This window comes from Hibiscus syriacus, unplaced genomic scaffold, assembly GCF_006381635.1.
Source record: "Hibiscus syriacus cultivar Baekdansim isolate YM2019G1 unplaced genomic scaffold, ASM638163v2 tig00110163_pilon, whole genome shotgun sequence".
Taxonomy (NCBI): Eukaryota; Viridiplantae; Streptophyta; class Magnoliopsida; order Malvales; family Malvaceae; genus Hibiscus; species Hibiscus syriacus.
Genome location: NW_024062610.1, coordinates 944,618 through 1,016,706, shown reverse-complemented (window position 1 = coordinate 1,016,706; position 72,089 = coordinate 944,618). Strand labels below are relative to the sequence as shown.

Genomic DNA, 72,089 nt, shown 5'->3' with positions numbered 1-72,089 from the left:
CGTAAACTAGAGATGAACATAGTTTCTTGTTAGGAACAAGATTTACGGTTTCAACAATTTTAGCAAAAATGATCTGAGGTAGGTTTAATTTAATATTGTTTTCGAAACAATGTAACCACCAAAGATCCAAGGCTCTAAAGAGTAGAATAACGACCTCCGGATGGTCGAAACCACCAAGAAATCATTAGATGAAGAAAACGTTCATAAAGGTCTAAGACACTCGCACTATCCCTTCTTTTATAACGAGAACCTAAAATTTATTTTTCATTTGAAATACCATCGTTATCTAATCCTAATGCCCTGGCTATGTAAGCCGAGTTAATATGTAAGAATTGTTCTAGGAGGTAGGAACGAACTTTTATGGTCTCAGTTTGAGCACGGTTTTTGACACAAACGACATTAGAATAAAAGATGCGAACAAGTTGATGATAAACTATAGGTTTAAGGTCACAAAGTTTATCAAATTTCCACTCTTGTAAAAGATGAAGATATTTAAAATTAATATATAACATAGCTTGACGAGAAGGGATACGTTCTTCTCTAATTTTGTAAGAGTCAAAATATTGATAATACCAAAAACGATGATTTCTAGGACCAGGATAATTGAAGCATGAATTTTGGATAGTTATATTGGGATCAACTGGATTAGGATTAGGAATTGGAATTTCAGGAATAGGAGGAGGATTTGGAGGTGGATTTGATTGACGGTGTGAGCGACTAGATGATGACCTAGCACGTTTAAGATTGGACATGGTTTAGGAAATCGGAATAGAATGGATAACCTGCAATTTAGAAAACACATTTATGTAATTCAATCAATCCCAAAACTCACTTGAGTCCTCAATATTTCAAGGTTCTCTAAATCAATCCTAATGGGCAAAGTTTTTGAAAACTATTGAAAAATAAGATTTTGAAAAACAATATATGTATAGTTTTCATAACAACAACATAATTCAATTAAAACACAATAATTTGAAAAACAATTTTTTTTTATTTCAAAAATTTCAAAATTTTTGGAAAATTCTTGTGTTTTTGATGAAATTGGTTGTAATATCTAGTTTCTAATCACTAAACAATCAATGCCCGATCACTATTTCTATCTAGAACTAATTAAAACTAGTTCTATGTTCAAAATCAATGAAATAGAGAGTTTAGAAAAATTTACCTTAAAAGATGAGATTGAGTGGATTTTGATGTTGTTTGCACGATTTTAATGATGCTAGCAAGTTTAAAAGATGATATTTGAAGAGAATTCTAATTAAAAACGTTGTTTTGAGGCAAAGTGGAGATTTGAGAGAGTAGAGGGGATAAACGGCGTGAAGAGAGGTTTTGAGCCAAAACCAAGGGTTCTGCCTGATAAAATCAGAACCCCAGGGGGTATCGATTCCCCTGTGGGGGGAATCGGTTCCCTCATGGGGGTATCGATTCCCTCTGCACCAAAATACTAAAATCCGATTTTAAACACACAAAATGCTAAATTAATTTTCTCTAGTGGTATTTTACAACTCATATAGTGAAATTAATCATGTTCAAACAATCAAATTAATCTTTAAACGATATTTGAACATAAAATTAATTTTTCATCAAGAATCATAAACTCCCCTTAACTAATAGCAATGAATGCAATAAAAAATTAGCATTTTTCATTTAGTCTTAAAAGTGCTAAAATTATTTTAAACACTAAGTGAAGATAGGTTGGTCAAACCTAATTCTCTCCCAAGTGTCCAAAATATTTCCTTGTCTAAAGGTTTTGTAAAGATATCCGCTAATTAGTGCAAAGTATCAACAAATTCTAGAACTACATCTTCCTTAGTGACATGGTCTCTAATGAAGTGATGTCTTATTTCAATGTGCTTAGTTCTAGAGTGTTGGATGGGATTTTTAGTGAGACAAATAGCACTAGTATTGTCACACTTGATAGGAATGGTACCAACTTCAATTCCATAATCAAAAAGTTGTTGTTTCATCCATAAAACTTGTGCACAACAACTACCAGCTGAAATGTATTCGACTTCAGTGGTAGATAATGCAACACAATTTTGTTTCTTTGAAAACCAAGAAATCATCATATTTCCAAGGAATTGGCCAGTACCGGAGGTGCTTTTCCTATCTAATTTGCATCCTCCATAATCCGCATCAGAAAAAGCATGCAAGCTAAAGCTAGAGTCTTTAGGATACCAAAGTCCTAAACTAGGAGTGTCCTTAAGGTATCTAAAGATTCTCTTAACAGCTAGTAAATGTGATTCCTTAGGGCATGATTGAAATCTAGCACATAAGCAAACACTAAACATAATGTCTGGTCTACTTGCAGTTAGATAAAGTAGATATTCAATAATTAACCTATATAATTTAACATATACACATTTACCTCCTTCATCTAAGTCAAGCTTTGTTGATTTGGAGTCCCAAGAAAAATGAGAGCTCCCCTATCATGCTCATTTCGAATTCACTTTGCATTAGCTTAGAAAATTCTTGGCAAAGAACATCATTAGTAGAACCAAATATTATATCATCAACATAAATTTGAACTACTAATAAATCTTTACCTTTATGCTTTAAAAACAATGTAGTGTCAACCTTCCCTTTTGAAAAACCTTTTTCAATTAAAATGTTTGACAATCTTTCATACCAAGCTCTTGGAGCTTGTTTTAAACCATAAAGTGCTTTTGTCAATTTAAGAACATGATCCGAAAATTTTGAATCTTCAAAACCTAGAGGTTGTTCCATATACACTTCTTCTTTTATAAAACCATTTAAAATGCACTTTTAACATCCATTTGATATAATTTAAATTCATGAAAACATGCAAATGCTAGTAACATTCTAATTGCTTCCATCCTAGCTACGGGAGCGTATGTTTCATCATAGTCTATGCCCTCTTCTTGAGTATACCCTTGAGCAACAAGTCTAGCCTTGTTTCTCACTATATTACCACTCTCATCAAGCTTATTCCTAAATACCCATCTAGTACCTACAATAGATTTATTACTAGGTCTTTCAACTAATGTCCATACTTTACTTCTCTCAAATTGATTTAACTCTTCTTGCATAGCCATAATCCAATGTTCATCATTTAATGCTTCTTTAATATTCTTAGGCTCTATGCATGAGATAAATGCAACATAATTACAAATATTTCTAAGAGAAGATCGAGTTGTTACCCCTTTGGATGGATCACCTATAATCTCACCATCCTTGACATAGTTGTACTCTCTTGGATAAGATACTTCCCTTTCTTCAATGGTTGGATTTTCAAGAGGATCATGAGTTTCCTCATTTTTTATTTCTTCCTTTGATGATGGTTCTCCAACGTCATTTCTAACGTCATTTGTATTTATAATACCTACATCATCTTTCACACAAGAATCCTTCCTCGGAAGGGGATTATCATCGAAAACAACATGTATAGACTCTTCTACAACTAAAGTTATTTTATTAAATACTCGACAAGCTTTAGAATTTAAGGAATAACCCAGAAAAATTCCTTCATCACTTTTAGCATCAAATTTGCCAAGGTTTTCTTTACCGTTGTTTAAAACAAAACATTTACATCAAAAAGGATGAAAATAGCTAATGTTAGGCTTTTTATTTTTGAAAATTTCATATGGAGTTTTCTTTAAAATAGGCCTAATCATTACTCGATTTACAACATAACAAGCGGTATTTGTGGCTTCCGACCAAAAATATTTTGGCAAATTATTTTCACAAAGCATGGTTCTAGCCATTTATTCTAAAGTTCGATTTTTCCTCTCAACAACTCCATTTTGTTGAGGGGTTCTAGGTGCTGAAAAATTGTGACTAATACCATTAGAATTACAAAACTCAGTAAATCCAAGATTTTCAAATTCAGTGCCATGATCACTCCTAACACTAGTTATAGAGTAACCTTTGTCGTTTTGGATTACTTTTGAAAACGTGATGAATTTTTCTAATGCTTCATCTTTAGTACTTAAGAATAGAACCCAAGTATATCTAGAATAGTCATCTACCAAGACAAATGCATATTGTTTTCCACCCAAGCTAGTAGTCCTAGTTGACCCAAAAAGATATATATGGATCAATTGTAATACTCTACTAGTTGATACGTCATTAATGGATTTAAAAGAAACTCGCTTTTGTTTTCCTTTAGCACAAGCATCACAGATTTTATCATTATCAAATTTAAGCTTAGGCAACCCTCGAACTAAATCACCTTGAATTAGCCGTTGCAAAACACTCATACTAGCATATCCTAGTCTCTTATGCCATAACCAACTATCATATTCATTTTTAGCAACTAGGCACAAATTAGTCATATCAATATAATCTAAATGCACCATGTATATGTTTCCTATTCTATGACCAACAAGCATAATCTGATTAGATGCAATGTCAATGACTTTACAACCATTAATATCAAACATGACATTGAATCCCTTATCACAAAATTGACTAATACTCAATAGATTATGCTTTAATCCATTCACATATATAAAACATTCTTAATTTGTATGGAAGATGTATTACCAATAGTACCAATACCTTCAATGTGACCTTTTGAATCATCACCAAAAGTCACTTCTCTTCCATTTTTGGCGTTAAGCTCAATGAACCGGTTTTTGTCTCTGGTCATGTGTCTTGAGCATCCACTATCAAGGTACCATTAATTTGGATTTGTTTCCCATGCCTTGTAGCAATGCTCCTTTTCCTACAAACATAGATTAATTTCTAATTTTTGGTACCCAAATTCTTTTGGGTCCATATTCATTAGTTTCCAAAATCCTAGTCCCCTTAGGTATCCATTTGTGTAGGATATCCTTATCTTTAGTAGTAATGAGCTCTTTAGGAACCCATATACTTCTAACGATTTTTCTATTAGAGGTTCTTTGGGGACCTCTATGATTGTAGTTTTTAAAACTTTTTCTAACAAAGTTGGATTCTAAATTTTCTCCATTTTCAAAACGTTTTGTTCCAACTTTATCAAAAGAAGTTTTAAGATCATCAATTTTCTTTTGATGATCATCATTGACCTTTGAAAGTAAAATTTTGCAAATCCAAAATTTTCTTTTCAAACTCTTCTAGTTTGATTTGCAAATCTTTGATTTTACTTTCAAGATCGTTGTTGGTTTTGGATATGAGTTTATTTTCATTTTTCAATTTTGAAACATCATTTTTATATTTTAAAAACAATTTCTCATAATCCGAAGCCAACCCATTATATTCCTCTAATAACTCATCATAGGATAAATCATCAAAATCAGATGAGTTAGAGGTTACCTTAGAATCTTCCCCGAATGCCATCAAACACAAGTTTGCTACTTCTTGTTCCTCTTCATCGGAACCTTCTTCATCGCTCCATGTAGCCACATGAGCCTTGTGCTTATTCTTTGATTGACCCTTTCTCTTCAATTATGGTCAATCATATTTGACATGTCCCGGCTTTTTTGCATCACTACAATAAAACAGAGTTTTAGCGACATTTTTTTAGTCCTATAGCGGCGTTTTTAAGCGCCGCTAAAAGCACTTGTGGCGATTGGAAAAACGCCGCAAGAAGCGCCGGCAATACCAGCGTCGCTAAAGTTAGCGACGTTTGAGAACAAAAAATGCCGCAATAGGTCAAGATCTATAGCGGCGTTTTTGGAACAAACGCCGCAAAAGGTCGATATCTATAGCGGCATTTTTTGAACAAACGCCACGAAAGGTCGATTTCTATTGCGGCGTTTTCTGAACAAACGCCGCAAAATGTTGAGATCTATAGCGACGTTTTAGAATAAATGCCGCAAAAGGTCAGATCTATCACTGCGTTTTTTGATACAAACGCCGCAAAAGGTCAGATATATAGTGGTGTTTTTGGATACAAATGCCGCAAAATGTCAGATCTATAGCGGCGTTTTGGATACAAACGCCACAAAAGGTCATATTTATAGCGGCGTTTTTAGATACAAACGCCGCAAAATGTCATATCTATAGCGGCATTTTTTGATACAAACGCCGCAAAAGTTCAGATATATATCAGCGTTTTTTATACAAACGCCGCGAATTAAAATTACTTTTTCAAATGTTGTTTTGTACTCTTTTGTTACCCAAATTTAAAATTTTAACATAAAACATTATCCAATAAACTTTACATCCATAACATCAAACTTGAAATTCATAACAAGAAACTTGAAATATATAATAATAAATCAAAGTTTACATTAATGTAGTTCAACATTATTAACTAAAATAAACAATAATATATGAGCCATAACAACCAAAAAGTATAACAATACTCAAATCCGAAAACCCTTCACAAAATAGTTGGCAATCCCACAGTTTTCCCCTCATCGATTCTAGTTTCCGGAGCATTGAGTGAACTGTGTGGCCTTACTGAAAGGTGGAACATAATCAAATTAGTCAAGACATGTCAGAGAACATTAAAGAACAACAAAATCACAAGCATCATAACAAACCCACAAAGAAAACAAGTTGTCCTCTCGAAGCCATTTGTTCGGATGCCAAAACATTGGGAGAAGCTTGTCCTTTCCCATTTACTTCGCTGCACAAGGAAATAGAACACATCCTCAGTATTCATGAAGTTAAAGGTGGGATCTTAAAACTAAACTTTCCCAACTTGTCTTGTTTGTGCAAGAAACATACCTAGTCAGAGACACAAGCGCCAGCAGAACAGATAGAGAAACAAACCCTGTTGGAAATGACATCGAACTTATATTAAGTTGGGATAAAAATGAAAGCATAAATGAAAGAAATTTAATTTAAATGTGCTTTGTTAGAGTTACGAAAGCACCTTCATAGTTTGGAATGTGGATATTTTACCATGTATCCATAGCATGGTAGTGGTAACATCACCGATAGGAGTCCAAGCACTACCAGCATTTGCTGCTATCACGATGACAGCTCCTAGAAGCCTATTGCAATGTATATTCATACATGCGGCTTCAAGATATTAATATCACGCAATGCTCAGAACCAAAACAGAAGACTCTGTTGCATAACATACTTGCAGAATTCCGAATGAGGTACTAGTTTCCTCAACAAAGAAATCATGACTATTGTAGATGTCAAATTATCAAGGATAGCACTAAGAAAAAATGTCACGAAGTCAACCTGCAATTTAAAGGAACAGGTGAGACGCTGGTATTAGTTTGATTAAACATGAGAAACATACTACTAATAAAGATAAAAAAAAAAACTTCGACAAGAAACATAAATTACCGTTGATCTATATTCAAAACAGAATGACACAAAATTCCAAATAAGGCTTCATTGTATCAAAATTTCTTCATTTGGCTCATTCTAGATAAAATACTAAAATACGATAGGATCATAAGCAGATAAATTATGTTTTGGCAGCATAATAACGTTGGCCGTGACACCTAAGCAAGCAGGTTTAAGATTCTTCTTAATGTATCTTATTGATATGTGTCATTCACATCGCTCGTGGGTGTCATGCTCCACTGAGCTATTGAACAGACTGTCAATAAGACCATAGCCAACAGAAATCAACTCACCACCCACATTAGAGTCCGCGACTTTCGAGTGGTAATGTTGTTAGTAACCAGCTTAAATCCTTGATGGGCATCGACTATCTCTACAATGGTCATCACACCGAGCAAGAAAAACACTATCTCACCGACTTCTGCAGATGTATGCGATAACTCTGAAACAACTATATCAGGTGAATGTGCCTAAAAATGAAAATCAAGTATCCAATACACAACAGAAATTTGTGTTTTCATCCTAATTTACGATACGCTAATCCAATATACAAGATGAGGCACAAAGAGAAATACAATCCAATATCATATATCCGAGTATCATTCTTACCCCGATGCTTCGTACTACCCACAAACTCACAACCATCAACAATCATACTCCACTTTTATTAAAGGCTAAAGACTCCTCAAATATAAAGCCAACATATCCTATTCCAAAAAGCAATGCCATAGCAACATCCTGCAGTATGAAGTTTGATAAATTCATGAAAGGCTTCCGTCTATAATCAAATAATACGAGAAATATTGGTCAAAGACAAAGAAACAATTAAACCTACAAAGAAAGGATTACACAAGGAACTAGAGATAAACCTAGTTGTCAGTAACCCATGATAGATTAATCGCCACAGTCCTGGTTAAACAACCCCGAAGAAAAACAAAATAAATCCCAGAAAAAATAAAAACAACCCCGAATAAAAATTAAATAAATCCCAGAAAAAAGTGAAAGCTATTTTCAAAAATTTCTTTACCATTTCTCAGGCCGATGCTGGATTCTTCGGTGTTGTTATTAAACAGGCCACTTTTGAGGAAATGAAAAGCCAAGATTTGAGGAAACTCAGAAATACAGAACATGCTTCTGGTTCAACAAGCAATTTTTTAGCAATCTCTCTTATTTTCTCATCAATCAAACACAAACCCAGCTAAAAGATTAAAACGCACCATTTAAAGTCTGCTACCGAGAACAATTAGTCGATCCCTAAGCATAAACCAAAGTTACGGAAACAAAGAAAGCTTGAAGTATAAAAAAACAGAAAGGGGAAGAACGAAAACACAAGATGAAATTAAGCACAATAAATACAGATCTTCCCGTTTTCTTTTCTCGTTAAATAAGCGAGTGAGAAGAAATGGGTAAAAACCATATTGGAGGAGATGATGGCGGAGAGGTGGCCGTGAGAGGGAAGGTTTGAGAGAAACTTTGAGCTGCCAGACGTTTTTAAACTACGGCTTAAAGGGTGTCGTGAGTGGAAACGAAAAGGGTTAAAGGGGTTGAACTTTGTGCTGCGTTTTTAAATACGAACGCTCCTAAAGTACAAATCTTTAGGGACGTTTATATAAAAACGCCACTAAAGTATGAGTCTTTAGCGGCGTTTGTATAAAAATGCCACCAAAGTACTACTTTCTAGCGGCGTTTGTATAAAAGCGCTACCAAAGTACGAGTTTATAGCGGCGTTTGTTAAACGCCGCTAAAGTAAGAATCTTTAGCGGCGTTTGTATCAAAACGCCACTACAGTACTAGTCTATAGCGGTGTTTGTATAAAAATGCCACGAAAGTATGAGTCTTTAGCGGCGTTTGTATAAAAACGCCATGAAAGTATGAGTCTTTAGCGACATTTGTATATAAACGCCACGATAGAGTCTTTACAAAACGCCACTACAGTACTAGTCTATAGCGGTGTTTGTATAAAAATGCCACGAAGGTATGAGTCTTTAGCGGCGTTTGTATAAAAACGCCATGAAAGTATGAGTCTTTAGCGACATTTGTATATAAACGCCACGATAGTACGAGTCTTTAGTGGCATTTTTACTTAAAACGCCGTTATATGCATAAAATTAGTGGTGTTTCTATTAAAACGCCACAAAATTTGTTATTTTGTGGCGTTTGTTCTAAAAACGCCGCGATAACAATAAATTTACTAGTGTTTGTTCAAAAAACGCCACTAGAAATGCCTCTATAAACCCATTTTATTGTAGTGTGATTGCGACGTTTGTTGAAAAAACGCCACTATAAACAACTCTATTGCGGCGTTTGAGCTATAAACGTCGCTAAATTACCACTCTATTGCGACGTTTGTTTAAAAAAATGCCTCTAAAGTATAATTTTGTGGCGTTTGTATTGTAAACGCCGGACATGCTTAAAGTTTATGGCGTTTTCCCTTAAAACGCCGCTAAAAACGCCGCTACAGAACACATTTGATGTAGTGCATTCATAACAAATGATCGGGTCCTTCTCTTTTGGTTTGAATTTTCGTTTTTGTGGCCTTCATTTCGTTTGAATTTTCTTCCTCGGTAAGGTCTCATCATTTTTCTGAAACGTTTGGCAAACAATGCCATTTCCTCGTCATCGTCATCTTCATCCGAATCACTCTCATCTTTTGTGGATTTAAGAGCAACTCCAATGTTTTTCTTCTTCTCCTTCTCCTTTGGTGTCTCTTCAATCTTATCAAGGTTCACCTCATCTTCAAGCATCATTTCATGAGTGAGGAGTGAACCGATTAGCTCTTCAAGAGTTAAGGACGTTAGATCCTTAGACTCGATGATTGCCGTCTTCTTTGATTGCCACGATTTTGGGAGGGAGTAGACTAACTTCCTCACAAGCTTTTCATTTGAAATGATCTCTCCATATGATTTGAGACCATTGACAATCGTTGAGAATCTATCTGTCATAGCTTTGATATCTTCATTTGGTTTCATCCTGAAATTTTCATAGCTATGCGTTAGAATACTAATTTTAGATTTCTTTACCTCGTCGGTACCTTCGTGAGTGACTTGAAGTTTGATCCATATTTCTTTGGCGGTTGTACAAGATGAAACTCTTCCGTATTCATCTGGTCCAATAGCACAAAATATGATATGGATGGCTTTGGAGTTGAGCTGGAACATTTTTGTCTCTCATTCACTCCATAATCTTGGATCAAAGTTTGAAGTTGAGGCCATTGATGACTTTGATTATCGATATAACTCTTCCCGAATCGACTCAAGAAACGATTAAACCTTCAAATGAGTTAGGCTCTGATGCCAATTGTTGAGTTAGTCGATTGACGGAATCGACCAAGAGGGGGTGAATTGGCAATAAAAAATTTTGGTGGAAGCTTTTGCAGAAAATTGAAAGAAATTTCACAGCGATTTAGAGTGGTTCGAATTTCTCAACCAAAGTCTACGTCCACTACCTTAGCTATCCACACTAAGGATTTTCCACAAATTCACTAATTTTTCTTTCTTTTGAGGATAAAGATTAATCTTACAAACCCTCAAGAATTATACCCCAAATTCTTGACAACACTCTCTCCCAAAGAGAACAATGCAAATTTGCAAACTTATAAGGAAATCCTCACAAGGTAGATTGTTTGCACAATTCTAGAACAAAGAAAAGAACACTCAAAAATGAATACAATTGAGCAAAATAAGTGTTCTTGAAAGCAAAATGAATATTGAATGAAAAATAGGCTTGAAATGCTCAAACTTGAGGTTTGATGCTTTCTCTTTGATTCTCTCTTGATTCTAGTTGCTTGATGTTTCTTGTTCTTGATCAATGGCTTCTAAGCTTGCTTAAATACACCTTGAATCACTTCTGAACGTCGGGGATGATTAGTGAAGATAATATAGTCGTTTTAGTGTGAAATCAATTAATAAAACAGCTTGGAGCGTGGGGGGAATCGGTACCCCTTAAGAGGAATCGGTTCCCTAAGTGTAAAATTCAAATATTTTGACCGTTGAACAGTGGGGGAATCGGTTCCCTCCGAGCATACTGGAATTCTCGGAGCCAAACCATTCAGGGGGAATCGGTACTCCCTTGGGGGGGGAATCAGTTCCCTCTGAGCAATCTGGACTTTTTGGATTTGAAACGGTTCGAAATACTTTGTAAAATTATTTTGAAATTGTTTTAAGATTAAAACTTAATTTTATACTTGAGTAAGGATTAAAAATGACATTTGAAAGATTTGGAGTAATATTTTGATATTCGAATAATTATATCGAATATACTTAGAAAATCTTTTTGGAAAATCTTAAAATACATTTAACTTAATTTGTTATATCGAAATATCAAAATGTTTTCAACACACTCTAATTTAACCCAAAATTAACAAATAAAGCTTAAGAGAGTCTTGTAGGGTCATATCACACCATAAAAACACAATCTTGACAACAATAACATTATGTAGGGCATAAATCAAACATAAACCTAAAATGTTTTAATATCCAAATCTCAACAAATCATCATGATTATGAAAGCCTTAACACCACAAAGGATTATAAATACATTACCTTGCTGTTAGGATCCCGAAATGAGCCTCATTTAGCTAGCTACCATTCTTCTCTTAGAACTTGATGATAAACCCCCACTTTCTCTAGCAAACAAATAACCCAAGCTTTGAATCATTAAAATAGGTTGCTGGAAGGATTAGGGACGAATTTGAAGCTTAAAAGAAGCATAACAAGAGCTCAAGAAACTTATTCTTAGCTATGATGAAGGATGAGAAAGAGATAAGGAAGTTAGGAAATGAAGGGAAGAAGATGAATGAATATATAAAACTTTCTTCTTTTCACAAATGGGATAATTACACTTTCGGTCCTTCGTATTTAGTCTTATATTCAAAAACCCTCTTTTTATAATTTCTTGGACTCAATTTCAACCCAATTAAGCCCAAACAACCCAACGACTTAAATTACGAACTCCACGAGGTCCACATACCTCTCGAGTAAACCTAAAACTACTAGCCCGGAAGTTGGGGTATTATAGATGATACATCAAAGGAAACATATTTATCTGAAGTTTCCCCACATGATCTTCAAAAGAAGAGTAATGTAAATATTTGATGAATCCGTTAAAGTGGTAATTTGAAAAGACATATTCATTGATGTATTATTTACTTGAATATTTGAAGATTGTATTCAAGATTTACTTGTAATACTCAAAAATCTTATTCGATATTATCATAAGAGTAATTATGAGTTGTACTCTTTTTCCCTTAACCAAGATTTTGTCACACTGGGTTTTCCTGGTAAAGTTTTTGATGAGGCAACATGTTGTCTATATTAAAGATATGTGTACTATTTTCCTTCATTAAGATTTTTTTCCCACAGAGTTTTTATCTCAGTAAGGTTTTAACGAGGCATATTATTTATATAGACATACAAGGGAAAGTGTTATGAATATTTATTTTTGTTGATGTCTATCTCTATCTATAAAATATATTTTTGATATACATTATTATTGGGACTTTAATATTCGTTTGATTTAGAGTTTTATATGATATTTACTTCTTATGTTTATAAATATGGAATTAAGAGAAAGCATTGCGCATAACTTATATTGAGATAATAATACAATTATCCCCTTTATTATTATATTTTTTCTTTTTTTTCTTATTCTTATTGTTTCGTTTAAATTATTTCATAACAATAAATTATATATATCAAGTAGGAGTATTATTTTTTTCACTGAATAGAAAATTTGAAAAGGTGATAGGAAATTTGATCATGGGTTGGACCAAATTAAGTTTAAAACCATTGATCGACACTCACATATTTGTAAATATTAATTTAATTTTTTTAGGATCACCAATATTTTTTTAATTTAATGTTTAATCATTATTATGTTATTTATTTTTGTTAAAAATTTAAACATACATATATGTTTTATGTTTATATTATAATATTATATTTTATCATGAATTTAATTTTAATATGATATAAATCATATCATATATAAAAATAAAATAACATATTACAATATTAAAATCCGATAACATGGAGTTCATGCCTTAAATGTTGCCATCCAAACGATAGTCATATTTGATAATAAAAGCTAATTATCTTGCAGTTGTTAGTGCTCAAATTTAAAATCTTTAAGGATAACAATCGTATTTTTAATTGTTAAGATAAATTGATTCGAGTTCTTACTCATATTTTAAATAAAAACAACTTTTAGCATAATATTTCTGTTCAAATTCTTTATGGGTTAATATATGATCATGATAGCACACCAAGAGAAACCTATTTCATCCCCGATCGTTTTCCTATCTTTTCCCCTCAAATAAAAAAACCTATAATAATAAAAAAAATTATAAAATACTTTAGTTAATATTTAATATATTGATATTACGCATGGTTATCCATAATGCTTATCTATTGTTGTTGTAAAAGACACGATTTTAAGTTAATGAAATTCGGATACTTTTTTTCCTCTTGTTAGGTATAGAAGGTATTTTTAACGAGGTCCATCTAATTTTAAAAAAAATAGTGATATTACAAAACTTTATATATTATCAATAAATTAAATAATGATGCATCATAATAAAATTTAAAATTATTTAATTAATTTATTTTCAACAATTTATTATGATTTTGTTTATTGACTATATATAAAACATAAATCACTACATCAAATACAAACCCAAACATTTTTTTCAAGGTAATTTCATAATAAATAACTTTTGATGTGAATAATTTAAAAAAAAAAAATTATAGGAAACTGAGGTATATAAAAAATGAACCGAGTTTATTATTCATAAGTAAATAGCCAATAAAAACTTACACACTGTAATAGGGAAGACAAGGAAAACTGTAAACTATAGTTGGGAGAGGTCAGAGTTTAATGAGAACGGCAGCCTTTAAGAGAGTGCACGACAAAGGAAGGGAAAGGGATATTTTCATTTTTTTTCCAATCAATACATAATGAAATGGTAAGAATTATAAGACCTTCATATCTTTTAATCACCAAGTTAGGATGTAAAAAGCTAACTCGATCCGTAAAATTAACTGAAACCGACTTGAGTCAAAATAATTTGTGGCTCGAGATGATTGTGATTCAAATTCGATTCGAGTCCGAACTGGTGTTGATTTGAACCCGAGTTTGATATGAAAATTGTGTATCTGAATCAGACATGCACCCGATCGGAGAACAAACTAAACCCGAATTTAACCAATTATTTGATAACCTAACCCGACCTACATCCGATTGATACGAACTCGATCCCAAATTTAACCGATAATATGATAACCGAACCCAACTTGCATTGGGCATGCCAAAGTTCAAAACATAACTTCACGTCCAAAATACTTTTTTATATAAAAAAATAAAAGAAATGTATGTTATTTATCATAGCCGAAGTAATACTTTTATGGGGCAAACTAAGTACTTTTGGGGATAAAATTCAAGCAAAACCAGTAACACAGCACAAATAGAGACGCAAATGAAAAATAAGTTAAGGTCTGTCAATCATGTTACCGATGAAGAATTTAAAAGTTTATATCATATTCCACAGGAGATTGTTTGTGGGAAGAAATTATAATATTTGTTCACTGTATATATAGAGAAGATAACAATGGAAGCAATCCATATGTAGTGTTGTGGGGGATGGGGGGTTGAACTTTGAACATGCGGAGATGAGAGATATATATCTTAAGAGAGAGCATGGTTGTTATGATTTCTCTTTTCAGACCTTTGTTGAAAGTCTTGGGATTGAAGGCAGGGATCTTAATCATGGCCTTGAGGAAGTATTAACCATCTGCTTGTAACTGCAGAGACATTTCCTTTTTTAAAAATAATAACAAAGTGAGTGAGTGTTTTTTAAGCAAAATCGTGTATCGAGGGATAGCTGCAAAAAAGTGCGTGTGGATGAAAATTAAATAATTAAAGGGGCGAGGGAGAAGGAATTGTTGAAGCTGCTCTTGCTCTCTTTCTTTCTTTTAAAGGCTGCTTTAAGATGGACACCAGAAAGAGGAAAAGAAAAAAAACTGGAAAAAGTTGCGTAGGTAAAAGTATAAGGAGGTGTATATGTGGGTGTCACCTGAACTGTTTTCCTTGATAAGAGTGAGAGATTCCTGGAAACTAGCAGTGTAGTGAAATTTTAATTACTAAATCTTGGGATTTTGAAGCCTTCTTTTTTGTTCCTTTTAAATTTATCATTATGGAATCGGAAAATCTCCATCACCAACACCAGCTTCAAAACCACCTTGTTTGGCCATCTTCTTCTTCATCTATCTCACCCTGTCATGGAGTTTCAAGCTCCCATTCTTGGATCCCAAATATTACTTTGTAAGCTGCCCTTTCTCTCTATCTCTCTCTCTTATGAAGCTTTCTACAAATATGTGTATCTTCATACTTCACAGAATCACAGGCCATTGTGAACTATACTTTAACTCCCTTCTTATTTGATATGCATTAATCACAATTATGTAGTTCAAAATTTTCTTATTTATCGGCTGTTTTTTTTCCTCGAGAGAATATTTCCTTTTTCTTGCATTGTTTTTGGATTCCTAGAACTTGTCGTTTCACCAAGTACAGTATAGTATTTCGTATATTCTTCCTTTTTACTAATTTATACCCTCTCTTTTTTCCCAGGAACTCAAGTGAGTTCAATCCAACTTATAATGAGGAAAGCTTGCACTCAAGGCCAAAAAATGACATGCTAGCATCTCCTCAAAACAGTTCCATGATCCGAGACTGGGCTAACAGTTCCTCAAGCTTTGGAGAGTCTCGTCAGCTGCCTCAAGCAAACTACTTGGAGAATAAGGAGCAAATCGATTTGAATGATCTCAGCCAGAAACTATTGTTCAAGACAATATCTTCTGGTTTCCCAATGTTCTCTGCAGACTCGGAATTTTACTCAAGTTCCCAGAATTGTTCTATCCCTAGGAATAGTTCTTCACCAAGTAGAGGGAGTTTCAGCCAGATTTATCCTAGTATAAATATTTCAAGTTTGAACCATGTTTCTTCTCCCCGAAATATCCCAAGCTCCTTTGACATGAATTTGGAGGCCTTGGATTTCTTAAATCCTGCGAGATTTAGAAGAAGCAGTAGATTTTGTTATCCATCAGATCCATCAGAAGATCATCATGATAGTCTTGGTATATACAAAGAGATGAGCCATTCTTTTGGTCTCCATCACCACCATAATTTGCAGCAGTCAAATCGAAGGCCAGCAGCTTATTCCCCTAGTCAAGTAAGTGTTCCCTACTCTTTCTTGTAGCATCATTCATTTCTACTACAAACCATGCCTCAACTACAATTCCAGCACTCCACTGCCATGGCTCTGAACATATATATATAGAGAGAGAGAGAATGTTATTTTTTTACTTCATGCATTGAACATAAATCATGGAGTATTTACAAGTGTTTAGCATATTATAACATCTCTATAATACAATCTAATACTGAATTAGTTAACAAGAATAATAAATAAAATATGATTAATTGGTTAACCATTTCCTTAAATGATTCTTAGGAAAAAGATTTGAAAAGTTGAAAACATTTTTTCATAAGTAAGAAGAGAATATTATCTTTTTCAAAACCATGTCTACTGAAGCAAATATAGGGGGCACCCTTCAGCTTTAATCGATGCAAGCTTATATCTTTACCAGAGCTTTATGCCTTTATTATTTATTTATTTTTTCTTTTTGGAAGATCATTCAACTGATCTTTACTCTTTGCACTCCATGAAAGATGTCACCCTTCCCCGCTGAAATAACAAAGGAAAAGAGATCCGGCATTTCATCGGAAGCACAGGCAGCAGCAGCAGCCAAGAAGTATCGTTTGGAGTCACGCACCTCCTGCCCTCCATTTAAGGTGACCAACAATCTGAAACTTTGACATTTATTGATTGTTAATTTACATGTTTTCCGACCTGAAGTGTAGTACGTTTGGTTTTGCACCAACAGGTTAGTAAAGAGAAACTAAGGGACAGAATTGCAGCTCTACAACAATTGGTTTCTCCCTTTGGCAAGGTAAAAGAGGAAAGAAACACAATAATAAACTACTACAGTAGCTGCATAGACTGATAAAAGGAAAAGAAAACAGAAGAGAGTTTTATTTTTATTAGTAATTGCACTAGTTCGTTTAAGGTTTTTGATTTGGTTAGTGGAAAATAACGAGGTTATTTTTGCATGCGGTGCCGGCGGTGGTGGTGGTGGAGAATACCACAGACGGATACAGCATCCGTACTAATGGAGGCTATTGGATACATCAAATTCCTTCAAAATCAAGTTGAGGTACCATCAGCATCACCTTCCTAAAACATTCTCCTTGAATTTTGCGATTATTATATTTTTACTCTCTGACACATTCTTAAAGTATCATTTCCACCTCAATATGTGTCATGTGATCCATCGGAAACGGCCACTTGTGGGGTACTGCAGAGAAAAGTTAACCCTAAAATATTCGGGCAAACTAGCTGCTAGGGTTCTTTTCCACTGAACAAACTGTAGGGCTCAGCCCTTACTTTCAGATGTGTATATATCGCTGAATGATGAATGTATTTGCTTTTGGCAGACATTAAGCGTTCCGTATATGAAGTCATCTCGTAATAAAACGTCCAGATCCAAACAAGGGGTAAGCGAATCCTATCTACAGTAATTGCCAACGGAAAATAACTTTTTCATGTAATTTGTTTCATTGATCTTTAGGGTTCAACCATGGAGGATGAAGATGAAGATGAAGAAGTACAGTGGGATCTCAAAAGTCGAGGTCTATGTCTAGTGCCGTTGTCGTGCATGTCTTACGTGACTAGCGACAGCGGTGGCGGTATTTGGCAGCTGCCGCCGCATACTTTCACCGGTTGATCTCGAGAACGACTGCCGTTGGTTAGTTTGGAAGCGAGAAGAGATATTAAAGATCTTAGGACATACATATTAGGGTAAACTAACTGTATAATCATCCACCTATTATTTAGTTTCTGTTTTGTCACTTAGTTATTTTTTTCTTTTCAAAATCATACTTAACACTGTGTTTTGATTATATTTTAATAACCTAAAGTTAAAAAATTAACAGTGATATTAATGTGTCATTATAAAATAATATCATATCAACACTGAAAAATAAAAAAATATATAATATCATCATCATCATTGATTTTTTAAAAGTGAGTAACCCATACAGAATGTTACATATAATTTTTAAAAAAAATAATAATTAAATAACTAAACCAAACTAATTAATAAGTGGATGACAAATAGATAATTTATCCTATATATAATGACAAGAAACACCGATTATCTTCTTAGCCCTTAAGTCGGCTAGGAGAATAACAAGTGCTAGCTTTGGCTTCCATGGAACGATTTTGGTCAACTTGTTTAAATTACAAGCTTACGAGACGTATCCATTAACAACATTAATTATTGATTTGAAAAATGTGATTCCCATGATAAATTATATTTTCCCATCCAATTTGAAACCTTAAGGCAAATTTCTCTCTTTACTTGATTTAGAATATTTATTTAAAAAAGTCATTTCCTTATATATCTACCATATTTATTATGACTAATTTTAAAAATTATGTCACAGTCGCATATATATATATATATATATATATATATATATATATATATATATATATATATATATATATATATATATATAACGAATCAAACATAACAACATAATTTTCTCATTATTTTAATCAAGATATTAATACCTAATAAATGTATAAAATATTCTCGACAATCGTATTTTAAAATATTAGAGTCCGTTTGATTTTAAAAAAATATAAATTATTTTTATTTTTATCTTTTCAAAAAGTAGAAAACATTTTTTAGTTGTTAAATTAAAAAATTATTTATGTAAAATAAAAAATGAGTGAAAATATGAAAGCATACAAAAGATGTTTTTAGCATTCATTAAAATTGTTTTGAAAATTTGAAAAAAGAGAAAACACGTGATCTAAATTTTTAAATTAACATACATGAGTTCAAAAGGAAGTGATTTACAGAGAATGTGAAGAGCTAAGAAAAGAGGGGTGGATACTGGATGTTAGACATATATGTAGAGAGGGCAGGGGCGTGGATGAGGGTGTGCAAAGTGCGCGACAGCGTAGGGCCCCAAAAAATAGGGGTCCCGAAATTTAGTATATCTATCAGTTGCTGCCATTAAGAAGTATAAAAATAGATATATAGCAGTGGTTAAATCATTGGGCCCATGACTTTGTTGATCCTAAGTTCGAATCTCGTTAACAAGCAAAATTATTTTTGGAAAAACAATGCAAGTGGGTTTGCTCAGTGTAATACAACTATAAAATTTTTATTATTTCAGAAAAATAAGTTCGAGATCTATGGGCCCCTTTATAAGAATTTGCATAGGGCCCCTTTATAAGAATTTGCATAGGCCTCCAACAACCTAGCCACAGCCCTGAGAGAGGGGAATTGATGTGCTAATCGTCCCGCTAATCTGGCATTCGAGAAAAGGGGGAATTCACATTCTGGACAACCCACCACAAGAAATAATAAAGTTGTTAGAAAGGGATTTAGGAGGAGAATGTGCTAAAAAGATGGTAGGCTAGTATTCATAGCCACTTCATTTGTACCCAAAAAAAATCTTTTTAATAATAATTTTTTTAACTTAATATGGTATCTGAAACCTTCAAAATTTTGTAAAAAAATTAATATGGTGCCTAGACTTCTTTACAATCAGTGTTGTCCTTAAATTGAACTTTTTAATAATTTAATTTTATAGTATTTTTTATATTTAATGTATTAAAAATATTAAAAATTATTTATATTTTATATTTTAATTAGAATCAATTAGGTTCTCAAACTTAGTTAAAAAATAAATTAAGCCCATCTACCACCTCATCATCCATCATGTGGTGTCACAACAATATTGTGAACTATTACATCAACATTATAGGTTGTCATATAAGATTTCTGAATTATCGTATAAGTGTGATGACCATCAACGTTTGATTCTGTTGGTCAAAGGATTAGATTGATTTTTTTTCAGTTTAAGAGTCACATTGAGTGTAAAAAAGTTCAGGGACTACCCTAGTTTTATTTTCTCCAAAAATTTGAGAACTTTAAATACCATTAAACATATTTATTATTCTATTGTGTGATCTTATCTGTAACAATATTTTTTGTATAATTTTTAATTTATTGATGTCCAATATACAATAACATTATACTCTTATTATAAACTAAAATAGGTTTTGTGTTATACATTTTTTACCAGTTTTATTGTTTTATATTTTCATAACCCACATATTAAATTTATATAATAATTTTTTAAATAATTATAATTTTAAAAAAAAAGTTAGATATCAAATATATTTTCATTATTTTATTTCTAAATTCAAATTTTCATTATATTAACCAAATATGATTTTTAATTTTTAAAAACTGAAAATAAAAATTATTTTAAAAAATTTTAAACAAATGAAAAAAAATCAATAATGGACATGTTTTAGGCATTTTTCCCGAAAAATCATCGGTGACCGGTATATTTACCAATCTAACACCGGTCAGATTATATTTCCCGATCTAACACTCATAGCAGTAAAGCGCGCTCCCTGCCCTGCGCTATATGCTGATTTGGCACTACGTGGGGTATAGCGCGCCCCCTGTACCGCGCTATACACTAACATGGCTTACACGTAGGTATAGCGCGGCCCCTGATCCGCGCTATAGCTGTTTATCTGACACGTGGGGTATAGCGCGGTACAGAGGGCGCGCTATACCTTTAATTACCCCCATCCTCCCTATAAATACCCCCATCCTCTATTACTTTCATCACATCATATTCTCTCAAATACTCTCAAATACTCTCTCTATTTAAGGTATATTTTATAATATTTTTAATATTATGTATTTAATTTTTTTAAGCATTTTTCTTTATTTAATATTTTACTAATATAATTTTTTTGCAGATATATAATGGAAGGCGGTCTACTTCGCTTAGATGGAAATCATATATCTCGACATTTTGCTGATACGGTAACATTTTAACGTTTTAATTTAATTTAAATTATTTGTAATAATTTGTTGATTTATGTAATGCATGATTATTAGATTAAGAATTAATTTGTGTAATTATTTAATTTTAGGAGAAGGACCGTGTATTAGATCCTTTTATTAGGAATCTTAAGGTAGTGATATTTAGCCGTGTCTTGCCGTATTTAGTAGAGGCTGGATTTGGTTACATAGGTAGATATCAGGGTCGCTGTAAGATAGAACCAGACCTTATTTCTGCCTTAGGTAGACATCTCAATAGCGGCGTCTGAATAATTACTTTGAGCTTCAACCATCATTTGAACATCATCATTGTTCGAAAGTTTAAACACTGTATAAGTTAATGGCAACAATTATGTTGGAAATCTGTACTGCAACGACGACATTCTTCTACTACTTCCAACATGAATCTTCCTCGAAATCTTCGTTATCAGCTCCTCAATAGTTATGTTTCTCTTGAAAGATATTTTAACATGCTCATTTGATACGAAAACAACGCCGATTTCATCTTCTCGAATTTCACCATCATAATATAAACAATAGTTGAAAGTCACGCTATTCTTTGAGTTTAAAAGTGCGGCAATATTATATTTGCAAAAAAAAAATAACTGAAACAAACCGGATTAAATAAATTATATATGAACGAAAATATAACACAATAAATTTTTTACACATCAACGTAAATAATTTAAATAATATAATTTTATATTATTACATGTACCGCAAAACTATTTTGACGTATGCTCATGCTTTTCAATTTTACAAACACAAAAATTAATTGAAAATAATTAGTATAATATTTTTTTCAAATAATCATAATAAACAATAAGTATAATAAAAAAATTTATAACAAAATTTATAGCGAAAAATCACACGAACTTCTAAATTAAATATGAGAAAATTACCAGAATTATTGCTCGTTGACGGAATTATTGTATTAATTTATAAGTTAGAGGAGAGAGATGTGAGGAGATGTGAGAAACTTAACGGGGAGCGAAGGGTATTTATAACCATATAAGACGCGGTACCTGCATCACGTTATATGTAATTATTTAGATAAAGGTATAGCGCGGACCCTATAATTCATACCCAGATATAGCGCTGAGCAGGGGCAGCGCTATATCCCGTGGCATATAGCGCGGCTTCACGTGTAAGCTATGTCAGCGTATAGCGCGGTACAGGGGGCGCACTATACCCCACGTGGCGCCAAATCAGCATATAGCGCGGGGCAGGGAGCGCGCTTTACTGCTATGGGTGTTAGATCGGTAAATATACCGGTCACCGGTGATTTTTCGAGAAAAACGCCCATGTTTTATGGAATAAAGAGAGTATTAAATTTATTGATTGATTTTAGTAGTTAACGAATGATATTTTTCTGAGGTTTTAAATTCAAACAAATACATTTATAAGATATATATGTTGTTTATGATTAAAAATATAAAAAATGTTACTTTATAATTATTTTAAACTATAAAAAAAGTATATAATAATGTATTATTTATATAAGCATATGATTTTATATTGAAAAAGAAAATAAAAAAAAAAAAACAAAATGTGGAATTAGATTGAAGGGAGTAGATTTTTCTTTTCGGATAGAAATAAAGGGTGTAGATTTCCGCATTTTAATTAACCACGACTCGTCCAAAGTTTCTTGATTAACTTTGCTCTCATCTTAGATCAAAATGATATGATCTTTGTAAAGTTAAGAGTTGCCTGTTTGGGAAATCTTTTCAGGTTCAAAATTTTATCTGCCGATTTCACATTAATCAATGCTTTGATTGTACAACTACTACTTTTTTTAAATTGTCGGATCATCCATTGTCTTCAAATTTAGAAATTCTCTTTAACAATTTAGTTTTTAAAATCTGATGTCTAACCGAAAAAACGAGAATGAAGTGTAAAAATTCATTTAAGATTCTCATCAGGAAACTAATATCTATAAATGATATACACCTGACATTTATTTTTTATTGTGGTATAGGTGGTGATCGGGAAATATGGTTTCGTTGCAAGGACCGGTGATTTGCCCCGCCTTTCAGAGCAAACAAGTTGGGGTTAACTCGCTGATGGTAAATAGGCATTTCCCATGGGCAAGGTTGCTTACAAGTGATATATGGGGATACAGAAGAGAGATTGACGGAAAGAGTAAGTCCCGTAAACTGAAATTTCGAAATTGCAAGACCACGGTGCATTGTTGTTTCAGTTCATCTTCAGATTGGAATGGAAGTTTTGACGAAAACGATGGAAATTATGTTAATTCCAGTGTGGCTGAAGCTGGTATGTGAGCGCTAATTAAGCCAATGATTATTGTTTAGTTCTTCTTCTTGTTGCTGCTGCTGCTGCCTCCTTTAAATTGAAAAATAACTTCCGTCTTATAGAATTGTTGACTGATATATTTCACAATTGTTTCATGTAGATGAGGTGGTTTGTGGACCTGATGGAATTATGATTAAAATGAGGTATGGTAGTCATTTAAGATGTGTTCATAACAGTCCTCAAAATGGGCATCTGCCCAATTATGCACCTCATCATGCCATTGTTCTGAAGATGGAAGATGGGACTGGGCTTCTTCTACCAATCATCGTTTGTATGTGAACATGGTCCCAATCTTTTGTATCTATTTATTATCATTCCTAGTCATAATTGATTTGATGTGAGTTGTGGTTTTAAATGCAGTGAAGATGCCAAGTGTCTTGCTCAAGGCAGCATTGTGCAATGTCCGAGTTGTATGTCATCTTTTTTCTCTTCCGCATAGCTTATGGGATATATTGCATTTGGGGTTGTCACTTGGTTTTGTATAGAATGAGTGCTGATATATGCTTTGGCCATTATTTCTAGGTTAGACCTACGCTTTATCACGTTATCAAGGACATGATTGAAATGATGGGATACTCGGTGTCGTAACCGGTTTTCGTCCGGGCACGAAATATTTATTTGGCGGGAAAATTGATGTGAATAAATGGTTTTGAAAATAATTTGGGAGTCGCCATCGGCCTTTTGGATCAGGTAGGTCGAATACCTAAAAATTATCTTTTAAAAGAGTTTAAAAAAAACATCAATTAAAAAATGAACTGATCTTCGTTTATAACCAAAAATTCGTTCTTTTTAATAATAAAAAGGGATTCGTGGTCGGTTACGTTTAGGGAAGGATTAGCACCCCTACAACGCCCAAAATTGATACTTTTTAATTATAAATTGTCTCTATTATTAAAATTTTAAAAATTCAAAAATATATTTAATTTATAATCCTATTATTTCACAATTATATAAAAAATATTTATTTATTTAAAAATATCGGAAAAGGACTTCTAGGTGCCTTAAGACAGCTCTTTTCTTTGATATTGATAAATATTAATTTTTTTTTATCATAATATTTAATTTTAAAATACCAGAATAGGACATCCAGTTGTATTAAGACTGCCCTTTTCTTTGGTTTTGAAAAATATATATATATTAAAATATGATAAAAACATAATTTATGTAAAATCAAATTAAGATTTAATATAAATTATTATTATTATATATATTTATATGACTATATAATATAAATAATATTCAATATAAACAAGTACAATTAAAACATAAATAATCAATAATAAAAATAAAATTAGAACTATATATTTAAAAGCAGTAAAACTTTATGAAATATTTAAAATTAGTAACTAAATTATAATCTAATAAAATTAAATACCTAATTCGTAATTATTTAAAAATTCAGGGATTAAACATGTTATTTTCCTTATTTATTAATTTGGTGACTAAAATAAAACTATATAAAATTCGAATATCATATTAAAATAAATTAAAAATATATACTCATGATTAAAATATTAATTATTAAAATTAAAGGACTAAATATGATATTTATCCTAAATATATTATTTTAATATAAAGGACTAAAATAAATAAAACTAAAATTAAAGAACCAAATTAAAAGGATTATAAACTCGATTTAGTGACTAAAATGTAAAGTTATAAAACTAATGGACTGCGGATGGGGTTTACCCATATATGAAATTACACAGATACCCTCATCAAAACAACGTCGTTTTGATGAGGGTATTTATACCCATTTAAGCCGGCCCCAAGGATCACCCTTATCATTTCTTCCTTTCTTCTTTTCTCTCTAACAGAGAGAAAAAAATTTCTCTCTGTCTTCTCTCTAAACCCTCCACCGGAGGGAGACAAATTCCGACCGGCAGCCGTGTTCCGGCACCGGTCACCACCGCCGGCCACCGTGAACGGTGGCCGGAAATTTACAAAATACCCCAAAACTTAGATCTTCTCTTTCTAAGTCCGACTAAGGCCTTTATTTATCCTAAAAACCCTCGGGATTTCCTAGATCTAGGATTTTACCTTCGAAGTTCGAAGGTTTCCGGTGATGTTTCGAAGTCTCCGATGACCGAGTAAGCTTTCTCTTCTTTTTTCTTTTGGCTTCTGGTTGTTGTGTTGTTGGTTGTTGTCTGCTTGTTTATGTTTTTCCTCTGTATTTTTTTTCCCGGTGGTTGTCCTCGTCGTTGGTATTGTTGTGTTCTCTGGCTATTGGTTTTTTTTACTGTCCTCTGTCTGTTTTTTTTTCTGTCTCGCAGGTGTGGTGGCTTTTATAGCCACCTCCAGTGTTTGTCTTAGACCAGTCCAAAGGGGAAAGCTTCGGTGAGTCACTGGCCAAAGGAGGTGATGGAAGCCACTGGAACTGAGACGTGGAGGGGCTGCTGTCCCGGCTTGCTGGAGGCTGTTTGTAGCTGCAACGTGGAGGGGCAGCTGTCGCTGGAAGCTACTGGAAATGCAACGTGGAGATGCTGGAATGGAGAGGTAAAAATGGTGATTACAGTTGCCCCTCTTTGCTCGTTGCTGTGGAACAGGAATGGAGCAAAGACATAAAACACCATTTTTAGCTTGAAATGTTTAAACTTCTGATCTATAAGTTCTTTTCCTTATGAACTTTTTGCTCACTTAGGATGAATTCTTCTCATTATGAATTCTTCCACTGGGATTGACAATTTATCTCATTCTGGCAATGTTGGTGCTGATCTATCTCCTTCTGTGATAGAGTCATGCAAAGTGTTGAATAAGTTCTTCTCATTACAAACTTCTTCTTCTTCAGATAAGTTCTTCTCATTATGAACTTTTTCGCTGGGGATGACAATTTATCTTCTTCTGTGATGTAATCTAGCAAAAAGTTGAACAAATTCTCTTCCTTCTTCAAATGAGTTCTTCTTATTATGAACTTTTTATGGAAATGCTGATACTGATCTATCTCATTCTGTGATAGAATCAAACAAAGGTTGAACAAGCTCTTCTCATTATGAACTTCTTCTTCCTTCTTCAGATGATTTCTTCTCATTATGAACTTTCTCTGGAAAGTTGATGCTAATCTATTTGCGTCTGTGATAAAATTATGTAAAAGGTTGAACAAGCTCTTCTCATTGTGAACTTCTTCTTCTTCAGATGAGTTCTTCTCATTATGAACTTCTCTGGAAAAGCTGATCCATCAAGTGATGGATTTGAGCAAAAGGTTGAAAAAATTCTTCTCATTATGAATTTCTTCTTCTTCAGATGACGAGTTCTTCTCATTATGAACTCTACCTGGCAATGTTAATCCATCAAATGATGAATTTAAACAAAAGGTTGAACAAATTCTTCTCATTATGAACTTCTTCTTCCTTCTTCAGATGAGTTCTTCTCATTATGAACTTTCTCTGGAAAAGCTGATCCATCAAATAATGGATTTGAGCAAAAGGTTGAACAAATTCTTCTCATTATGAATTTCTTCTTCTTCAGATGATGAGTTCTTCTCATTATGAACTCTATCTGACAATGTTAATCCATCAAATGATGAATTTAACCAAAAGGTTGAACAAATTCTTCTCATTATGAACTTCTTCTTCCTTCTTCAGATGAGTTCTTCTCATTATGAACTTTCTCTGGAAAAGCTGATCCATCAAATAATGGATTTGAGCAAAAGGTTGAACAAATTCTTCTCATTATGAATTTCTTCTTCCTTCTTCAGATGAATTCTTCTCATTACGAACTTCCTCTGGAAAGTTTGATCCATCAAGTGATGGTTTTGAACAAAAAGTTGAACAAATTCTTCTCATTATGAATTTATTCTTTCAGATGAGTTCTTCTTATTATGAACTTCTTCTTCTTCTTCAGATGAGTTCTTCTCATTATGAACTCGACCTGGCAATGCTGATCCATTGAATGATGGATTTAAATCTTTGCTAAAATTTTTGAAATTCCTGTCAAAATTCAACATGGATAAAATGAATGAAAATGCACCTATTTTTGCAAATGCCTAAATATGATGCATGAATGTTGATGCAATCTTCATTTGACTTCAAAATGGTGAGCTTGGTTTTCCTCCACTTCATCATTTATTGTCAGGGTCACCTCTGGATATCAGTGTAGCAACTTATGCTATCAAGCTTGCATTTCTGAAGAACCATCTGATCAACTTGTATCTTTATGTATTCTTTGCTTCATGAAAGTCTCAGAAGAATTGTTTCATTTGTGGAACTCTTGTCGTAGTCAGAACTATTACCTTGATGCCCCATTTTGTCTTGGATAAAACCAACTTTCTTTGCTTGGAGTTGTGCAGAAATCTGATAAAGCTTTCATCTTTGAAAAGAGAATCTGTCATCTTTAAAAAGGGAATCTATCATCTTTGAAGAGAGAATCTATCATCTTTGAAGAATGTAGATGTAGATATGTTTGACTCAGCAGGGTTTAATTAGGAGAGTTGAGTCTGTTTTGATTTGACTCTTGAAACATATCACAAGGAGGATTTATCTTAATTCCTTTCATATCTCCACATCTAATCCAATCTCGAATACGGCAACTTGGACCATATCATGTCGAGATGTTTAACAACAACCTGTCGTTCAACCTTAGTTGGTGCCACTAGTTTCTTGTTGTTAAAATTTCTGCTTCCCTTCTGTGGAAAGAAATCTTCATTATATCTCGCTTCTAATTTTAGGGTGGAAGAAGACAGACTTGATCAATAAATGGAAACCATATAATCGTAACATTGGTTCAACATCAGAATAGCAGGTTCGTAAAACATTTGACGGCGCATTCATCCTTTCCTGTGGCTTCTGCTCAGATGTTCGTAAAACATTTGACAACACATTCATCCTTTCCTGTAGTTTCTGCTCAGATGTTCGTAAAACATTTGACAACACATTCATCCTTTCCTGTGGTTTCTGCTCAGATGTTCTCAATCATTGAAGCTCTTTGCCTAGTGTTCAAAGCTTTTGAATGACGTCACAAGACCACTTGAGAACAAAACTTAATAGGAATACAAATGAGATGCTGGTATGACCAAAAAGTTGATCAAATTCTCAAGATATGCTAGTGATGAATTGAATAAGAGATACCAATTGAGCTTGATATTGTCTCAGGCAAGGGTAAGTGTGATATTGATCACATTTTCTTCTGTAATGAGCGTTGTAGGAATTAGAAACACACCCACTATAAGAGCCATATATGGAAAGATATCCGTAGAATTCTTGATGCTGGGGATGAAACTCACATGATAAACCAAATAGATGAAAACTCGGTTCAGTCTAGTTGGCAATGATAACCCTAGTAACATCGGGAAAGAGCAATATACATGAGCTTCTCTCTTCAATGTCATCAAGTAAACAAAACTGATGTGAAAAACAGCTTCGTAACCTCAACAGTATGGTTGAAACTAACTGACAGAAATCTCAAAGAAGTGTTTTCAATTATCACCGACATACAAAAGGCCAAATTCAGATTTCGAGGTCTCGAGGAACTGATCCTTGGATCGAATGGTTTACAAAGGGACCATCTTTATTCATGTAACCATGTTGTAGCTTAACAAAGAACACACTATCATGTGACACATGGTTTAAGAAGATTGGGTATTTGAAACCATACTTGCTAAATAAATATTTGTTCAACAACAGGACCCTAATACAACTGCCTGATGAACGAAGCAATTATGTGTAGTCAGATTGACTGTTATTGTTTCACCATTTTCATTCTTCATATTTTTCTGTCTTATTGGAAATATCTACTCAAGTCAATGATTTTTAACACATGATGATGTGGGCCTTCAGCATACCCCAGCATTTGCTGATACGATCGTTCAAAAATGCCTCAACAGTCCTAATTCTGATTGAAATGGACTTTCAGCATGCCCCGATATTTGCTCCTTGTTAATCCGAGCCTTCAAAATGCCCCACATGGATCTGTCTGAAGGAACCTTTAAAATGCCCCAACATTTGCTGATACAGATGTTAAAAATGTGCTCAACATTACTTCTTGTTGAGATGAGCCTCTAAGAATGCCCAAATATTCATATTGTTGTGAGCCTTCAAAATGCCCCAATATTCTATTTCTGGTTGAAAATAGGCCTTCAAGATATCCCTCTAGATCTGTTTGATTCACTCTCAATATCTATTTGACTGAAATGTTATGATCCCCACAAGGTTCAATTTTGACAATGCACTGTTGTAGGTACTTGTGGCTTTATTCATGCCCCAAATCTGTTTATCTTGAATACTCTCATTCTGGCGTCACTAAACAGCAGTGTTGTCCGGTAACTGGAAGAATTCTCTTCATATTGTCACAAACTTAAGAAGTACTCAATCATTCTGACAGAAACGTCTGAAATATGTGTCTTCTGAATGAGGTGACCATTTTCTGTATCTGGAGGGATTTAGTCAGACAGTGAAGTAAAAATAGTTTGGTAATCTGTTTCAGGCTGACACAGTGGCTTATCATCTTTCAGTGAAGGCTATTTCTAGAATATACTTTTCTGAGGTCGAGAAACCAATTTATGTGAACAGTAATCTGATACAACAACAAGACTACATACAGTGGTACAGGCTTTTGAAAAATCTGCATCCATGCAACATGTTGATTCTGATAACAACTCATCTGATTATGAAGTGATCTTTCAGGATGATTTCACAGATATTGATAGTTCTTCTGATATCGAGGAAATACTGAATTCTGATTCTGATGAGAATAAACTGTTATACTTGACAAAAACAGGATATTCAGAGGTTGAGGCTTCAATAGCCATGGAGAGATGTGGTCCAGATTCATCAATTGCAGGGTTGACAGATTTTATATGTGCTGAAATGGCTAAGGTTACTGATGCACTTCTTATGGTAGAAGATAGGAAGCCATTATGCAATGATCCCAATTACAAGCAAAGGCGAAACTTGGGCTATGATTTGTGGAAAAGGAAGAAGCAGAGGAAGCTTGAAAAGAAGCTTCTTAATGAAGATGATCATGCAGTTCATCTTTCAATTCCAATGATCGGTTCTGGGGTTCCTACCGAATCAGATCAGATAACTCAAAGAACACTTTCAGAAGATGCTATTGGGTCTCCTTATTTCTACTATGAGCAAATTCATCTTTTAAATCCAATGATTGGTTTTGGGGTTCATACCAAACCAGATCAGATAACTCAAAGAACACTTCCAGAAGATGCTATTGAGTCTTCTTATTTCTACTATGAGCAAATTCATCTTTAAAATCCAATGATTGGTTTTTGGGGTTCATACCAAACCAGATCAGATAACTCAAAGAACACTTCCAGAAGATGCTATTGAGTCTTCTTATTTCTACTATGAGCACATGGCACTTGCTCCAGTTAATGTTTGGACTGGAATATCACAGTACTTATTCGATGTAGAGCCAGAATTTGTAGATTCGAAGCATTTTCATGCTACTACACTGAAAAGGGCTATATTCATAATTCTGCCAATTAAGAACAGATTTTCTCTTTATTCTGCTTCCTCCATGTGCTGATGCTTTTCCATTGACAAAGAAATGATGGCCTTCATGGGATAAAGTTGAACTGTTTACAAACATGTGCAGGGAGTGCCAAATTGATAGAAAGGATCTGTAAGGCTTTTGAAGCTTATGACAATGAATCACATTCGAATGTCCAAAAGTATGTTCTTGATGAGTGCTGAAAATGGAATCTAGTATGGGTTGGAAGGAATAAAGTTGTTCCACTTGAACCTGATGAGGTGTAAATGTTTCTAGGTTTCCCTAAAAACCATGAGGAGCTGCTAGAGACAAGTTCTCCAGTGATAACAATGTCCTGTCTCTTTTCTCTGGAATCAGTGATACAGAGGTTACCTTCTACTGTCTTAGTATACTTTTGAAAACAAATGTGCAAGAACTGAATGATGATCGGTTGGAGCAATTGATGAGTAGATTTGGTGGATTCGACCTTGTTGTCGATGGCATCCAGCGTAACAACCTTACTGGAAGAAATAAACATCATCAGGATAAAATAAAAGATTTTTGTTAGTGCATTTTCTTGCAATGACTGCTACGACAGTTGTCTCTTATGCTGCTACAATATATTCCACTCTTTTCAAATCATGAAACGTTTAGTTGATAGTAAAACTGGTCATCTTCAACTTTTTGGAATCCTGTAACCAATGTTACCCTATATAAAAGGCCTATAAGGGTAGATTCTGTTCCAATGTCTTATTCTATGCCATAAGTCCTCAAGTTCAAATTCAACAATCTTCTGAAGGACATAATGGATATTATCTTGACAAAGAAATTGATCGGCATAGAAGAAGTAGCAATGATGTATCAAGACTTGAGCCAGCATCACGGTATAACCAGAGTGCAGGTAGTGACTTGTTCATGGCTCTATGATGTAATCTTCTAGAGAACATAAATTGATGGTTGGGGAAAATAATCTGTCTGGTGATGCTTATCGCCCTCAGCATGAGATAAACGATAATTTTTCTTGATGAGCTGCTAATAATGTCATAGGAGAGTGTCACAAGTTCAATTCTCCAGACTTTCTGGCTTCTTGGACCACTTGCCTTTTAAAAATGTGAAGTGCTTCATTATTCTGGCCTCGTTCATTATTTTTCTACAACAGAGGTAGAATAAGCAACAGTTGCTTCAAGGATTTTCCTCATTTGAGGCTGTCCTGTTTGAAAATATTTTTTCTCATTTCTTTAATGAAGAATGAAAGAATTTTGCAAAGTATTACCACTTTCAGGTTCACAATATAATCAAATCATAAACAATGAGTTTAATGAATATCAAATAAATCAACTATACTTTTAAATCATTCAAAAATCATAGTCCTATGGCAAGTGTCAAAATTATTGACTGATTTGTGGTGTAGGTTGATTTTGGTAAAGTAGGTTCTTTCAAGTTGGTTCAGTATGTCGCTTCGGGCTTCCACTAACTTGAAGAAATGGTTGTTATGCTCATCTTGTAGAGATGCTTCTCGTTTCCAGAATCTCAGGAACGTTTTTGAGATGTGTGGTGCTTCATTAAGAGCTTAAGATCGTCTCTTATGTCGTTGTTGCACCATTCAATATTCGAGCCACCTTTTCAGGTTTTCAACTCGAATCCTCCTTTGGTTTCAAAGATGTTTTTTTAAAAATTTATATCTTGAACCCTCCTTTTATCATTTTTCATATCATGCATTAAAGATTTTAAAAACCAATTTTTGCAAATAAAAATCAATCTTGAGAGGCGGAATGAATTCTGAAGATATTCTTTTACTTAGAAATCCATGTACGATTAAAATGGACTTTTCAGGTACATAACGTAGGCCATGGCTTATGGTTATGAAAAAAAGGGATAAAAAGGCCCAAATAAGTGTTTAAGGGTCATCAAACCAAGGATCAATTCATTCTGATGCCATCAATCTTGTTTTGTTTGACTTGGATCTGCCTTGCTGGGGAATTTTCCATCAACTGGATCCCTCAAGACTGCCAAATTTTGGATTCATTTCCATTTTCTCATATCTCCAGCATTTCTTACTCTTCTTGTTTGTACTTGATCAACCTTGTAACTTGAGGCTCAATAAATCACCCATCTTGATTCAATTTTCCTTTTTTCTTTTTTTTTCCTTTTTTTTTCTTCTTTCTTTGCTGGATGAGTATAATACTTCAATTGCTTTGAGCACCTCCTTTTCCTTTTGCATTTTGGAGGTTTTCCATTATTCTTGATTGGATTGATCTTCAAGCACTCTGTATTTGACATACTTTGTAGTTCAAAACTTTCATGACTTCATGGAAACTTGTCTTCGTAATAAAACTGTATTGACAATCTTTATTCTTGTGAGCCAATATCCTTTACCTTGCCCCCCAATGTAGAGGGTGATCATTGGTTAAGGTTGAATTAGAAGAAAAATTATTCAGGCTCAAATGGGGACAACAAAGGATATATATATATATATTAAAGGATAAATGAAACAATGCCGTTCATCATCTCATACACAGAAACCTTTGTAAAAAGAGGTATCCACAGGGGGATGAATATTCAAGATTAACTTTATTTACATGAAAAAATGTAATTAATGCATGATATTTATTTCAATCAATCACTTTCCCCTTCTTCTTTGAGTATGCCCTAATCACTCGACTCGAATTATCATCAATGAGTTGGTCCATGATGCCTCATCTCGTCTCTTCTTGCAGTAAAATTCATGAATAGTTGAAAGTTTGGTTCTTTTGAGGTCTTTTGGTTTATGATGGTTTTGTATTTGGAAGGACAAATGTGTGACTTATAAAGTCATGTATATGGTGGAAGGTAGTATCATCAATCAATCGACTCTACCCGAGAAGGTAAACATCTAGAGTTTGTGTCTCAAAACAGGTAGAGACATTTCTTCAGAGTCTCAGATAAATGTAGTGTCAGGATTTGGTTTTGGTAAAGGTCGAGTAATTGGTGTTGGATGGGATATGGAAGATATAATTTTATCACTTGCCAATAGATCTATAACTCTTGCAAATTTAAAGAATATTTAATCTACTTGATACTCAATAATCTCAAGATTAAAACTTGATTCTTTGCTCATAACCATAAAAGCAACACAATTTATTTTTTTGCACAAAAGGCGGAGAAAGAAACAAAAAAAACAAGTTCAAACAAGATGCTGAAATAGAAAAGTACTATAGTGGTAGATAACACTTCCACTTATTTATTTATCATGACTCATCACTCCTCTATTGTTGGGTATGTACTTGGCCTAGGATTTTTATCCTTATTTGCTCCCCATTTCTTGATCATTTCTTGTGTCAAGACTCCCTTATCGACGAGCGTCTCTATTTCCTTTAACAGTGACCAACAATTCCCTGTTGAATGTCCAGATACTCCCAAGTGAAAATTACAGAAGCTATTTTGATCATAGCAATGAGCATAAGGCCTTGGTGACACCTTCACCAATCTTGGTGTAATGTATTGAGCTTTAACAAAATGAGGGTACAGGTCTGAGATAGATTCTTGAAACACCTTTAGAGTTTTTCTTGCTCGCGAGGCTATCACTTTCTTTGATCGTTCTGAACGAATGAATGCTCTCATGTTATTGAGGGGGTTCTGAATGCTCATTTCAGCTATAACTGGGGTAGTATTAACCAGACTCCTTAAGTTTCCCCTTGCCTTACTGGTTTTCGGAAAATCTGATATAGGTATCTGAGGTGTCTTCTGGGTTATATCTGCCTCATTTTTTCTTAGACCTATAGGCCAATCTCGAATTACATCCATGGGAGCCTTTTGATTTCTTTTCCCATTTTCTTGTGCCTGATATTCTTCGTAGGATTTGGTTATATTAGTTTTTGTTGCAACAATGGTTTCTGAACATTGAACCTTAACCCCTTCTTTTATCTTGCATTTTTGAATTGCTTGCTCTAAAGGGTCTTGGAAATTTCCCTTAAGGTTAGTAGGAACCTTAGCTGAACAATTTGGAATTCTAGTCTGATTTATCCAAGGAACTTCTTTATAGGTCCAATTCTCATTTGGAGGCCATTGTGATTGATCAAGTTGTGGAGTAATTGATCTGGCTGAGAGCATTTTTGGATGCAATTTTTCACTCGAACAGTGGAAGGGAGGAAATTGAAATCCCTGCACATTCTTTTTCTTCTTGATCACTCTATAAGGTTTGGCACCATGTTTAACTGAATAAGACCTCATTGTATTAACCCCAGCTTCTTTCTTGACTTTAGTATTGTCAGAGCCTCTTATCTTGCCATTCTTGATAGCCATTTCGATGATTTCTCCACTTATGATGATGTCAGAGAAATTATTAGGGACAACCCCTATCATGTGATTAACATAAGGAAATTTTAATGTGCTGATGAACAAAGTAGTGAACTCTTTTTCAATCAATGGTGGATGTACTTGAGAAGCAACGTCTTTCCATCATTGTGAATATTGTCGAAAGCTTTCATTGCACTTCATATTCATGCTTTGCAACATTGTTCGATCAGGGGCCATATCAGTCATGTGCTTGTATTAACCCAAAAAGCTTGAGCTAAATCCCTCCAAGAACGTATTTGAGTACGTTTTAGCTGATTATACCATCTGGATGCAGACCCAGATAAACTGTCTTGGAAACAGTGGATCAACAATTTTTCATTCTCTACATAGCCAGTCATACGACGACAATACATAGTGATATGATATGAAGGGCATGTAGTCCCATTATACTTCTCAAAATCTGGAACCTTGAACTTTGGTGGAATAACCAGGCCAGGGACCAAACTTAGTTCTTTGGCGTCAAACCCATAAAATGTCTCAACTGTCTCTATAGATTTTATCACCTCTTCTATATTTTCCAGTAGTTGAGTGAATTTTCCTTCTCAACTGATTTGTTTAGGTCAAGGACCTCATTACAAAATTCATCAGGCTTCAACTCAGAAGTAGTAGGACAATCAGTGGGGAACGATGCTCCAGCTTGATATGGTGAGTTCTTAACAGCAAAATAAATTGGTGACTGAATTTCCTGGGGTACAGAGGTGAACTCAGGAATATGAACAGGTGTAACACCCAAAGAATTTGTGGGGTTTTCAACAAGACTCTTTCCAGCAGTCAAATGCTTATCAATCATTTCTTTCATATTGTTCAGCAGATCGATCTGAGAATTAGCTTCGATTTGTGCCAACTTGCTCCTCAATTCCTCTTGTATTTCTTTCTGCTTTATCTCAAATTTGGCTAGCCTATCTTCAGTTTCTTTAGACATTTTTCTTGTGTCGTGCTGAGCGTTCTTGCTTCAAGGAAAAACCAAGATCACTTCGTTTGGAATCCTTATTTTAATGAATTAATGTTTTAATGTATTATGAAAAAAAATGCAAAGATGCCAAATGCAAATGTAAATATGTGAATGTAATAACAAGAATACAAATTGTGCAATACAAATGCAAAGATGCCAAATGTAAATATGCAAATGTAAAAATGTAAATGTAAATTATTTAAAATACCAGAATAGGACATCCAGTTTATTAAGACTGCCCTTTTCTTTGATATTGAAAATAAATAAACATTATTATTTAATTAAATATGTTTTAATGCATGATGTAAATTTAGAAATGTAAATGTAAATACAAACGTAAAAATGTACAAATGCAAAATACAAATGCATGTATGAAAAGGTGTTACTCAAGAGTGATCATCTTAGAACAGATTTCATTGAACGCAAAAGTTTCGGTACAAACAAAACTTTACATGTAGGGATATATTTTACTCCTAACTTTTCTAAAGCCTAATTATTTTCCATTCATGCTCAAAAAGTTGAGTCTTCAGTCTGCTTCGTCTCCTTATAAAATCAACTAAATCTATCATTTAAGAACCATATTGCTTGTCTGGACTGCAACTTCTTCTATAACATTATCTTTCATCTTCTGTGTCACTTCTCGAAGTTGCTCATTTTCTCTTGTAAGAGATCTTTTCTGTCCAAGAAGTTCTTGAACAAGATCTTCATATATGTTGCAGTTCTTTTTCAGCTTGGTGACCCCTGTTATCTATTCTTCTGGGGTACTTCCTAGGCCAGCATTTTGAAAGGTTTGACTGATCTTCTGAAAATCTTCATGCATGGTTTTCATTTCTGTGCTCAATTTCTCGTTTTGGTCGTTCAAGTCCTTCAAATAACATGCTTGAGCTTCATAAAAATCTCCACTACTCTGAATGTCCCGACTGATACTCTTACCATAGACTTCTTTTGGTATCAATCTGGTAGAATCTTTATGGATTACTTTTGGTATTAATATAACCGGTTCTCTGTGTGCAGAACTTCCCTCGATCCTCGTAGTTTCTTCAGGATGTCTTTCCTTGGTCGTATCATATTTTGTTTGATCATAAAACTTTTTGTCCATTTACGATTTCTTTCCAATATGATGAACAGTCTTTCAAGCCAACACCTTTTGGTTATGCCATGATCATGTAATGCAAACAAAAGAAATCAATATGAACATATTAGAGCAATGTAATATGCATGAAAAAAAAAACAGAACAGTTAGTACCAACTAAAAAAATCTATTTATCAATGTATAAATCTTAACCTCATGTTTTCTAGTTCCATGATTTGTTTGGAAAATTTAACTTAACCGCACGATTTCTAGTTCGCATGCATTTATTCAGGAAAAGGAAAAAAAAATTAAAAACTAGAGCTTATTTCTCCTTTGTGTATACCTACTGACAAAATTTCGGCATGGTTTCAGATCGAGAGAGTTTCTAGGGTTTATTATATGCAGGTTTTCAGTTCTAGGAGTAAAGGTACTCGAACTGTCCTTGTTGATGCCCCCTTGGGCTATCAAACCCTCAATCCTAGTCCATTACAGACTTAAACGGACCGAGTTCAATTCGAGGGGATACATTTCTCTATGACTAACACGGAGAATAAATTCTCACGAAGACATAGAGCATATGAACCCCGAAAGTTACTTGCTAGGTCTGACACGGAGAATAAATTCTCACGAAGACGTCGCTTTCACTCCCACTTAAAAGGGACAAACTCAATTATAGAGCTTTATGTTATGTAATGCAAGTGTTGTGTGTGAGGAGAAATGTTCAAACCTTTGACAGAAAAATAAATAACGAAATAAAATACTTACAAGTAAAATGAAACATATAAATATTATGAAAATAATAAGTAAATATAAAAAATTTTGAAAAGAAAGAATTAAAAATTAAATATATGAACTTTTAATTTTTAATTAATAGAGACAATTTATAATTGATTTTAAAGTTTGATCAGTTCCCCAGCGGAGTCGCCAAGCTGTCGTAACCGGTTTTCGTCCGGGCACGAAATATTTATTTGGCGGGAAAATTGATGTGAATAAATGGTTTTGAAAATAATTTGGGAGTCGCCATCGGCCTTTTGGATCAGGTAGGTCGAATACCTAAAAATTATCTTTTAAAAGAGTTTAAAAAAAACATCAATTAAAAAATGAACTGATCTGCGTTTATAACCAAAAATTCGTTCTTTTTAATAATAAAAAGGGATTCGTGGTCGGTTACGTTTAGGGAAGGATTAGCACCCCTACAACGCCCAAAATTGGTACTTTTTAATTATAAATTGTCTCTATTATTAAAATTTTAAAAATTCAAAAATATATTTAATTTATAATCCTATTATTTCACAATTATATAAAAAATATTTATTTATTTAAAAATATCGGAAAAGGACTTCTAGGTGCCTTAAGACAGCTCTTTTCTTTGATATTGATAAATATTAATTTTTTTTATCATAATATTTAATTTTAAAATACCAGAATAGGACATCCAGTTGTATTAAGACTGCCCTTTTCTTTGGTTTTGAAAAATATATATATATTAAAATATGATAAAAACATAATTTATGTAAAATCAAATTAAGATTTAATATAAATTATTATTTATTATATATATTTATATGACTATATAAATATAAATAATATTCAAATATAAACAAGTACAATTAAAACATAAATAATCAATAATAAAAATAAAATTAGAACTATATATTTAAAAGCAGTAAAACTTTATGAAAATATTTAAAATTAGTAACTAAATTATAATCTAATAAAATTAAATACCTAATTCGTAATTATTTAAAAATTCAGGGATTAAACATGTTATTTTCCTTATTTATTAATTTGGTGACTAAAATAAAACTATATAAAATTCGAATATCATATTAAAATAAATTAAAATATATACTCAGGATTAAAATATTAATTATTAAAATTAAAGGACTAAATATGATATTTATCCTAAATATTATTTTAATATAAAGGACTAAATAAATAAAACTAAATTAAAGAACCAAATTAAAAGGATTATAAACTCGATTTAGTGACTAAAATGTAAAGTTATAAAACTATGGACTGCGGATGGGGTTTACCCATATATGAAATTACACAGATACCCTCATCAAAACAACGTCGTTTTGATGAGGGTATTTATACCCATTTAAGCCGGCCCCAAGGATCACCCTTATCATTTCTTCCTTTCTTCTTTTCTCTCTAACAGAGAGAAAAAAATTTCTCTCTGTCTTCTCTCTAAACCCTCCCCGGAGGGAGACAAATTCCGACCGGCAGCCGTGTTCCGGCACGGTCACCACCGCCGGCCACCGTGAACGGTGGCCGGAAATTTACAAAATACCCCAAAACTTAGATCTTCTCTTTCTAAGTCCGACTAAGGCCTTTATTTATCCTAAAAACCCTCGGGATTTCCTAGATCTAGGATTTTACCTTCGAAGTTCGAAGGTTTCCGGTGATGTTTCGAAGTCTCCGATGACCGAGTAAGCTTTCTCTTCTTTTTTCTTTTGGCTTCTGGTTGTTGTGTTGTTGGTTGTTGTCTGCTTGTTTCTGTTTTTCCTCTGTATTTTTTTTTCCCGGTGGTTGTCCTCGTCGTTGGTATTGTTGTGTTCTCTGGCTATTGGTTTTTTTTACTGTCCTCTGTCTGTTTTTTTTTTTTCTGTCTCGCAGGTGTGGTGGCTTTTATAGCCACCTCCAGTGTTTGTCTTGGACCAGTCCAAAGGGGAAAGCTTCGGTGAGTCACTGGCCAAAGGAGGTGATGGAAGCCACTGGAACTGAGACGTGGAGGGGCTGCTGTCCCGGCTTGCTGGAGGCTGTTTGTAGCTGCAACGTGGAGGGGCAGCTGTCGCTGGAAGCTACTGGAAATGCAACGTGGAGATGCTGGAATGGAGAGGTAAAAATGGTGATTACACTCGGTATGATTCCTTTTCTTGTCCCAATATTTCAGCAAAAAATTATTTTCATTCTGTTACTACTTACCATTGCCTACTAGATGATGCCATCTGTATCTTTTGGACGAGTCGTTACCATTTCGACATCTGGGTTGTGAATTCTGATAAATTTTTAGTTCTTCTGCAGGTAAAGCTTGTTAGAGTTACTAAAAGAGTGCATGGGGCCTATTTTTCTCAGCTGTACCTGACAAAGGTATATATCTACTTCATGTGCGGACTATGGAACATCTGTTTGGTCTCTGTCTTCCTTTCACTTTTAGCGAATTTATCTTATTTGTGACACTGGGATATTCATATAGTCTTCACTCATTGTAGATGTCACAGGAGGGTGATGAAACAGAGTACATCGCTTTTGACCTTCGGCCTTCTGATGCTATCAACATTGCTGTGAGATGCAAGGTACCCTTTATCTGTTATTCTCTAGTGTGATTTTTTTGCCATTCCAATTTCATGATTAAAGATACCTGAGAGCATTCAAGGGAATTGTTAGATTTCCCCCCTTTTCCGTAGTTTATAACCTTGCAGAAATTATAGTGATAATGGAAAATTGGCTTTCATCTGTAATAGAGAAGCATTCATATGGCTGTCCGTCGATGCTTTTTCATTGACCCCATATTGTTTTTCCATATTGTTTTGGTTTTCTTGGCTACGAAGACTAGACATTGTCATGTGAAATATGGTTTACGTTATTTTGTGTTTGGTTCTGGATTGATTACACTTTTACCCAAATGTGAGCTTTTTGGAATTATGACCTTGGAAGCCTACCTGATCTGCTGTGCAGGTACCTATACAAGTGAATAAGCACTTAGCATATAGTGATGGAATGCGAGTGATTGAAACAGGGAAGCTGTCCATGAAGCCCCCAGCTTCAGATATCTTACCACATACTGAACTAGACCAGTTAGTCTCAAAACCCCTTTGGAGATCGCATTTTCTTTCTTTAGTGAGTGAACTAGACATTAAAATTTGTCACAAGATTCCCGTTATCTGAATGCAATGTGCTCTGATTTATGTTTCAGGCCAAGTGGTCAGCGTTGTCTCGATTCAGAGGAGTTCAAAATTGTCAGCGACTTAAATGAAGTTATTTCTGAGGAACGCTACAAGGATGCTGGTACTCTCCCTCCCGCTGACCATTTGTGTTTCATATATCATTCTACTGTAAAAACATCATCCCTTCACCTTCAGTTTTTGACGTTCCTTGTATCACTGCCTGAGATTATCTTGCTAGGTCGAGCCTTGTTTAATAAGAATTGTAGCATTTTTCTGTTAATTGTTAGTAATATGTATATTATGATTCTGCTGCTCCTTGGCAGCTGATTTGAGAGAGAAACTTGATATGTTTCGAGCTGCAAGGAACTTGAGGAGAGATGCGTAACACGTGATTATTTGTAATTAGTGAATCTTGAAGGGGTTTTAATTTATTGTTGTTGGAAAGCTGAAATCCATGGGTTCAGCCGGCAGCAAGCAATCGTCTCTGCTCACCTTCTGCCAATTTAATATGTAGATGAATAATTTATGTACATGTAGATGTACAGTGTAAAGGTTATTTGTTCCAAGCAAGTTGGTTTATTATATGCTCATCAATTTATGTATCTTTTTTTACTTGCTACCACCTAACTCACAATCCTAATCCAAATTTGAGTCGTAAAAGATCAAGAGATGAAAAAAAAACATATGTTCTAAATAAAATTCAAGTGAGAATAATTTAATACTATGAACCAACTAACAAACAAACGATTAAAGGCAAGATATAAACCTACATAAAGATATATGAAAATAAAATAAAAATTCTGCTATGTATATTATATAATTTAACTAGGACAAATGTATTTGATTTTTTAATTGTACTATTTTAAAATATTTAAATAATAAAATAAAAGAGTAAAACAAACTGGCTGCTCATGGTTAAGCTGATTTCAAGGCGGTCCACATTGCATGGACAGAGCAACCAAGGACCATTCAGTTTGCAACCCCTAAGGAAGACAGAAAAGAAATCAACTAGAATATAACTTCAAGCAAAAGATACATACAAAAGATTATTTTCTGCAAGGGAAATCCAAAAGCCCCAAAAAGAGGTGAAAGGAAGAACCTGAGCCTAAAGATAAGCGATATTCACCTTCGCTCTTACAGTCTTTACTTTTACAACGATCTGGGAACCATTTAATAAGAACTAACCAGTACAATCTTCAGTCTAACAATTAAAGAAACTGTCTTCCAAAGCATTCCTTTGATCTCTTACACTTCCATTGGAGTTCATTCTAACAGCTTTGTCGGTTTCATGCTCAGTTTTCACCATCTGAGAATAGCAGCTAACAATTTTCTTATCCAACTCGTAACAGGTCTCCATTTTCGTAAAAGGTTTCAGATCCAAATCAATGAAATACACCTACAAATTCACAACACAATAAGATATGCACGTAACGTGAGAAAGGAAGTAGGTAAACTTGCCATAAAAGACCCTGATTTCACCTCAAAATGATCCCCTTAATAAACAAAAAAATGTTATATAATGATTTTTATAGGTTTCTTCTAAGGATTGATCCCCTTAATAATTTTGGGCCACAAAATCAGCACATGATAAAAAAAATTCAAGGGGTCACTTTCAAGCACATGAATAATGATGTCAAGTCAAAGTCAAACAAATTGGCACGGAAATTTACCTAGTACTCAAACACTTGGTCAGTTGATCCCAGATATACAGTATTGTGAGAAGGGAGTCTACCATCTTCCTGCGGTCTAAAACTAATCATCAAACTACAGTCCTTTGCAGTTGCAGCTATCAAATACTCCTTTACAATCTTCAATCTTTCATCCAATGGAATGGACTGCAAAGAGGTATAGCGGCATGATAGTTTGCCTTTACTCAATTCTCTACAGACCATACAAGGTTGAGAAGTTATGTTGTAATAAGCATGAATTGCCCCTTCAATGTCATGAGTATCAAGCTTCTGAACTTCAAGAAGTTGATCTAAAGCACCAGAAGCATAAATTGTCTCAGCAACAAGCTGTATAAAACTAGCTGTGCGCTGGCCATTATCTGCCCGAATGACATTCTTAAGTGTATCTTCAAAGGCCTCACCAACCAGAGCAGTAGTGCTGTCTGCACCACCACCCAGGCTCCCAAACACAATAGAGCCATTCAAAAATACACGGAAATTGTTCTGAGGGGTGGCATATAGAGCTTCAATAGCTTTTTGTATCCCTTCTCTGGATCCAGAGAAAAAATCCAGTGGATTATATTTACTATATTCTGATATCTGAAAAATATTTTTGAAAGGTCACATAAAGAAAATTTAACAAAAAGGTCATATTAGCTAAATATATGGCCTATGAGTGAGAAAATTTCTATAAAGAGACACCTTCCATGCGGACACAGAAACAACTTAACACCAAAAAGCCGCCTAATAACATGAAGTTACATAAGGTTACCTCTTGATTAAGCAACTTCAATGCTTGATGCATTCTAAACCGAACTACGGTTTTCTTAACAGCATTTTCTTCAGCTATGAATCTTGAAATTGGGAGAAATCCACATTTGGGCTACTTCAATGAAAACAATTGAAAGTAATACATAGTTAAACAAATGAAAACACAGAACATGTCAAAAAGACAGTCGATTGCACAGAGAAATTGAGGGGAAAAGCAGAGAAGGAAATCTACCTTTATCTCAACAGTTATACATGGCTCATCTTTAAGATTACCTGAAAAAAGAAAGATAGCAATCATATAAAAAAATAACGAAACATTTGCTATATTTGAACTAATTTCAATATTTAATTAGGGTTAACCAATACTCTGACACCAAAGCTATGTTCTAGGAAAATGAAAATGAAGAAGACCACATACAGATCTTTAACTCTCCCCAAACTATGGGATTTTCCCACATAAATACATCGATGAGAGCTACTTCCTAGTCCTTTTCAGACTTCCAGTCTGTACAATGTAATTTAAGATATACAAATTTCCAGACATATTACCTACTGAAAGCCATTTCAAAAATATTATCTGCCTTCCTCTAATAGTACTTTTGCTCTCATAAGGATAAGACAGAAGTAAGCTATAAACCTATATAATTAAGCTCAACTGAGCATGATTACATAGTCATGTCTTCCTCAATCTATAAAAGTGACAAAGAAGATATAACCCCTTCACATTTTTTAGTACAACATCAGATTAGGAGATGGTGAAATTACGATTTGGAAAGATTGAGTGATCTGATAGGATCAGCACAGAATCACGATTGACATCAACCTGGGATGAATCAACTCTCCAAGCAGGCCGGTAAAAAGTCACGTTCTTCTCAACAGACTTGAGGAATTCCTTGGTAACATGAACACGAATCTGCCAAATTTCAAACAGACCAAAAATCCAACAGAAATTATAAAGCTCCTCAAACCAAATTAACTAAAACAGAACTGTGATAAACAGCACATATATAGATACCCCAACATCGACATGTTTTGGTCCTAACAATGGGCTCATGACATGCTTGACGTAGAGCTGCTCTAGAATCTCTCTGTTTGGCGACGCCGTTAGCTCCTCATTTTCTCGCCAAAGAAGCCGTTCATGCGTTGATAAGGCTCTATTTCCTTTCAAGCCGGTGTTGCCGTTCCGTTGCGACTTTTGTATTCGCATTACTTTCCCAATCTTATTATAATTATTGTACCGACAAAAATTCAAACCAAAAAATAAATAAGCAAGCATGATGGTAACAAATTCAGTTTTGTACTCAATCCCCTCAAGAACTTTTTGATTAATTTTAAATTTGGGGAAAAGAGAAGGATTAGTCGAAATACTTACAAATGCGGGAGACGATCCAGTATAGGCGAGGATAAGATTAACAGCTCCTTCTCCTCTATAGATCCAATCCCCTGCATCCTTTTGCTCTAAAATAACGTCCTCCATTTATCTACAGCGGCTGCAATTCATCCACCATAACAAAAACTAAAATCAACAGATAATTTTAAAAAGAAGAAAGAATTGAAATGATTCGATAACCTGATCAGGATGTCTTACAACAATGCAGACTGCCGATTGAGTTAGAAGCTGTAAAAAAATTGAGAAAATCGCAGCCAAACAATCGGTACTGGGAAATGGATATTATGAGTGGAAAAAGGCGTGGGGAGCAATCTACTTTGTCTTCTAGTTTTACTATGATGGAAAAAGGGTAGAGTCTTTCTTTCTCAGCTTTTTTGTTTTTCGATCTCTCTCTCCATGAGCTTAATAGTTGGGGACACGAAAGTCGGGTTAATATACAGTTAATATACGGAGGTACTGGATACATTAAAAGATATTTAATAAATTCGATTTAGCGTTACCGGAAATGTTGACTAATAATAATATAGTAGGTCTAAGTCATGAAGAAATATTAAAAAATTGTACAATCGGCAAACTTAACTTGTCGGTTCGTGTCGATCCAAATTAAAAATGTGTCGATCCAAAACGATATAACAGGTAAAACTATGACAAAACCGGTATTGAAATGATAAAACCGGTAAAGCGCTACCAGATACATTTAAAGTGTCGGTACTTTAATATAAGGATCGACACTTCGTGAATTTAAAAGAGAAGCAGTTTTAAATACTATAAAGTGTCGATACTTTTAAAAAATGTATCGATCCAAAACGATATAACAGGTAAAAATATGATAAAACCGGTATCAAAATGATAAAACCGGTAAAACGTTACCGGATATATTGAAAGTGTCGATACTTTATATAAGGATCGACACTTTGTGAATTTAAAAGAGAAGCAGTTTTAGCGCCTATAATGTGTCGATACTTTAAAAAAATATATCGATCCACAACGATATAACAGGTAAAAATATGATAAAACCGATATCAAAATGATAAAACCGGTAAAACGATACCGGTGAAAGTGTCGATACTTTCGTAAGTACGTGTAATAAATTATCGACACTTTCAAAGAAATAGGTAATTATCCTTTCGAAAGTATCGACACCTGACATAAAAGTATCGACACTTTTGTATTTGTATCGATTAAATATAATAACATATCCGATGAAAATATAAAGGTCATATCTAAATATCCTCTGAAAATCGTAGAACGGACGAATTTTTGAAATCGAAGCGTATTGTTGCTGCATTTCAGAAGGCGTTTCTAAAGCGTGTTTGTTTGTTTGTTGATGCAGTCGAATCAAAAAGTATGTTGTCGAAACCCTAGTTTTTTATTATTACAGTAATCGAATAGGGTTTTTATGTGTTGTTTGGGGTTTGGAGTAAAGAAGCATTTGAGACCGATTGCAGGTAGAAAGTGATATTGAAGGTAAAATATAAATGTCGATACTTTTATTAAATATTATAGGTAGAAAATGATATTATAGGTTGTATAAATGTGCCGACACATTTTGTAGTGGCCATTCAAATTCTTTTGAAGAAAACATTTTACCACAAAAGTAGTTATCTATATTTGTATATTGAATAAAGTGTATGTAAAAAATAATTTGATTTGCGTAAACTGATATAAAGGAAAAATGGGAGTCAATGGGTTGGAAAATGTTGGTGGCGCAGATGACTTTGAAATTGAGGTCGAGACTCGAAAGCAACCAAAGGGTGGATATATGTACTTCTAGTAAGTATCAATGTTTTGTTATTATTGTTGAAATGGTAATTAGATTAAAGTATCGATAAACTTTAAATTGATTACAAATTTTAAATGTTGACAGTATGGCTGAATGCAAAAGGATGAAGGAAGATGGCACACAGAGCGGTTCGGTATGTAAAATGAAATTGACATTGAGTAGTATTTAGTGTTAATGTATTGATTAAGAAACGTTTATGTTTAATATTAGGTGACAAAAGATGTGAGGTCCAAATGGAATTCAATGAGTGATGCTGAAAATGAACCTTACATCACACAGTCAAGGAATGATAGTAAAGAATACAAAGAACGGAGGAAAGCACATGAAAATAAGGTATTCATTAAACTTGTAAATACGTTGATACAAAATATATAAGAACTATAACATTATATATTGTTAAAAAATGTAGGAAGTGTCGACAAGATGCAGCATTAAAAGGGTGAATTCATTAATTAAACACCTTAAGAAGAAGGGTCAGTTGAATGTGCTGGGAGAAATAGGTTTTGGATCGTTGGTAGGAGTAAGGGATCGACCTATTCGGAGGGAATTGTGTCGATCCTTGATGGCGTAATTTGATGTCAGACAATATATTGCTAAGTATGATGATTTTTCATTTCCTCTCGGGATCCCATGTGCTGCAGCCGTATTGGGGGTAGAAAATGAAGGCAAAAGTGTTGTAGAAGTCTGTAAGAGTAAGGATGGAAAGCCTTGCCTCCAAATATGGTTTGAAGCAGAAGGTGACATATGCTGAAATTGAAGAGGAAATAAAAATCGGATCTTACGTTGGGGATGAGCTGAAGGCCAGAGTTCTATTATACCTTGTCGGTATCTTTCTTTGTCCAACGGGTCATACGTCAACGAACAAAGAACATATGAAGCTCATTTGCGATGAAGGCTTGAAGGGTGAATTCAATTGGGCTGAATATATCCATTCGAGATTGATTGAATCAATAATCACCTTTAAAAAGGGCAGCCATAGATATCTCAAAGGGTGCATAGCAATCTTAGAGGTAAATGAGTTGAAGAACTTTTTTGTGTTTTTATATAAAAATATAAATTTTATTATAAATGCAGGTTGCACTGTTCGATTTTTGGTCGGGCTGTGAGGCAGTGCCGGCTTATGAAAGAACCGGAGTGGCACGCATCCGTGCATGGGGGAAGGAAGAGGTGGTTAGAGATGGTGAGTTGAAGTTGGAGAGCGAAGAGCAAGAAAGGGTAATATATGTAATTAAATAATATTAAGAATATAATCAATGTCTTAATATTGTAATTTAATTTTGAAGGTTATTGGCAAGGATGTAGAGGAGGTAGTGGAGGCAGAGGAGAAGAAAGGAGAGATGGTTGTATTGGGGTCCCATATTGAATAACTATGTGAAATTCCCCGACTGTGAGAAGGTAAGACACCATACCAATTGCAAATGATGTTTTCGGATATAGAATGTTGAATTTTGTCAAATTGGGTGTGAAATTTGTTGCAGATCATGATCACAATAAACTACCATAATTCATATTGGTATCTGTTGGTGTTGGATATGGTAGATCGTGTTGCAACAATATATGATAGTATGTTTACAACTGAAGCACCTAAACAGAGAGTGAAGGATGCTAAGAGATTGGTATGTATGTATGTATGTATGAAAGGACATTATGTAAATTATAATGCATAATTTTTTTGGATCATAACTTCTTCTATTTTAATGCAGATTAAAATATTAGATTTTTATAATAAGAAACGCATTTGGGTTGAATCCTGTGGATCTCTAGGAAAGTATCCCTTGAAAAATTTCAAATTTGTGGAGCATAAGAAGAATAAGCAATTGAATGGGTATGAGATGTTATCATAAATAGAAAGCTTAATTTATGCAGTATTCATCATAATTGACATGTGTGGTTTTCAAATTTTGTAACAGACATGATTGTGGCATGTATGTGATGATGTGGATGGAATCGATCGGTTCTACAGGGGCAACTGGTGATTTTGTAAAGAAAAATTCGTTTGTGGTAAAATTGTTAAAAGTCGTAGATTGAATGCTGTAGTTTACAATACTTAACGTTCTGACAATTTGAATATAGGTTGTTGGAGAGTGGGATCGATCGTGAATATTAAACGATCTCGTAAGCCACAATCAAAATCAACGAAGACATGAGATAACAAAAGCTGTCATGATACATAAGAATAACAAAAGGATGCAATGATGTAAATGTAGGGTTAATTTGTATAAGATTTAGTTGATACTTACGATATATGGAGATTGTTGTCTGTATTATACCAAATGTCATCATAATTGTCATCATGTGCGAGAATGAATGGCCATTCCATATATATTGAGGGTATGTACAATAACTATAAAATTCACTTTAAAGTAAAAGGCAAATTTACAATATGGCAAACAGGGTGCAACCATAAAGTGTCGATCCATATATAAAAAGTGTCGATCCCATAAACATCGAAACCCAAAAGTATAATGTAATAGGTAATTTTTCAATCTAATCGGTACAGTATACCGGTTTTATGAGAGAATAGGTCTAAATAATGTATCGACACTTTTGTAGTTTGTGTCGATATTTTTGGTCCAGAATGAATGGCAAACAGGGTGCAACATAAAGTGTCGATCCATATATAAAAGTGTCGATCCCATAAACATCGAACCCATAAGTATAATGTATAGGTAATTTTTTAATCTAACCGGTACAAGTATACCGGTTTTATGAGAATAGGTCTAAATAATGTATCGACACTTTTGTAGTTTGTGTCGATATTTTTGGTCCAGAATGAATGGCAAACAGGGTGCAACAATAAAGTGTCGATCCATATATAAAAAGTGTCGATCCGATAAACATCGAAACCCATAAGTATAATGTAATAGGTAATTTTTCAATCTAACCGGTACAAGTATACAGGTTTTATGAGAGAATATGTCTAAATAATGTATCGACACTTTTGTAGTTTTGTGTCGAATTTTTGGTCCAGAATGAATGGCAAACATGGTGCAACAATAAGTGTCGATCCATATAAAAAGTGTCGATCCGATAAACATCGAAACCCATAAGTATAATGTAATAGGTAATTTTTCAATCTAACAGGTACAAGTATACAGGTTTTATGAGAGAATATGTCTAAATAATGTATCGACACTTTTGTAGTTTGTGTCGATATTTTTGGTCCAGAATGAATGGCAAACAGGGTGCAACAATAAAGTGTCGATCCATATAAAAAGTGTCGATCCCATAAACATCGAAACCCATAAGTATAATGTAATAGGTAATTTTTCAATCTAACCAGTACAAGTATACCGGTTTTATGAGAGAATAGGTCTAAATAATGTGTCGACACTTTTGTAGTTTGTGTCGATATTTTTGGTCCAGAATAAATGGCAAACAAGGTGCAACCATAAAGTGTCGATCCATATATAAAAAGTGTCGATCTCATAAACATCGAAACCCAAAAGTATAATGTATTAGGTAATTTTTCAATCTAACCAGTATAAGTATACCGGTTTTATGGGAGAATTGGTATATTATATGTATCAACACTGTTTAATGTTTTGTCGATACTAATTTAAATATCAAGTGTTTTTCCACTGTTCATTATATATAGTACTCTAAATCGAAAAACCCGTAACTCTTCCTCTCCGAAGAATACTAGCGTTATCATAACAGTGACGATCAGATATTCAGGTAAATTTATCGATATTTTATGGGTTTATTGATTTCTATATTGGAGTTTTTTTCCTGAATGTGTTTGTGTTCCATTGTAATAGCATCCAACCAAAATGGCTCTAAAACGTCAGCGTCAGAAGCGCGATCTTTCTCAAAGCTCTTCTCAACCCAGTTCTTCTCAACCACAACCTCCTTCTGAAATAAACGATTCTTCTGAGGAAATCAGGTCCTTCGAAACTCTGAACTTTAGATCCGATATGGAGAAACAAAGATGGCAGACGAGTTTTAAAGTAAGGAAGATTCGTCCCGAACGTGTCATGACCTGGGTTCTTGTTGATGATAAATATGCATTTAGTTTTAAATCCACATTTACATCTTGGGGTTGGCTTGAATTCCTTGGTGTAGAACCAAGATATTATCCCAACCTAGTTAGAGTCTTCTACAACAATGCTTCCTTACAGCACGAGCCTAATAAGACTAATATAATAGGAATTAATACACAAGTCATGGGGAATGATATATATATATATCTCCGGAAACTATTGCGGAGGGTTTAGGTGTAGCGAAAAGGGGATTCAGATGAAAATGGTGTAGATTGGTCTACAATTAAACGGGTTGCTAGAAATAGCCCAATTCACCTCGATGTAGAGTCGAGAGGTTTCACAAAATGCTCACACGGTATATCCGGCCTAGTGGGGGAAAACATTCAACGCTTCGAGACAGCGATTATTGGTGGATAGCAAAGTATAAATCCAAATCCAAAACGGCTCCAAACATTGCAAAACTCATATTTAATACAATTGTATATATGGTCACAAAGGGAGCAACAATTTCAACTACATACCATATGATGTGTCATCACCCATCTGTTGAAGAAGAAGGAAGTTGATTTTTCGCATGACGCCCCTATTCGATTAACCCGCAAGATTGACATGGTATTTATTAAAAAAGCGGGATATGATTTTGTTGAAAAACTCGGTTGGAAGAGTGTCAAGGAGGTCGGATTAGATCAAGAGAGGGAGGAAATAGACCCCGTTGGCCATGAAGAAGAGCAACCAAGTGGAGACGCAATGATGGAAGAAACTCCAGTTGCAGAGGATGTCACAATTAAGACCGTGATGGAATACATGGTCAATTTTCGGGAGCATATTGATTCCCTTGTGAGTGGAATGCAATCCGATATTTCATCATTGCAACATGAAGTCTCCATGTTGCGTGACGAATTACGTCAACGACATCAAACGAGTTAGGTAATTCATTATTTATGTTTCTAAACATTTATACGTTCTGAACTGTATTTATTTTCTTTTAACAGATGTGGACAACCAAGTCAATGAAGAATTTTTGATCTCAATGGTGTCCTTGCCTACATCCCAAGACTGCCTGCAGGTTTTAATTATATTATTTTGTATCAATTATTTTAACATATAAGCGTAGAACTTTAATCCCATTTTCTTCATGTTGTAGATGTTGTCCTCAGAACAGGATTATTTGAATTTATGCAATTTTGTGTCGACAATTTTGTTGTTGCCCTTTGGTCTTCAAAGATGGTTAGAACATGTTTGGAGCATTGAATTACTGTAGTCAAATCGTTAATATACATTTGAATGTTAACATTCAAACTGATTACAATCTCAGCATAACGTCGACCGTGGTGTACTTGGAAAACTACCTTTATTTTTGAGCATTTTCTATTCGTGTGGGTAAGATGAATGTCATTACAGTTTGCTGACTTTTCGTTGTCTATGATTCCTACATATTTATGTTCGACTGTTTGTGACCAGGATCAAGCAAAATGCAAAACATACGATACTGTTACCTACTGTAAAGATCTAAATGATGTTTGGAACGCGTGTCCAGATTTTAACGAGCTAAATACACTTTTGGTCGATGATTCAGCGGAAAAAATGATTTATAATCCGGTAAGTTGCATTTATGCAATATGTTTTTCCAGTTGAACAAGTGTTCAGACATTGATTATTTAACAACTTATGTTTATATAGAAATACAATACATATGTCTACATACCTTTGACGCTGCTTCCCTTCGAACGACAATGCTCTAGGTATGACACAAATTTATTCATGCTTATGCGAATTTAGTTATTGTTAGTAAAATTGCACTCATTAGTTGATAATTGAAATTATTTATGTATGTCCTCAGAAAAAGGCGGAAACATACGAGAGTATTTGGAAATTTGTTGAAGGCCTCTATATTCCAGACTTCGTTAGAAATAACCCTTTTCATCGAATTAATTTCATTTGTCGGTACATTATTTGAACATTCTTGTGTATGTATATTTTGGTGTGATTATATTGTGTGTATATTTTCATTAATTATTCTATATTTGCTTCTCTGTATACATATATATTTGAGATTGTTGAAATATCAATACTAGTTATTAATGTATTTTACATCTGCTTGCAAATGTATCGAAACATTACTATATCATTGTTTTCCATGATATCCACACAAAGTTTTCACACTTTTTAATATTGTGTCGGTACTTTATGTCCATGGAAGAAAAATGTGTCGATACTTTTCAAAAGTGTCGATTGAAAAAAACATCGGAACCCATAATTATAATGTAATAGATAATTTTGTAATATAATCGGTATAAATATACCGGTTTTATGAGCGAATAGGTCTACAACCTATATCGACACTTTTTAATATTGTGTCGGAACTTTATATCCATAATGGAAGAAAAAATGTGTCGATACCTTGTCAAAAAGTGTCGACATTTACACATCGGAACCCAGAATTATAATGTCATAGATAATTTTGTAATATAACCGGTATAAATATACCGGTTTTATGAGCGATAGTGGTCTACAACCTATATCGACACTTTTTAATATTGTGTCGGTACTTTATGTCCAGAATGGAAGAAAATGTGTCGATACCTTTGTCAAAAGTGTCGACATTTACACGGAACTCAGAATTATAATGTAATAGATAATTTTGTAATATAACCGGTATAAATATACCGGTTTTATGAGCGAATAGGTCTACAACCTATATCGATAATTTTTAATTTTGTGTCGGTACTTTATATCCATAATTATAATGTACTAGATAATTTTGTAATATAACCGGTATAAGTATACCGGTTTTATTAGCGAATAGGTCTACAACCTATGTCGACACTTTTTAATATTGTGTCGGTACTTTATGTCTAGAATGGAAGAAAATGTGTCGATACCTTGTCAAAAAGTGTCGACATTTACAACGGAACCCAGAATTATAATTTAATAGATAATTTTGTAATATAACCGGTATAAATATACCGGTTTTATGAGCGAATAGGTCTACAACCTATATTAACACTTTTTAATATTGTGTCGCTAATTTTAACTAATGCGGTTTTTCTTCCTTCATTCAAAATATTTATATGTACATGTATCTTATACATAATAGGAGTCATGTTGATACTTACAATATATGGAGATCGTTGTCATTCCATTCCGTCTTCGAAAAAATCAGTTGATGTAGGTTGTGTGCTTGTACTCAAACTGAGCTTGACTTGAGGACGTTAGTTTGTTATGTCCCTCACCGTTGCAGTACCCACATCGCCTAATTTCTTCTCGACCTTGTTCTTCGGCACTCTTTTCGCTTGCGTTGTTTTCGTTGAGGGTCATGAACGTTGTTTACTACAATGCTCTGGTTGACTGAATCATTCAAACCAAACGAGTTTTCTAATTCTTTATTAGTTTTTTCATCTCATCTCTTGCGGTTTTGAAAGACTCGTCTGTCTTTGATGCAATGTAGCATAACCTACTTGACGTTGAACGTAGAGCAGCGAACCTTGCCATTTGCATCGCTTGTTTTCGTTGAGGGTCATGAACGTGTTTACACAATGCTCTGGTGACTGAATCATTCAAACCAAACGAGTTTTCTAATTTTATAGTTTTTCATCTCATCTCTTGCGGTTTTGAAAGACTCGTCTGTCTTTGATGCAATGTAGCATAACCTACTTGACGTTGAAGTAGAGCACGAACCTTGCCATTTGCATCACTTCTGAGACACATTCAAATCAACATAACTGGGTGCAGAAGCCTTCGCATCATTAGTCCACCTACTTTGAATTAAAGTCCCGGGCAAATATGTGTACTCCAAGTTCTTTAAAATGTGAAGTTGATGGCGACACGAAAGTCCAACGGTCTCGAATTTTTTGCAGGAGCAAATTAGAGTTTTCGTATGAGAATCAAAACTAATTTCAAATTTCCTATTTTTTTCTACATACTTTGACAAAATATAATGTTGACATTCATCTGATAAGGACTTAATCTCTGCCTCAATCCGGTACAATGTCTCCCGTATAAGTTCATCTTGGAACACACGAAAAGATTCGCGGGTAAAAATCGCAGTGGCATGGCTTTCAAGGTCGACCAGTTTTGTGATCTGGAAAGGCTTCGTATGGGAACTTAAGTAATCCTCTTTCAACTCGTTCATACGCATTCTATTAATTCCATATTCAATTGCACGAACAACATCTAAATATGTCTTATTGTGTTTCAGTGCAATAGCTAGTGAAGCATTCATAGACTCGCACCTTTGTGTTGAGCGAATATTGGAAAAGAAATGACCGGTTAGATATGTTTGTGCCCATAAGTGTCGTGTATTTCCCTTCTCAATCACCCATGGATGCTTTTGGACGTTGAATTCTGAAACAACCGAACACCATTGAATATCAAATTCCTTGGTTGTCCACCAGGAAGCCATGCATTTTGAGAATGCTGCTGTAAACTTTGGGTCACCAATGTTAGCTTGTGCATTGCGAGAAAGATGCCAATAACATAATCTGTGCTTAGCATAAGGGATAACAGATTTAATAGCCCTTTGCATTGCCCTATCCCCATCGGTGACAACTGAAATAGGTGATTTATTCATCATGGCTTCTAAAAAATTCTGTAGCACCCACTCGAAAGATTGAGACGTCTCGTCAGCGATTATGGCAGTGGCAAACACAATTGTGTTATGGTGATGATTGACACCAACAATAGGCATAATTGGTCGACCATACAAATTATCTTTGTACGTTGTGTCGAACGCAATTACATCACCGAAGCATGTGTAATCCGATCTCGATGTAGAATCCGACCAAATAAGATATACAATGCCCCCGATTCGTCTACGAGTATGTCAAAAAAACCCGGGATCATCATGTTTCTTATAATCAAAGTAGGCAATAAGCGCATTCACATCCCCATCGACGATTTCCTTTGCTTTACCTCTTTGAAGTGCATTGTAGAGGTCTTTATGTGTAAATCCAACATTATGATAGCCCCCTACCTGTTGCGTTAAATAGTTCATTACTTGTGACGTGCCAACACCGACCTCTTTCAATGTTGTTGCCTCATCGATATCAGCCTTACTTACAGCTCTATTAGAACGCATAAATGGTATCATAGCAGGTGTGCACAATGCATGATTATGTTTCTGATCAGACTTACTTATAACCCACTGATCGTTTGTATTTGTTGTTGTAACTACGACTCTAGCCTTACATCATGTTCTTGTGACTGGTGTATGAGCACGTTGACGATCAACAGTATTGACTTTTGATACTCGAAACCCTTCTTTGGAACAACAAAATTCTTGTGTCTTCACATTCCCTTCCACGTCAAGCCGTGTTGTTCCCTTACGTGCACTAAACCCATGTTCCCGTGCGAATCCCTTGTAAAAGTACCAAGCTTGATCACGTGAATAGAAGAGCTGACCAACCAATCTGTCAGATTCATCAACATTATGTACTTCATGGCATTCCTCGGTTGGCTTAACATTGTCTACATCAATATTATCCATGGCAAAAATTTGTGGCAAGTTCAGTGGTCCAGGAGTTGATGGAGATGTAAGCAAAGGTTCATTTTGAACATGTTACAGTCGTGCTGCTTTCAATGGGATGTGGTATTGGTAGTGGTAGTTAAAGGGTGGGTACAACATTAAATTGGCAGTACATATTTAGGTATGTACAATAACTACAAGTATCGACCCAAAAAACATCAAAACCAATAATTATAATGTAATAGGTAAATTAATAATGTAACAAGTATCGACCCAAACGAGGTGCACGCATAATATATTAGGTCAACATAAAGTATCGACACTTATTAAAAGTATCGATCCCGAAAACATCGAAACCAATAATTATAATGTATTAGGTAAATTTACAATGTAACCGATATAAATATACCTGTTTTATGCTAAAATAGGTCAGCATATAGTATCGACACTTGTTAAAGTTGTGTCGATACTTACGGTCTAGAATGAATACCAAAAAAGGTGTACCCTTAAAGTGTCGATACATTTATTAAAAAAGTATCGATCCCTAAAACATCGAAACCCATAATAATAATGTTCAATGAAACCGATATAATTATACCGATTTTATGAGAGAATAGGTCTAAATCATGTATCGACACTTTTTTAGTTTGTGTCGATATTTTTGCCAGAATGAAATATTAAAACCAACGAGGTGCAAGCATAAAGTGTCGATACTTACGGTCTAGAATGAATGCCAAAAAAGGTGTACCCTTAAAAAGTGTCGATACATTTATTAAAAAAATATCGATCCCTAAAACATCAAAACCCATAAGTATAATGTAATAGGTAAATGGTCAATGAAACCGGTATAATTATACCAATTTTATGAGAGAATATGTCTAAATCATGTATCGACACTTTTTTAGTTTGTGTCGATATTTTTGTCCAGAATGAAATATTAATGCCCAACGAGGTGCAAGCATAAAGTGTCGATACTTTTATAAAAAGTTTCGACACTTTATGAAATATCGAAACCGATAATTATATTGTAAAGTATCTATCCTTTTTTATAAAAGTGTACATACTTTTTTCACTGTGGAAAACATTAATTTAAGGTTATATTTTGAGTGAGTTTTAAGATATTAATTTAGTAATTATAGGCGTCTAATGATTTATTTTTTACGTTACGGTATATATTATTATTAAATTAAAAACAATAAACATATATATTACTATTTATTATTATCTTTGGTTATATTTTAAATTTAAATTCTAAATATATTTTTAAAATATCAAAACAATTAAATAATTTTTTATGTAAATGAAATTATTAAATTAATATTGTAGGTGGAAAACATGAAACACTATTAAAAAAATTAAAACATAAATTACATAACTTTAAAAAAAGTATTAATCCTTTTTATAAAAAGAATGAACACTTTCAATATAATAGGTAAAAATATGATGTAATAGGTAACGCTTATATAATGTAATACGTAGCGTTTATATAATGTAATTAATAGGTAGTGCTTATATTGTAAAGTATCTATCCTTTTTATAAAAGCGTCCATACTTTTTTCACTGTGGAAAACATTAATTTAAGATTATCTTTTGATTGAGTTTTAAGATATTAATTTAGTAATTATAGGCGTCTAATGATTTATGTTTTACGTTACGGTATATATTATTATTAAATTAAAAACAATAAACATATATTACATATTTATTATTATCTTTAGTTAATATTGTTAAATTTAAATTCTAAATATTATTTTATAAATATCAAAACAATCAAATTTTTTGTGCAAATGAAATTATTAAATTATATTGTAGGTGGAAAACATGAAACACTATTAAAAAAATTGAAAAATAAATACTTTAAAAAAAGTATCGATCATTTTTATAAAAAGTATGGACACTTTCAATATAATAGGTAAAAATATGATGTAATAGGTAGCGCTTATATAATGTAATAGGTAGTGCTTATATTGTAAAGTATCTATCCTTTTTATAAAAGTGTTTTCACTATGGAAAACATTAATTTAAGGTTATCTTTTGAGTGAGTTTAAGATATTAATTTAGTAATTATAGGCGTCTAATGATTTTTTTTACGTTACGATATATATTATTATTAAATAAAAACAATAAACATATATATTACATATTTATTATTATATTTGGTTAATATTGTTAAATTTAATTCTAAATATATTTTATAAAATATCAAAACAATCAAATAATTTTTTGTGCAAATGAAATTATTAAATTAATATTGTAGGTGGAAAACATGAAACACTATTAAAAAAAATTGAAATATAAATTACATAACTTTAAAAAAAGTATCGATCATTTTTATAAAAAGTATGAACACTTTCAATATAATAAGTAAAAATATGATGTAATATGTAACACTTATATAATGTAATAGGTAGTTTTTATATAAGGTAATAGGTAGTGCTTATATTGTAAAGTATCTGTCCTTTTTATAAAAGTGTCCATATTTTTTTCACTATGGAAAACATTAATTTAAGGTTATCTTTGAGTGAGTTTTAAGATATTAATTTAGTAATTATAGGCGTCTAATAATTTATTTTTTACGTTACGATATATTATTAAATTAAAAAAATAAACATATATATTACATATTTATTATTATCTTTGGTTATATTGTTAAATTTAAATTCTAAATATTATTTTATAAAATATCAAAACAATCAAATAAATTTTTGTGCAAATGAAATTATTAAATTAATATTGTAGGTGGAAAACATGAAACACTATTAAAAAATATTGAAACATAAATTACATAACTTTAAAAAAAGTATCGATCCTTTTTATAAAAAGTATGGACACTTTCAATATAATAGGTAAAAATATGATGTAATAGGTAGCGCTTATATAATGTAATAGGTAGTTTTTATATAATGTAATAGGTAGTGCTTATATTGTAAAGTATCTATCCTTTTTATAAAAGTGTCCATATTTTTTTCACTATGGAAAACATTAATTTAAGGTTATCTTTTGAGTGAGTTTTAAGATATTAATTTAGTAATTATATGCGTCTAATGATTTATTTTTTACGTTACGATATATATTATTATTAAATTAAAAACAATAAACATATATTACATATTTATTATCTTTGGTATTGTTAAATTTAAATTCTAAATATTATTTTAAAATATCAAAACAATCAAATAAATTTTTGTGCAAATGAAAATTAAATTAATATTGTAGGTGGAAAACATGAAACACTATTAAAAAAATTGAAACATAAATTACATAACTTTAAAAAAAGTATCGATCCTTTTATAAAAAGTGGACACTTTCAATATAATATGTAAAAATATGATGTAATAGGTAGCGCTTATATAATGTAATAGGTAGTTTTTATATAATGTAATAGGTAGTGCTTATATTGTAAAGTATCTATCCTTTTTTATAAAAGTGTCCATATTTTTTTCACTATGGAAAACATTAATTTAAGGTTATCTTTTGAGTGAGTTTTAAGATATTAATTTAGTAATTATAGGCGTCTAATGATTTATTTTTTACGTTACGATATATATTATTATTAAATTAAAAACAATATATATATATTACATATTTTATTATCTTTGGTTAATATTGTTTTAAATTCTAAATATTATTTTATAAAATATCAAAACAATCAAATAAATCTTTGTGCAAATGAAATTATTAAATTAATATTGTAGGTGGAAAACATGAAACACTATTAAAAAAATTGAAACATAAATTACATAACTTTAAAAAAAGTATCGATCATTTTTATAAAAAGTATGGACACTTTCAATATAATAGGTAAAAATATGATGTAATATGTAGCACTTATATAATGTAATAGGTAGCGTTTATATAATGTAATAGGTAGTGCTTATATTGTAAAGTATCTATCCTTTTTATAAAAGTGTCTATACTTTTTTCACTGTAGAAAACATTAATTTAAGGTTTTCTTTTAAGTGAGTTTTAAGATATTAATTTAATAATTATAAGTGTCTAATGATTTATTTTTTACGTTACGGTATATATTATTATTAAATTAAAAACAGAAAACATATATATTACATATTTATTATTATCTTTGGTTAATATTATTAAATTTAAATTCTAAATATTATTTTATAAAATATCAAAACAATCAAATAATTTTTTGTGCAAATGAAATTATTAAATTAATATTATAGGTGGAAAACATGAAACACTATTAAAAAAAATTGAAACATAAATTACATAACTTTATAAAAAGTATCGATCCTTTTTATAAAAAGTATATGCACTTTCAATATAATATGTAAAAATATGATGTAATAGGTAGCGCTTATATAATGTAATATGTAACGTTTATATAATGTAATAGGTAGTGCTTATATTGTAAAATATCTATTCTTTTTATAAAAGTGTCCATAATTTTTTCACTGTGGAAAATATTAATTTAAGGTTATCTTTTGAGTGAGTTTTAAGATATTAATTTAGTAATTATAGGCGTCTAATGATTTATTTTTTACGTTACGATATATATTATTATTAAATTAAAAATAATAAACATATATATTACATATTTATTATTATATTTAGTTAATATTGTTAAATTTAAATTCTAAATATTATTTTATAAAATATCAAAACAATCAAATAATTTGTTTGTGCAAATGAAATTATTAAATTAATATTGTAGGTGGAAAACATGAAACACTATTAAAAAATTGAAACATAAATTACATAACTTTAAAAAAAATATCGATCCTTTTTATAAAAAAGTATGGACACTTTCAACATATTATAATGTAATAGATAAATTTATAATGTTATCGGTATAAATATACCGGTTTACTTATAAAATAGGTCAATATAAGTTCTACCTATTACATTATATAAGCGCTACCTAATATGTTATTGTACTTTATAATATTTCTGGTTAAATAATATAACATAACTGGTCTAAATATACGTGTCATTTCATAAAAAGGATATTTGAATTTTACTCTTTTTGGACTGTGTAGATTCCGGATTACAGATAACAGCCAATAAGACAACGCCCACTGCACACAACCCATCTCTAAATGGCGTTGAAACACCATGGTTAGTTCACATTTCCTAATATGACCGTAGCATAGAATCAGAATAATGTAAAACTAAGGTTAGATTATTCATTTAGCACCTAAAATGTTAGTTTTAATCCGTTTTAGTACCTAAACTTTCAATTTTTTCAAAACAATATCTAACGTTTAGTTTTCATTTAATTTTAGTACCATACCATTAAAAACTTAACACGTTCAATACTTAAATTATAATTTTTAGCCCGTTTTAGTAATAAACTTTCAATTTTTTCAAAACTTAACGTAAATTTTGAATGAGTACTAAAATGAAACAAAAACTAATTTTTTGATGACGGATATTACAACGAAACAAAAACTAAACTTTAAGTATGATTTTAAAAAAAATTAAAAGTTTAGATATTAAAACGGACCAAAACTGATAGTTTAAATATTAAATACGTAATTTACCTTAAAACTAATTAAACGGTCTCAGTCATTAAAAAATATTATTTATTTTAGAAGTTTTAAATTTAAATTATAATATATATATATATATATATATATATATATATATATATATATATATTATCAACAATTAAAAAATATTCTAAATAAATATAATATAATATAATATCTCAGTGCTATTAAAAAATTAGAATAATATAAACTTTCTCTTACTCTTTCTTTCTTTTATTGTGTTTACTTATTCGATTGACATATTAATTTAATGACAAAGTAGATGATGATAATTTTGAGTTGTATCATGGTTCTTTTGTTTAAATTATGATATTTTATAAAAAAAATTAATTAATTTTATAAATATAATTACATAAAATTAAAATTAAAATTTATATATCATATGTCATATTATATATTTAAAATATCATCTAAATTTAAAATTTATTCAAGATAAAATAACAAAGTTCAAAGACGTAATCAATAAACTAATACTTTTTTTTGTTAATTTGTACAATTTTTAATATCCAAAAATATTATACGCATGACACAATTTTTAAGGAAAAATATTATTAACGAAGCACTTTTTCTAAGTTTTGAGCAGGAACAATATACAGAAATGATAGCTTGGGTAAGCACTGTTCGACATGAGTTGGATTGAATGGTGAATATTCTTAGGAGTTAGTCCCTTCGCTTAAATGAGTCCCGAGTGCACTTCTTTATCTTGTCTGAGAGGAAAAGTTTAGGAGGATTTTTGTTAACTTAACAGAAGAGGTTATTTTTAAAAATCTATTAAGAAATTTGTTAGATCCAAGTTGTATAGGAAGAACATAAAAAGGGTTGAGTTTGTAAATTACTATCATTTTTGTACAGAATAGGATCTTCTTGATAGAGAGTCAAATTATTTATACGCTCGTTATTATTTCTTGTAACGATTTGTTGTTTCTTTAGATGTAATACAATTAATTTAAATATAAAAAATACAAAAATTAAAGAGAAATGAACAACTAGATTTGGGTACCATCAATGACACATATGTGTCAAAAACACGTGTTAATAAGACTACGATTTGGGTACCATCAATGACACATATGTTTGAGTAGTATTTTAAATTATTTAAAAATGTATGCTTAAAAAATTATGTTTAAAGTAAAAATTTGATATCTAATTATGTAGTACAAAATTGTCTTTGCTGCCCAACTTAAACTCGTGCTCATACTAAAACTTGTCTTTGACACATGCTACATGTGCTTTTTCCCCTTTTTGAGCAAAATTTATTTATTTTACCCTTTAATTTTTCTTTTTTCTCTTTTAATCATTTACGATACCTATTTGACTCTGTATTGTTCAAAACTCAAGAAAAACATGTTCCGTATAGTGTGTAAATTGCATCCAAACACTTGTGTCTTTCCAAGGTTTGTATGTCATGTAGATAAAAACACGTCCAATGATTAATATTTTACGGTGTATTGCTTAAAATTCACACGCTTCATTACAAGGACGAAGTTACCCTTGGTCCCAGGGGTACTGCCCCCTATTTTTCATTAAAAGATTATATAAATAAATATTAAATTAGAGTCCTAATTTTAGTTTATTTTGATTTTGTCCCTTTGTTTTCTATAGTTAATAATACTTTGCCTCCTATTTTCTATAGTTAATTATACTTCACCCTCTTAAATTGGAATCTTAACTACGTATCTGCTTCATTAGCTATACTAAGATTACGTTACAGCTAAAGAACACATCCAACTAATCATACCATTTTTAAATTTAAATCTCATATAAATAAATATGTATCCAATTATCTACATCTTGAATTTCAGTTAAAAAATATTATTTTAATAAATACCATGTATCGTTTAAGTATTTAATTATAAAAAGGGTATATTTAGGTTAAAATAATCAAATTTTAATGAAAATGAGTAAGAAGAAGGATATATTACCTATACAACACTAAAATGTTATTGGATGCGATAGGACAGAATAATCAAATTTGGTTTAGATATTTATAAAGGCTCACGCTAGAATAATTACTTTCTTAGGAAGCTAAAGCCTGGTAGATTGAGACAAGTGGTGGAGAAAAGAGATTCCAAATTTCCAAGTGTAAAATGATCCTAAATTCTGATTCCAGGTCATTGGACGAGATTGAAAAAGGTTCACTTTCACTCCCTTAATTTAATCAAACGACTAAGCTACTGCAGCTCAAAAGGTATATTCCTTTCCACACTAAAAGTGCAGAAAACGACCATAAATCTGTAGAATGTTTCAAGTATTGGTGTCTGTAACTATTACATAAATAAAGTATTATTCCATACAAAAGAAGAAGATGATTTTAGGAAACAAAGATTTGACAAGAAAGTTTACCTAATATACATGTATGTACGTTTGTAAGTATATATAATTTATAAAAACATTTTAAATGGTTTATTAATCTAAAACGATAGATCAAATATATTGATACTAATAATTAAATTTACTCAAACCCTAACTATCTTATCGACGAATACAGCACTAATTATCCTTTCCAAAGTTAAAACGTCAAGGAAATTACGAGTAACTCGACTTATTTCAACCCAATCGTAGCTCCTTCAATATGTCTATAAGAATTTTATACTTATATATTTTTATTCCTTTCCATGAAGTGATACACTTGATGAGCATTAAAGTGATATATTTTTAGTTGTTCATCTTTGCTTATATTATGGGTTTTAAACCCATTAGAAACACTCTACTTTCTTCTCATAGAGTTTCTATTTCCTCTCCCTCTATATAGGATCAGAATTACATTTAAAATTTGTCAATATATATATATATACTCGTAGTTATTAAACAATTTATCTCCTTTCTAGGGGGGAAGCCTCATTTATTAAGGCCCCAGTCATGGGAACTCTTAAGATTGATCCACTTATGCTTAGGTAATACGTATAATTTTGGGCTATAGAAGCCCTTTAACTTTGTCGCGTTATGTACCTTCAAAGAGAGAAAAAAGCTTTTACGTTTTATTTAATTATTTTTTACACATTTTTTACACCTAAATAATTTTTTTTTATAAATCTAAGGTATATAGAAAGTAATATATGTTCAAAGATTCTTTCTTATTTGACAATTAAAACTCATACCATTTTATCTAGACGTTTGATGATAATAAGTTGTTATACTTTAGTTACCACTCAAATAAGTTTTACAATTTTTTTTTGATTTTTTTATTTTCTAATATTTTTAATATATTAATAATAATCTCAATTTATATACTAGTAATTAAATGATATTGACACTCTTTTATTCTATGTTTTGGACTTTATCTCTTCTTCAATAATTAAAAAATAAAAATAAATAAAGTTTAGATCTTAAACATTGAATGATTTCAATTCATGTGATTCACATGAAATCATTCAATGTTTTCTTTCTAATGTTTAGATCTTAAACATTCATGTTTTCTCTATAATCCATTGAATGATTTCAATTCATGTGATTCACATGAAATCATTCAATGGATACACATGAATTGAATAAGATTTTAAACATTCATGTAAATCCATTGAATGATTTCAGTGATGTAAAGGAAATACTTTTTTAGGGGATTTGAGTATTGCGTCTGCAGGATGTGTACATATTATTTCAATAGATTATAAAAAAATTAAAACAAACACTACCTTATAATCATCTCGTACAATTAAAAAAATAACCCAGGTAATGTATGTTCTACTATCAATACTAATAAATAGGTTTGTATTTGAAAAGATAATATTGAATAATAAAATTTAATGTTTAAGTTTTATTTAAAAATTGTAAGGTTTTATTTATGTGGCTTATAAGGAGTGAGTTCGTTTGTTAATGCTGTCTACACGCACTTTTGGTCTAAAAGTCAGGTTTGAAATTAAAATCATTATTAAACATATAAAATTTAAAGATAAAATGTGTTTAGAATAGTGATTTTAAATCAACAGCAAAAGTTGAATTTTTTTAGTTTTTTCAATTCAATTTTCGTTTAGAAACAAAGTTATGCTTTTACCCTTACTGTGATGCATGGGCTACACTCCTTAGCGTAGTTTTTTTTAATCCAATTATTTTTATATATTATATATTAATTATATACTAAATATGTTTTTCTTAAGGAATTTTTTAAATATTTTTATTATAATTATATTTGTTATTTATATTTTATAATTTAATTTGATACATTTCATATATAAAATAGTAATAAATTTAAAGTAATTTAAATTAATATATTTTAATTTACAATATAACGTCTAAAAGGGATATTTTATTTTATTAAAAATACTTTTGGATAATCATATCAAACACTAAAATCTTAAACTTAATTTTTCAAAATCACTTTTAAAAGAACTTTTTAACATCAATTTTCAAACGCAATTTTCAAAAGTAGTATCAAACTAGAGCATAATTTTGAGCGCTGAAATTGGCTTAATATAGGGCTAAACGCTACCGGATGTATATGGGACTTAAATTAGTTATGCTTCCCGTGGAAGAGATTTCCGAAATGAAACAAGTAGCTTTTCTTTTACAACATTTACGTTGTGTCACTCAAACTCTCAAATATTTTTCTTTAATTTATGGTTTAGTTTCGCTTGTAAATAAGCAAGGAGGAGATAATATTGTTATTTTCCATCATATCCAGCATGAGAAAAATAAAAACACACAAAATCATATGTTAAATTCAAGTGCAGAGAAGTTATTTTGCGAATTGGCTCGTGAATGCATTTTACATGCGGGTGAGGAATGATCAGCTTTCAAGGGCAAGAAAATAAACGTTTTGATTGAGGGGGAAGAAAACTGGGTCCATTTCAACTATGTGCTGCAGTGCATGGGGCAGTATGAACCACGAGGTTTCCCATTACGGCAACTCGGTCGGCTCACAGCATTAAATCGTACCGAGAAATCAATCATGCTCTTTCAACCACGTGTGCGGAAAATGTTGAATTTCAATGTGAAAGAAAAGTACTATTGATGTCACGTTTCAAGACATTTTGGATTCTTTTGCAAAAATCCATGTTTAGAATCATGCGATTTCGGTTTAAGATAATTATGGAGTACTACGTTTTCATATTTCTTTTCCTACAAGGCATTGGATTGAACACTAACACGGGAGACCGGACAAACACAGACAAGAAGGCACCTACCAATCAATAGAAGACTATCCTCCCGACAGACCAAACACGTCAAGCCATTCCACTCCATTCGTATCCGAGTTTCAACGGTATCTAATTTGTGCACCCTATTTTCACCCATCAAACATCAAACTCTCACATAAGTTTCCATATCCAAACATCAAACTTCTTGTACATAAAAAGTTCGGCATAACGCTGCTCAAATGATAGGGGTCCCTATCCTCTTCTTGAACCCCCTCTTCATTTCATGATTAGTATTATTCACGTGCAACCAAATATACTGAATTTTGTTTATACCAACTCAATAGAAAAAGTTACAAAATTATTATTAAATATTTTTAAAAAAATTAATAGCCAATTATTGTGGATAATATTTTCTTTGCTTTACCTAACATTAGGTACGAAAATAAAGTCTAACAATTTTGAATATCGTACCTTTACAAATAGCATGCAGTCGTGTATAATTAATTAAGGAATAGGGGGGCTTGACTCTTGAGAGATATACATTACATATATGGTCCGATACACAAACTTTTTTTTAATAGTTTTGGTGATTATAAGATAATATTTATTTAATTTTTTTAATTAATTGACAACGTACATATAATCTGCAGAAGCAGTTGCTCGAATTCATAACTTCTACAAAGAATATCATTCTCTTTCATCATTGATGTTTCTTGATGAGTTCGATAGATCAAAACTTTAAAAATATGTATTAAACAAAAGACATAATATTAATAAAATTAAGGGTAGACTAATGAGAAAAAGAAGACGAGAAACATGTTTTATTTTTTAATTGTCTACTTAGATTTTTAATAATGGATTAACGGAAATTAATAGTTAATATATTAAAATTATTATTTTTTGAAGCTAATGACCAAAATCGAAATAATAAAAAATATAAAGAATCATCCCAATGTTTAGAATTAGAACGTGAAGTCAATTCACATGCTCTTAACGTTTAGCATGAGTGGTTTAAATTTGCAGGACTTTAGAATCCTGGTCGCCCTACTACCATGTCATAGCCTGGGGCTCAATGGCATGAGTGGCGTAAAGTTTGTCCGAGGGTACGGTGGCGGTCCTTACTCGACCATCATTTTTCTTCTTAGTGACGTGTGATTCAGGAGCCTGATTGGTTAAATTTGCAGGGTTAAATTTGCAGGATGTTACTGCTTGAGGAGTCAATGTCTCACTTCGTTTTCTAAATTTTACAATAATTATCAATTTGATTTTTTTTAAGTTTTATAAATGCAAAATATAAAGTATTAATATCTGATTTATTTATAAAATATAATTAAACGTTTTTATAATAAATTTATTTTTAATTTACTAAAAATACATAAAATTATATAACATATCTGTTACGAATTTAAATCCTTAAATATAATAAGCTCTAATTTCCTAGAGTAAATGAAAAGGCGAGATTTTTTTAAAGATAGATCAACTATGCTCGGACACGTGGTTTTTTCTCTTCAGCTCTTATCGAAAAGAACGAAGTAATATGAATAAGAAAGCACATGGGAAATATCTACCGACTTCATTAATTTTTAATTATTTAGTGGGGAATGGTATATATAAAAATATATTGATATTTGAATAAAGAAGGGATAATTTTTAGCAAACAAAATAAAAAAATAGTAAATTTAAAAATATCATAAAAATTTTACATGTCAATTTGGAAATGTTTTTGACAATGATAAAATAATTTTCATCTTATAAACAATGCTAAACACTAAAACAAATAGTGAATAAGTTTATGATTTTGGTGAATCAATTTGCACGGTTTTTACTAGTATGATTTCTCCTTATCAATCCATCTTTACTAAAAGTAGAAATATAGTGGATAATATTGTCATTGAATGTTAGCACTATAGGTTGTTATGCAGTTGAGGATGTTGAGAGCAATTAGGAGATTATAGTAATTAGGAGATTGTTGGAAGTTGGTTATGGTTAGTTACGATTGCATGCAGTTGTGTGTGCATGCGTTTTGTGTATGTGACCTGATGTAGTATACCTATATAAGCATAAGCTTAGTGCCTTTGTAAAGGAATGAATAAGAATAACACAATTCTTGATGATAGTCTAGATTTCTCTACATGGTATCATTCGCCATTCGTCCTGGAGAGTTTGTTGCTGCGTAACTGGAGACAGTTCTTGCTTGAAGAGTTTGGTTGTTCGGCTGAAGATTGGATCGAGAAGTTGCAAGATGTTCACAAATAAGAACGTGAATGTGGTGCTTGATGAGACAAACTTTTTGCTGTGGAAACAACAAATCCTTCTTACTGTGAGAAGTCATCGCCTTGAAAGATTACTGCTGGCACAATGTAATCTCCACCTGCGATGGTCACTGATGGTAATAGTGCGTCAGTTGCTAATGAGGCATATGCAGACTTTGTTGCTCAGGACAATGTTGTGGCTTTCTGGCTCTTATCCACTATTAGTAGTCACTTGCTTCCCCAGTTTGTGGGTGCAGAAACATCTACTGCAGTGTGGAGTACATTCTTGCAATTCTTTGCTAATTGATCCACAACATCTGTTATGAACTTACACTACAAATTGCAGTCCCTTAGGAAAGGGATGACAACATGAGGGTGTTTCTTACTCGTCGGGTTAAAGAAGTGTGTGATGCTTTGGCATCCTGTGGCAGTCCAGTTCCCGTTGTGGAACATATTGCCAGCATTCTCAAAGGACTTCCAAGAGATTATCAACCATTCATGGTTGTTATAACGTCCAGTGGTGAGTCTCTTCCTCCAGATAGAGTTTATACTATGTTGGTTGATGATGAAACACAATTGGCTTGATTTGCTGCTCAAGAAGAAAATGTTATTGCAAGTGATCAAGTTGCTCGAGGTACGATGAACAATGTTGGTGATGATAATCGTAGTTCAGCATATCGTTTCCACTCTGGTGGACATTCTGTAGGACGTGGTCGAGGAAGGCCACGTGTTTAGTGCTGGGAAATTGGGCACCTTGTTAATCGGTGCTAGCATAGGTTCTATGAAACCTTTACTGGTGTCGATGATGATGTTGGTCAGTTTCGATCTAAGTAGGGATCAGCTAGTGTTAACTTTACTACTGTGGAAAACTCAAGTTGTGAATGTTGTCGTGCTAAGAAGCGTGGGGTAACTCAGGCATATGAGTCACCTTCTGCTCGCGCTTAATTGGCAACTGGTTCGAATCAATGGGTGTTTGATTCGGGTGCTACGCATCATGTTTACACCTGAATCCAAGAATATCACTCAACGAACTGAGCATTTTGGTCCAGGTAATCTAGTTGTGGGTAATGACATGTCATTAGGAGTTAATATGGTTGGTAGTATTATTCTACTATCATCATTTCGTCAGTTCCTTTTAAATGATCTTTTACATGTACCTGGTGTAACAAACAATCTGCTTTCGGTTTTAAAGTGTGCTAGGGATAATGGAGTGTACTTAGAGTTTCATGCTCATGGATGTCATGTTCGTGATAGCTCTATGGGTGAAGTGTTACTGTCAGGAAAGATTAAAGATGGCTTGTATGTGTATTCAGAGTTTGGATCATCAAGTGTTTGTGATAAAGCCCAAGCCAACCTTGCTGATGTTAGTAATACTAGTCTATATAATCTCTTGCATAGGAGATTAGGACATGCCAGTTATAATACTGTAGTGAAAGCGTGTAAAGCAATTGATGTATCATTCATTTCTAACGTGAATAAAAAATGTGATGCATGTTATGTTGGCAAGAGTCACAAGCTGCCATTTTCTCATTCCACTTATATTTATTCCGATACTTTTGATTTAGTGTTCACTGATCTTTGGGGACCAACTCATGTTACATACAAAGAATTTAAGTATTATTTGACATTTATTGATGCTTACTAGGACATACATGGATATATTTTCTACAAAACAAAGCTCAAGTTATCCTAGTGTTTCGGTTTTCAAAAGTTAGTGTTGAATCAATTTGGTGCTTCAATTAAAGAAATTCAAAGCGATTGGGGAGGAGAGTATAGGAGTTTATCTCGTGTTTTTCTAAAAGAAAGAATCAATCATAGGCTTTCATGCCCACACACTTCTGAGCATAATGGGTTCATGGAAAGAAAACACAGACATAGCATTTAGCTAGCCCTGGTGTTGAATTGAGTGTCACCTTGTGAAAAGTTGTTTGGGAAGAAACCAGATTATACTTCAATGAAAGTATTTGGGTACAAGTGCTTCCCTTATCTGAGACTGTTTCAAACTCATAAGCTTGAGTTTAGGTCTCAAGTATACACCTTCTTAGGTTATAGTTCACAGTACAAATGGTACTTGTGTCTTGAATCAAGTGGGAGGATTTATGTGTCTCAACATGTAGTTTTTGATGAAGTTGTATTTCCATTTACAGGTCTAACTAATAAATCTTCTACAACATGTGCAGGTGAGGTGTCTAGGGCAGACTCAGCTGATCTGGAGATTGTAACTAATGTTCTACAACTAAGAGCACTGACAGATGTTATGAAGACTACTGATAGAGTGCATGGTGCTGTGCAGGATGTTTTAGGAAGGGGAACACTTGAAGTAACTGATGAATCTATTCCTGCAGTAGGTTCAGATAAGGTGATGGTTTCTGGTGGTCAAACTGAGGTGCACAGTGATGCTAATGTTGTGCAAGATGATGGTGTTGTGTAAGAACCCTTGCTCTCTAATGATGATGATGGGACTGTGTAACAGCTTTTGGTGCCTACTGTACCTACTATAAATACTCATCATATGCTCACGAGGAGCAAGTGTGGTGTTTTCAAACCTAAGTTATATGTGATGTCTTCAGAAGCAGTGGAGCCAACCAATGTGTATGATGCATTGAAGTCTCCCGACTGGAAAGTAGCAGTGTATGCTGAATTTGATGCATTGCAGAATAATGGTACATAGACTGTGATGAAATTACCACATGGGAGATCAGTTGTGGGGTGTAAGTGGCTGTTCAAACTAAAAACTAATCCATATGGATCAGTTCAGAGATACAAAGCTCGCTTGGTTGCAAAGGGTTATTCACAAGTGTCAGGGCAGGAATTTACTGAGACCTTTAGTCTAGTAATTAAGTTTTCTACAATTCATGTGGTCCTATCTAGGGGTGTGCAAATCCGGGTACCCGATTTCTGGGTACCCGAAACTTCCGGGTCGACGATTTCTCGGCCCGTGTCCCGACCCGGATGTTACGGGTACCCAGATTTTACGGGTACATAAAATTTAAATGTTCTAAACTTCGAATTACAT

The 72,089-nt window shown here is 32.8% G+C and overlaps 3 protein-coding genes and 1 long non-coding RNA gene across 4 annotated transcripts; 2 read left to right on the top strand and 2 right to left on the bottom strand.

Annotated features, from left to right (window-relative positions):
- Positions 1-6,429: 6,429 nt before the first annotated feature.
- LOC120216681 lies at positions 6,430-6,887 on the bottom strand. Its single transcript, XR_005525073.1, has 3 exons — positions 6,767-6,887; positions 6,619-6,664; positions 6,430-6,517 (listed from the first exon to the last, which is right to left on the bottom strand). It is a non-coding gene; the product is annotated as an uncharacterized LOC120216681 (long non-coding RNA).
- Positions 6,888-15,385: 8,498 nt separating this feature from the next.
- Positions 15,386-18,108, top strand: LOC120216639 (transcription factor bHLH110-like). Its single transcript, XM_039213993.1, has 7 exons — positions 15,386-15,513; positions 15,820-16,420; positions 16,921-17,043; positions 17,136-17,201; positions 17,400-17,465; positions 17,746-17,805; positions 17,880-18,108. The coding sequence occupies exons 1-7, from the start codon at positions 15,386-15,388 to the stop codon at positions 18,033-18,035; spliced, it is 1,200 nt and encodes a 399-aa protein (XP_039069924.1). The 3' UTR covers positions 18,036-18,108.
- A 4,732-nt stretch (positions 18,109-22,840) lies between these two features.
- On the top strand, positions 22,841-41,578 carry LOC120216631 (bifunctional nuclease 1-like). The gene is made up of 10 exons (XM_039213986.1): positions 22,841-22,925; positions 23,173-23,468; positions 23,608-23,778; positions 23,868-23,917; positions 24,030-24,086; positions 40,316-40,381; positions 40,513-40,587; positions 40,970-41,088; positions 41,208-41,299; positions 41,502-41,578. Exons 2-10 carry the CDS (start codon positions 23,189-23,191, stop codon positions 41,561-41,563), a joined length of 972 nt encoding a protein of 323 aa, XP_039069917.1. The 5' UTR covers positions 22,841-22,925; positions 23,173-23,188; the 3' UTR covers positions 41,564-41,578.
- Positions 41,579-42,216: 638 nt separating this feature from the next.
- LOC120216679 (inositol-pentakisphosphate 2-kinase-like) lies at positions 42,217-45,406 on the bottom strand. The gene is made up of 8 exons (XM_039214034.1): positions 45,187-45,406; positions 44,989-45,106; positions 44,632-44,835; positions 44,382-44,529; positions 43,849-43,889; positions 43,618-43,728; positions 42,849-43,445; positions 42,217-42,574 (listed from the first exon to the last, which is right to left on the bottom strand). Exons 2-7 carry the CDS (start codon positions 45,091-45,093, stop codon positions 42,849-42,851), a joined length of 1,206 nt encoding a protein of 401 aa, XP_039069965.1. The 5' UTR covers positions 45,094-45,106; positions 45,187-45,406; the 3' UTR covers positions 42,217-42,574.
- Between the last annotated feature and the right edge of the window lie 26,683 nt (positions 45,407-72,089).

Bases quoted from the DNA above. Each gene is read 5' to 3' on its own strand.
- LOC120216639 (XM_039213993.1), top strand. From the start codon at position 15,386: ATGGAATCGGAAAATCTCCATCACCAACACCAGCTTCAAAACCACCTT. The intron at 16,421-16,920 runs GTAAGTGTTCCC...ACTCCATGAAAG, and splicing joins CAGCTTATTCCCCTAGTCAA to ATGTCACCCTTCCCCGCTGA. The intron at 17,044-17,135 runs GTGACCAACAAT...TTGCACCAACAG, and splicing joins CCTCCTGCCCTCCATTTAAG to GTTAGTAAAGAGAAACTAAG.
- LOC120216631 (XM_039213986.1), top strand. From the start codon at position 23,189: ATGGTTTCGTTGCAAGGACCGGTGATTTGCCCCGCCTTTCAGAGCAAA. The intron at 23,779-23,867 runs GTATGTGAACAT...TTTTAAATGCAG, and splicing joins TCTTCTACCAATCATCGTTT to TGAAGATGCCAAGTGTCTTG. The intron at 40,382-40,512 runs GTATATATCTAC...TAGATGTCACAG, and splicing joins CTCAGCTGTACCTGACAAAG to GAGGGTGATGAAACAGAGTA.
- LOC120216679 (XM_039214034.1), bottom strand. From the start codon at position 45,093: ATGGAGGACGTTATTTTAGAGCAAAAGGATGCAGGGGATTGGATCTAT. The intron at 44,530-44,631 runs GTATCTATATAT...GAAATTTGGCAG, and splicing joins CAAAACATGTCGATGTTGGG to ATTCGTGTTCATGTTACCAA. The intron at 43,890-44,381 runs GTAATTTCACCA...TTCTTTTTTCAG, and splicing joins TCACTCAATCTTTCCAAATC to GTAATCTTAAAGATGAGCCA.